We start from the raw sequence: 72,089 nt of genomic DNA, 5'->3' as shown, positions 1-72,089 counted from the left end.
CACACTTCCAATTCACTTTAAAGCAATTAAAATAATAACTACTAAGTCTTTAATCAGAAAAAAACCCAAAATAAGCATTTAACGGTATAATTTGCGGAAATAAAAACCAACACAGCCCGACATCAGGGTGTCACCAGTCATGAGCATCTAGAACAATACTACAAGTCTGAAAGTCCACTCCACTACTACATAACTGAATCAAAGGAAATAAGATAGAGGGAGAATGCACTGGGCTACGAATCGCCAAGCAGCTGCCTAGTAAATCTCCGAAGATCTGCTGGAACTATCAACCCTCAGTAGCGGGACCCGTAGCGCCCGAATCTGCACACAGGGGTGCAGGGAGTAAAGTGAGTACTCCAACTCAGTGAGTAATAAAAATAAATGAAGACTGAGCGATATAAAATCACGTTAAACACAATATTAAGCTATAAGAGGCACAACAAAATCAATAAATATAATTAAGCAGGGAAATCTCATAAACACCTTTTAAGCAGTCAAACAATATATAGGAAGAACAACTAGAAAAGGTAAACACATAAGAACTGCCCCTCGGGCTCAGTAACAACAATAGAATCAGCCCTCGGGCAATATCACAGAACAAGACCAGCCCCTCGGGCTATATCTCATATCACAATGGGTACCCGCGCTCACTGGGGGTGTACAGACTCCGGGAGGGGCCCCTTACGGCCCAAGCGCAATATCAAGCCATCTCGTGGCATCATAAACAGGCTCTCGGCCTCATATCAATCACAAGCCACCTCATGGCGTACAATCTCAGGCCCTCGGCCTCAGTGTCATAATCAGTGTATCACTGCTGCGGCGTGCAGCCCGACCCAAAAGTATCCTCACAATACAGGCCCTCGACCTTACTCAGTCAGAATCTCATAAGCCCCTCAGGCAATAGTAAAATATGAAACTCAGCTCAAAACATCTTTTAAAATATCATTTAAGGTGTTTAAAACAGAATAACTTAGCTGAGTTTTTGAAACCAGTAAAATATGGCAGGACTGAGCACAAATGTGAAATCAAATAGTGAGGAAAATATTAGTAAAAATCCCCTAAGGGTTCAAACAGTTGGCACGAAGCCTAAATATGGCATTTAGCCCAAAACATAATAATATCAAACAATTAGCTATCAAATACGCAGTAAAACAGTCATTCGGGATGGACTAAGTCACAATCCCCAACGGTGCACGATCCCACGCTCGTCATCTAGCGTGTGCGTCACATCAACATAGCCGAACGTTGTGTAATCCGGGGTTTCATACCCTCAGGACAGCATTTAAAATCATTACTCACCTCAATCCGGCCCGAAATCTAGCTCGCAATGCCTTTGCCCTTCGAATCGATCTCCGGATGCTCCGAATTTACCAAAATCAGAACGTAACCATTAACTTATGCTAAAGGGATGAAGTCCACTCGAAAATGATCGAAAAACATCGCAAAATCCGAAATTACCAAAACCCGGCCCTCGGCCCTCGGGCCCACGTATCGAAATTCGATAAATTTTACGTCATTAGATTCCTTATCTCCCCACGAGTTCATACATATCAAAAGTTCCAAAATCCGACCACAAATGGTCTTTCAAATCCTCAATCAAAAGCCTAGGTTTCTAAGCCCTAGTTTCTCTAAATTTTCCCTTAATTACAGCTCTAATACGCGAATTAATACCATAAAAATGAGTTTTCATAACCCTAAACCTTACTTCAATGATGTCTCCTTGATTTCTCTCTTCAAAATCGCCCAAAGCTCCAAAATTCGTGTTTAAAAGTGAGAAAACCTTCTGAAAATCGCGAAGGAACTAACTTATATTTTCTGTCCAGACATTTCCGCATCTGCGGCCATTTCAATGGATCTGCGGTACCGATTCTGCGGTACCGCTTCTGCGGTCAAGACCGTCGCATCTGCGGTCCCCACTTGAATCCGCATTTCTCGCATCTGCGGTTCCATATCCGCACCTGTGCCATCGCAGGTGCGGTTCCTCCAATCGCATCTGCGGTTTTCTGTCTTCCTAGCTCCCTTCCGCTTCTGCGGCTCCTCTCTCGCATATGCGGCGCCGCACCTGCTGTCCCCAATCCGCAGGTGCGGAAATACCAGAAGCAGCACAATCTGCAGCTGCAACAATTCCTCAAACTCCTCGTCAACCATCCGAAATTACCCCGAGGCCCCCGGGACCTCAACCAAAAGCACAAACATATCCCATAACCTTATTCAAACTTGTACCAATCTTCAAAACACCTCAAACGACATCAAAATCACCAAAACTCCTCGAATTCAAGCCTAAGGTTCTAAATTCTTCCGCATTCTGCTTTTGATCAAAAAGTATACCAAACCACGTCCGAATGACCTGAAATTTTGCACACACATCCCAAATGACATAACGAAGCTACTTCAACTTCCGGAATCCCATTCCGACCCCTATATCAAAATCTCACCTATCAACCGGAAAATGCCAAAAACTCAATTTCGCCAATTCAAGCCTAATTCTACTCCGGACCTTCAAAAATACATTCTGATCATACTCCTAAGGCCCAAATCACCTCCCGAAGCTATCTGAACCATCGGAACTCATATCCGAGCCCTCTAACACATAAGTCAACATCCGGTTGACTTTTCCAACTTAAGCTTTCCTAAAAGAGACTAAGTGTCTCAAACCTTCTCAAAACTTTTCCGAACCCGAACCAACCAACCCTATCACATATAAAATCGATAATTAAAGAAAATAGAAGCAGAAATGGGGAAATGGAGCGGTAACTCATGAGACGACCGACCGGGTTGTCACAATATCAAATAGTGTATCTACGGGATGACACGTTTAGAAATCACCTATGTAAGTGTGAGGTGTTAGCCGCTTCAAGGAGAACTTTGTAAGGCCAGTTCTCTACGAACTTATGAAACCAGGCGGTGTTCATGGATGAAACGAACACAACAATGAGAAGGGTTGGTTGGTATACACCAAAGTTCGACGGTTCAAAGATATCAAATCTACCGATTGACCGAGTATATCCGACATAAGTTCACTACGGAAAGTTTAAAGGGAAACCTACTTATCCAGATGCAATTAATCCTTGCTTGCGAATCACACAGTTTTTCGTGCATATTTCCGTGATATAGACCATTCCCCATTCATGTGGGGATTGTTGGGATTTTAAGTATATGATATGCTTAAAATAGGGTGAATGGGAAATGGAGGGAAATGAAATTTTTAAGTGAAATTTTAAGTTCCCCCCTTGGCAAAGGGACATTGTCCCATATTGGAAGAGGAAGAGGTTTTTTATGGGTATATAAGCCATTGCTCTTCTTCTAGCTCTTAAAGAGTTGAGAAAAAGGCAAGCCTCACGCCGTCGTCGTCGCTCGCTCGCTCGGCTTCGGCTTCAGCTTCGGATTCGGATTTGGATTTGGATTTGGTCAAATGATTGATTGATTAATTTTTTGGACCAAATTTATTTGTTAATAGTAAAATATTAACAGAAATGTTATCAAATATTTGTTTTAATAACAGAATATTAATATTAAAATAAATATTAATATTAAATCCAATCCGTTTTTCAGTTGTGTAACTGAAAATTAAACTACCCTCTTCAATTTTCCCTTTTTATTTTCCCTCTTTATTGTTGAGTAAATAGACATTTATGTTATGGCATTTATGCTGTGGCCGTTTTGCATAAACAGCCATTCTGAAGAGTTGCACCTCTTCAGATTTCAGCCCAACTTTGGCTATAAATACAAGACTATTCTGCTCAAAATTTATATATGAATTTTTTGAGTTCTTCTCCTCTCTTCTGCATATTTTAACTTCAAAGAAAGCAACAGTAAGTGTGATTTGCTATCGAACTTTGTGTTCGTTGAAACACTAGGGTTTGAAGTACACTACACCAGTGTGTAATTCGTTCTATCCTGGGAGGAAATAATCCATAACCTTGGGTACTAGGAGAGGATTAAATTCCTTAAGGAAACACTGTGAATTCAGTGGGCTCGAATTAAAATTCTGTTTCTGTTTTTCATTTATGTTTATGTTCATTTATATTTTCCACAATTATTTTACAAATACAGTTTACTAACACGAATATTCTGCACAATTTAAGGTATTCAAATTCTATTAAAAATTAATCTTATCGAAAACAATACTTCTCAGGAAAACATACCCCTTATAGTAACTACTCCCTCTATTCCAATTTATATGGCATTTTTGTTTTTTCGAGATTTAAACTTCTTAATTTTTATTGTATATTTGAACATAGAATATGTAAGTTCTTTGAAATAAAATTTACATATTCAAAAATTATATAAAAATACTATAGTCATAATAATTAATAATTTAAAATATTTAAAAGGCATATGAAAAAATTACATTTAAGAACAACTCGTTTGACTCTCGAAATCCAAATGCCATCACATAAATTGGGACGGAGGGAGTAGTTTTTAGCTTATTATCTCTCCTTTTTGCATCTGTTCTATTGTCTTGAAAAACTCTTTATTTATTACTAATTCACTTAGAATTATAGTGTTCTAAGAAAATTTAGTTTGTTTATCTTATACTTAAAGCATTAACAAAACTTAGATCTTTTGAATAACTAAGCAATATGTAGAAAAAGAATTAATAAGGAAGAATTTGAAAAAGAATATATGGACCGCCCTAACATATATTGAGTCATCTACTCCGGATCATCAATATCATATTCTCAAAATAAAACTACACATAAAATCAAGTATATGATGCGATCTTGAGTATTTATCTATTATCAATATCTAGAAAAGGAATTAATAAAGAAGACTTTGAAAAAAAATATAAAGACCATCCTAACATATATTGAGTGATCTACTTCGGATCATCAATATCATATGTTCAAAATAAAATTACACATAAAATCAAGTATATCCGATCTTGAGTATTTATCTATTATCAATATCTAGAAAAGAATTAATAAGAAATACTTTGAAAAAGAATATAAGGACTATCCTAACACACACGATGTCATTTTCACTGTTCTCGAGCACATGAAAAAGAATATAAGGACCATAGTTTCATATATTATGTGCCTTGCATTTTACATGCTTTAATGATAAATTACGCTTTATTTGCACGTAATGGAGTCTATTTTATGTGTAGGTGAATTGGAGATAAAAGTAGAGCAAAATGGATACCTAAACGTTGAAAGTGTGCTCGAGAACAGTGAAAAGGAGAGGCCAGGCAAAAGCCAGCTCAACCAGGCTTTAGCCTGGCAAGGCCAGCTGAAGGTCAGGCTGAGGCTGGCGTTAGGCTGGCGACGCCAGGCCTGGGGCCAGGTCCAGTCCGGGTTTTGAAGACTTAAATTGTTTCCCAGCTTGACTAGGATTTGACCTACACGTTTAGGTCTTTTCCTACACATATAAATAAACCTAAAAACGTCACTTTGAACAACTTTAGACGGAATTGGATAGAGGAGGCCGACATTAGACTAGAGATTCGACCTAAGGAGGCAAGAACACACTAGGAGCAAGGCGGAGAATTCTTCTACGAGTTTTTCACCTCCTTCTTCCTATTTCCATTATTGGCTATAAATTCTAGTATTGTAGTTATGCATACTATTATGAATAGCTAATTTGTTATCTAAGGTTAACCTATTGGAGGATGATTTTCCTGTTACGTTAATATAGATTTGATGTAGTATTTTCTCTATTTGTTCAACTAAGTTATTATTGTGGTTGGTTGAAGAGCTCTCAATCGACTGTGCCTATTTAGTGTGTACTACTCGGGAGAGAGTGCATATTTAGGTAGTTGTTAAACAACATCACTCCTAACGTATATGAGGGATCAATACGGAGGGTTTAAAGGTGGGATTAGGGATAACAAAACCTTGGTGCGATCCGAGTGAGCCGTACTTAATGCCAGCTAGCGTAATTCGGGAGAATATGTCTAGTAAATTGTGGTAGTTACTCGGGAGAGAACTACGACACTCAGAGCGCTCATGATCGGTAGAGAATACTTAGGCGAAATTATAGAAGACATAGCGGGAAGGATTCCGACAATTGGAAAAATCATAACTCTAGACCTCCTTAATCTTTTCTCCAACCCTTAGTATCCCTAGTTGTAATCTACTAATTTAATTTGTTAGTTAATTAGATACAAGAATCTTAATATTTATAACATAGGAATTGTTCGAGCTTGTCTTCTTAGCAATATTGAACAGCTGTAGCTAAGTCTTAGTTCTCTGTGGGATTCGACTTCGAACTTTTAGACCGGATTATATTTGCAGCGACCGCTTATCCTTTTTAGGATTAGAGTTGGGTGTGATTAGAATCCACTTCAGACCACTAATATCATATGCTCGAAATAAATTACACATAAAATCAAGTATATCCAATCTTGAGTATTGATCTTGTCCATTTTTTGAATTTTCATATAAAATCAACTATATCCGATTTTGATTAGCCTATCACCAATATATGAAGAGAAAAAGAAGGAAGACTTTGAAAAGAATATAAGAAAAATGGGAAAAGAACATTGACCCATAATAGGAAAAAGACAGAAATTATTAATATCCTATCCCAACTTTCAACTATACCCTAAAATAAGTATATTAAATATTTCCCCTTCTTTTAGGGAGAGAGAGGGTGGGTTTTGAAATGACATCCATACAAATTGTCACCATTCAATTTGGTCGTCGAAGACTTTGCTCACATGGTTACATAGTATTAAACCATAACATGAATATATATTCTTTTTATTTATTTCTCATCCTATATTTGGTAATCGTATTGAGGTTTTGACTAATTTGAATTTACGTCGTGTAAAATTTATAACAGACGAAAGGTTCAATATCAGGAGTTTTTCATTCTCAAGATTCAAACCCGAAGACGTTTGGTTAAGGATATAGAGAGATCCTTTCTATTTTGTCAGTTTCTATGATAGCACTATAATAATCATTTGTGAAAAAAAGAGAAAGAATGACTAATATAATATATGCTTGACTTCACTGTGGATATATATAATCTCATGTACAATGCCAAAATGGGAGTTCATATGATTAATCAATTATATGTCCTTCTCTCTTTTTTTATAAATTACAGAATGGAAAATGACAGAAATTATTAATATCCTATTCCAACTTTCAACAATACCCCAATTAGTAAATATGTAAAATATTTCCCTTTCTTGTGTGTGTGTTTTTGTGTGTGTGTGTGGAGAGGGGGGGGGGGGGGTTGTCAAGTGACATCCATACAAATTGTCACCATGCTATTTGGTCGTCGAAGACTTTGGGCACCATGGTTAAATAATACCGTTGAGCACCCATAATTTAAAAATTCTAAATTCGGCATTGCGTTTTAGTAGTGTTCGCCAAAATGCGAATTTAAAAATCTACATTAAGAGGTAAACTATTTTTTATAAAAGACGACTTTATGCATATAGAACTCGAACTCAAGAATTTTGGTTAACGATAAACGAGTACTATCACTTCATTACTATCTTGATCGGTGCAATTGTTTAGTGTCAGATTCTTGGAAAGACAGCAATATATTCACATACAGCTAAGCAATTATAATTGTTTGTAAAAAAAGAATGGCTGATATATGCTTGACTTCACAGTGGATGTCTCATATACAATGCCACAATGGGAGTTCATATAACTAATCATAATTATATATCCTTTTCTCTCTTTGTTATAAACCAATGTTTCCCACTTATCTCACTTTGCTTTGCTTCTTCTCCTCCTTCAATATTGGAGTTCCATTATATTCTTGTTAAGAATTGGAGTACTTTTGCAAATTGTTCTTGTTGGTGTTATAATTGATATGCCATCTATCTCTTATTTCCTACCTTTCTTTATGTAATATATTCATTTACATGTGGAGCTTTCACCACTTCTTCATTAATTATTCACAATAAGGACAATTTTAGTATTTCATATATATTTAGTTCTGTTTAAAGTCTTCTACTCTTCGAAGTGTCTACTAGGATCGTCAATAGTTTGGTTCGGCCGGTTATTTTATAAAATTTGTACATATCAATTTTTTGGTTATTTTATTATGTAGAATCAAAACTAGATTTTTCACAACCGTCCCAATCATGTCGGTTTCTCTTCGATATCGGTACGGTTCGGTTAATTTTCAGTAATCTTTATAAATGTCATGTAAAAGTCACTAGTAGAAGTAGAATGCAATAACATATGTAATTTTTTAGGACTTAGCAAAACTCTCTAGACATTTTTACAGTTTAAAATGCGATGAATTAAGTAAATATGAAAGATGGATATAGTGTAGATCCATCAACTATTCTACATCAGCGTAAAAGAAATTAAGCAAATACAAAGAAAATATAAAACATCACACGAGTGGAAAGATATTAACTGAATTGTGATTCAAGAATAAAGTCAATAGAAGATTAAATATACAAAAAGATAAATCTAAATTATACGAAAGGAAACATATTCAATACATTATAATTTGCTACTCATAATCGCTACAATACCTTGTGTCTTGCTAGTGAATATTGATCACGCCCAACTCTCGTCCTAAAAAGGATAAGCGGTCGCTGCAAATATAATCCGGTCTAAAAGTCCGGAGTCGAATCCCACAGAGAACTAAGGCTTAGCTGTATCTGTTTAATATCACCAAGAAGACAAGATTGAACAATTTTCTAAATTATAAAGATTGAGATTTATATTTCTAACTAATTAACTAGCAAATACTACAAAGCGATAAAATTATCGACTAACGAGACAAAGGGTTGGAGACTAAATTAAGGAGGTCTAGAGTTATGATTTCCCCAATTGTTGGAATCCTTCTAGCTATGTTCCCTACAATTTCGCCAATGTATTCTCTACTGATCGTGAGCACTTTAGGTGCCGTAATTCTCTCTCGAGCAACTACAATAATTTACTAGACATAGTCTCTCGAACTACGCTAGTTGGCTTTATCTAACCGCTCATTATGACCACGTCAAGGCTTTGTTATTTCTAAACCTACCTTTAAACCCAATATATTGATTTCTCACATACGTTAGAAGTGACGTTGTTCAACAACTACCTAAATATGTACTCTCTCTCGAGCAACACATAATAAATAGGCACAGTCAATCGATGGCCATTCAATCAACAACAATAAACACGTAGTTGAACAAGTAGAGAAATTCAATGGCTCAATTATATAAAAACATAACAAGAATTTATCCTACAAAAGGTTCTATAAAAACCCTAGATAACAAATTAGTTATTCATAATAGTATGTAAAACTACAATACAAAAATCATAACCAACAATGAAAAATAGGAAGAGGAAGGAAAAACTCGTTGAAAAATTCTCCGGCTTGCTCCCAGTGTATTCTCTGCCTCCTTAGGTCGAATCTGTGTCAAAAATTGGTCTCCTCCCCCCAAAAAAACTTTTCTCTTGGACGCGTTAAACCTTTTATAGTTTGTGTGGTTTTTGCTTTGGACTTCCGAATTTGCCCTTTCAAATACTTTTCCTGCATCTGGACTAGCGCGGGCGCGCTAATGCCCACGCTAGTGGGGTTATATTCTGCTTCTGATGACTGGACTAGCGCGGGCGCGCTAAGGCCGCGCTAGTGGGGTTTCCCTCTACCAAGCCGAGCTTCATTCCCTTAATCCGTCCACTAGTTCCAATTTTTGCCCGGATCACCATCATAAGTCTTCATTTGAGTAGTGCACTCCTGTGAAACACAAAAGTCACCATTAGAGCCAATTTTTGTATTATTTACATAGTTAAAACAATAAAGTATCCTTAAGTTAGAGCCCAAACGTAGGCCAAACTATACAATTTAGCCTATTATCAACACCCCACACTTAAACCATTGCTCGTCCTCGAGCAATCAAACTACACTTTTTTTATAGACACGACCTTTTTAATTCTCCTAACTCATCACACCAAGAGTAGTTAAAATAGACTAAGCACAAAAGCGTAACATCTTCACCTCAAGATTTGACTCACAAGTACCACGCATTATTCACAACTCACCTACTTACTCTAACATAGAGGTCACTAACATTACCTTTCCTTCATGAATCAAGTGCCCTCACACAACAAAAGAGAGTAGTTCCACACAATAAAATTTAAGAACACTTAGGAACTCAAGATAGAAAGAATTCACTCACTCTCAGAAATAACATTCATATGCCACAAAAGATGCACCATAAGCTTGCCCGTAGTGTACTACTCCACTAATCGAGCTCATTCAATCTAGGATCAATTAGGACTTTATTTTGTAGTAATGTAGGCTACGGGACGGGTAGGATATATTTAGATATAAGAGTGACTACACCTCCCTAAGCACTTTAATACATATACTTTAACATTCAAACCCCATACATATGTCAAACCAAAACTCCACCTTCACATCAATGTATATTACCCCATTCTTCTTTAAGCACACTTACATCAAGAGCCACCACTTATCAAGGATTTTTTTTTTTACAACAATCCAACTATTTTTTTTTCAATTCAAGTGGCTTTTTCTTTTTCAAAACAGTGCACCTTTCTCCTTATTCAATTAGTTCCACTCAAAAGCCAAACCAACCACCCCACACTTTAACCTTTACCAAGTTCATAACAATTCAAGTGCTCATGAGAGGTTACAATGGTTCAAATAGATGGTTAATTCAAACAAATGGGTAAGGTTTGTAATGTGGTTGCCAAAGAAACAAGATTACAGGCTCAAAGGGGTTAACTACGATACATAACAACTAGGTGGGTAAAATATACATATCTGGCTCAACAAAGAAACGCCTATATCACTTCCAAGACTGAATAAAACTACTATTTCGCTTTGCAAACACACAGGGCAAGTTCTAGGCATCAGATGCAATGCACAGAATATAACAAATCCTTACACACACATGGCACATAACTTACTCAGGATTGGTTTCATCAAGACACTCTAGTCAAAGCAGTTAAGCAAAGTTAAGATCATAAAATTTAAGGTACTTATACAAGAGTCAAAAACTGAGCCTAAGCGTCACAACCAAAGTACTCACTATTCTCAAAGCATAACAAAGTCAAGAGATATTGCTTCAATTCAAAATACAACACAATGGCTCCTACTCCCAAAAAAAAACTAACTACACCCGGTTCAAATAAAACCCTTGGAAAAGAACCGCGGCATAAAGAAAAACCAAGGGGGAATTGCTACACTACCTAACAAAAGAAAATCTTTTTGTCCTTTTTCTTTAGACTTAAATCCCTCAAGAAAATTGTCTAATAGATCCATCGTCGGGAAAAGTCCAATCTTTTCTATTTTAAAAAAAAAATTATTCAATTAAACTAACACAACTAAAATAGCATAGAAAGTCACCCAGACAATCTCCTCACCCCACACTTAAAATTATGCATTGTCCCCAATGCACACCATAACTAATAAAAGGGTAAAAGAGACTCCCTGGTAGGCCAAAGGCCGAAGCACTAGCAGCTCATGGGGTACTCAGACTTCTCCCAGGCTTGGTCCTTCATGCGGGTACCTCACACTTAGTTCCAACCATCTGGTTTGTTGTTGCATCCTTCCAATAGCTTTTCTTTCCAAGCTCCTAGAAAATCAAAAATCGACACTACAAAAATAATATAATAAAAAATAAATAAAATAAACTAAATTAAAAATATAAAAAATAATAAAGCTGGGTTGCCTCCCAACAAGCGCTTGATTTAACGTCGTGGCACGACGTGAATCACTTTTTGCCTCCACCTCGAGCTTATGAATTGAACCCCAAGTTTTGCTTCAAGCTTATGATTATGCTCTTGGGGCGGTACAAATTCTTGCGAGCCAAAAATTAGATAAAATCTTATGTACTTTTTGGCTCTCGACCGAGGAGTGTCACCTTGCCTAGACGGCCTTGAGAAATCCAAAATATAAGGCTCATCTACCTCTTCCTTGGACTCCTTTTTATGCTCATAAGGGTGAATTTCCATTTCACCGTCTGAACATAATGTAGAGAAGTATTTGGAATGAGGTCCAACGCGCTCAAATACATGAACTTCAAGATTTTTGACCTCTTCAACACCAATCACACCAGAGTCAACTAAATTTATATCTTCAACGTCCTTGGTTGACTCTAGTATTACTTCTTCAACATCGACATCCTCAAATTCTAGTTGGTTAGATTGTTGATTTTCTACTCTGACTTCCTCCATTTGCACCTCAATTTCAGCATATAATTCATGCTCTTCTTGGCTACTATCCACAATATTGGCTTGTTGAGCATTAAATACCTCAACTAGTTGACTCACTTGTGCCTCCAGGTTGCGAATAGCAGCATCTTGCCTTTGTATGTACAGTTGTTTCTCATCATTTTGTTCCACAAGGCACCTTAGCATATCCTTGATCTCTTTCAGGTCATCATCCCTGGGTTCTTTGTTCCTATTAACTTCACAAGAAAAAGAAGAACCATCAAAGTAAGGGGTTGAGGAAATATAAGAAATATAAGCGCAACCATGAAAGTGACCATCTTGTCCACCACACATATCACATACATTCCACACATAAGATTGAGTTGGTGCAAATTCGGGAATATTTTGATAATTTTGCCATGGGTGGTTTTCTTCATAATATGCATAAGGAGGATTAAAAGCAGAATTACCAACATAAAAATTCCCATAATTCCAGGATGCCATATTTCTCAATTAACAAGTAAAACAAAAAAAAATCAAATACAACAAAACAAAAATAAAAGTTCAAACTTGTAACCTAGCAATATGTACACTTACAGCTATACCATTAGTTCCCCGGCAACGGCGCCAAAATTTGATCACGCCCAACTCTCGTCCTAAAAAGGATAAGCGGTCGCTGCAAATATAATCCGGTCTAAAAGTCCGGAGTCGAATCCCACAGAGAACTAAGGTTAGCTGTATCTGTTTAATATCACCAAGAAGACAAGATTGAATAATGTTCTAAATTATAAAGATTGAGATTTATATTTCTAACTAATTAACTAGCAAATACTACAAAGCGATAAAATTACCAACTAACGAGACAAAGGGTTGGAGACTAAATTAAGGAGGTCTAGAGTTATGATTTCCCCAATTGTCGGAATCCTTCTAGCTATGTTCCCTACAATTTCGCCAATGTATTCTCTACTGATCGTGAGCACTTTAGGTGCCGTAATTCTCTCTCGAGCAACTACAACAATTTACTAGACATAGTCTCTCGAACTACGCTAGTTGGCTTTATTTAACCGCTCATTATGACCACGTCAAGGCTTTGTTATTTCTAAACCTACCTTTAAACCCAATATATTGATTTCTCACATACGTTAGGAGTGACGTTGTTCAACAACTACCTAAATATGTACTCTCTCTCGAGCAACACATAATAAATAGGTACAGTCAATCGATGGTCATTCAATCAACAACAATAAACACGTAGTTGAACAAGTAGAGAAATCCAACGGCTCAATTATATAAAAACCTAACAAGAATTTATCCTACAAAAGGTTCTATCAAAATCCTAGATAACAAATTAGTTATTCATAATAGTATGTAAAACTACAATACAAAAATCATAACCAACAATGAAAAATAGGAAGAGGAAGGAAAAACTCGTTGAAGAATTCTCCGCTTTGCTCCCAGTGTATTCTCTGCCTCCTTAGGTCGAATCTGTGTCAAAAATTGGTCTCCTCCCCCCCAAAAAAACTCTTCTCTTGGACGCGTTAAACCTTTTATAGGTTGTGTGGTTTTTGCTTTGGACTTCCGAATTTGCCCTTTCAAATACTTTTCCCGCATCTGAACTAGCGCGGGCGCGCTAAGGCCGCGCTAATGCCCGCGCTAGTGGGGTTATATTCTTCTTCTGATGACTGGACTAGCGCGGGCGCGCTAAGGCCGCGCTAATGCCCGCGCTAGTAGGGTTTTCCTCTGCCAAGCCGAGCTTCATTTCCTTAATTCGTCCACTAGTTCCAATTTTTGCCCGGATCACCATCATAAGTCTTCATTTGAGTAGTGCACTCATGTGAAACACAAAAGTCACCATTAGAGCCAATTTTTGCATTATTTACACACTTAAAACAATAAAGCATCCTTAAGTTAGAGCCCGAACGTAGGCCAAACTATACAATTTAGCCTATTATCAAATATGCTGAAAATAACTTAGTTTCAATAGGAGTAGCATAATAGGTTTGAGAATTAGGATTTTAAATTTAATTACTTGTTGGCTTGTAACTGTTTCATAATTCCAAGGCCCAAGAAAAAATTTAATGCTTTATTATTTTTAAACTTAATATATAAATATATTTTTCACATTGTAAATTTATTCGGTACGATTCGGTACTTTTTCGGTTTGTTTTCATAAGATAAAAAATATATCCTAATTATCGGTATTGTTATAAATTTATACAAAAACCTATGATTTTATTAAAAAAAAACCTAAAATTCGGTTCGGTACGGTATGATTCGATCGGTTTAGTCGATTTTTAAATATCCATTGACATCCTCAGTATCTACTCAAACATCGTCACATGAAATGCAAATGTTAAGGAGGAAGAAGACTTTGGCCACATGGTCACATACTAATTGAAGTATGAACAAGAAAACAGCTATGAAATTTCAATTATTTCTACAAAATAATAGTTGGTATGTATATAGATATATATAATCCCAAGTACAATAAGCTCCCATTGTACTTGGGATTATATATATACCCTTCTCTCTTTGTAGTTAGTTACCAATTACCAATATTCCTACCCACTTTTCAATATCTCACTTTTCTTATTTAATTTGCCTTTTCTTCTTCTTTTCCTAGCTTCTTCACAATTGCAAGATATCACCCTTTTGCTTTACTTTTGAAGTTCCATTCTTGTTATCAAGTGAGTTAATTCTTGGATATTGTTTTGGTGGGGTTTTATGATTAATTGGTATGTCATCTATCTATTTCTTTCGTATTCTTACTTGTTTTTGCTGAATTCTCCTTGACTTTTGACATGATGAGTGGTTTATTTTTGAGAAATAGCAATTTTTTTTTTTTTTTTGGTTGGGAAATGGTGGTAAAGTCTAGAAAAAGAAATGTTCAATGTTGTCTTTTTGCCTTTTCGTTTTCGTTTCCCTTGGGCAATCAGACATGGCGAATTGGGTTGCAAGTTTGAGAGAGAGGAAGGAATTTTGGGTGTAAAATGGCTGGTGAATGCAAAGTATATTTTTGTGTTCTCATAAGTCTTAGCATGTCTCGGGCTCGAGCCCTGGAGAGGAAAAAACATTTTGTTAGGAGAGCGCTTCCCCCTCAAATGGGCCTAACATAACGCAAATTTAGATATAGTCGGGCTCCAAACCTAAAAAAAAGTCTAGCATGTCTTGAAAATAGTTTAATTTTTATTTATAAATAGTACTTACAAGAGAACATTTAAGCAATCAGATCTTTTTTTTGGTTTAATCATTTGGTGTTTTTAATTTACAAGTCCGACTAATTTAAATTCGCGTACTACAAAACCCACTATGGAGGGCTTTTGTGCTTCCTATCAAGACTCTATTTTTAATACTTGAATCCGAAATTTCTCCAACCCCGAGCAATCTTAGTTACTGGTGGGGGTTCGATTCGTTAGCTGGTATTTGTTTAGTCATTCAGATAGTGACTGGCGTTTTTTTAGCTATGCATTACACATCTCATGTGGATCTGACTAAAGTTGAAGGAAACATTTATTATTCCATCACATCCCTGGCTACTACAATCAGATAAGTTAATACCCAACCACGGGTAAGTGGTCGCTATAAGTTGGAAAATTTTATTTTGTGTCTCATACAACTGACACTAGTTGTATGAGGCATCTTTTTTGTCTCACAGTTTTGTGGACCCAGAAATATAAGATTGGGGTCCACAAATTTGTGAGAGAAAAAGGAGCCTCACACAACTAATGTGAGCCGTGTGAGGCACACAATAAAACTTCTCCTATAAGTATGAGTTGAAAATTAATAATTTACATCCTTTAAAAAAGTTAGTTTGATAATTATATAGTTTTTAGCATATTAAGTTTTAAATAGTATGCATTTTGTAAAGGTAGGATTTGTAAATTATACTTACGTAACGTTAAAAAATTCCAGAATTTATACATTTAAAACACCCTAGCCAGGTTATTCACAAGTTGGAAAAGTTGGTGAGATGTTAGGTTCATGCTCTTTTTGTACAAAACGTATTTATTTAAGCTTTATACCTTAATCGCACTTTTTCAACTTCAAACAATGCCTAACAAAAGTTATATCCTAATTACTTTAATTGACACATGCCTAACTTTTTTATGTCATTTTCTAGAGGAAAAAACTTAATTAGTCCTTTAAGTATGGGCATAGGAATATTTTTGTCCTTTATCTATACTAGTAGTGAATATAAGATATCCCTTATCTTTGTAAAAGAGACAGTTTTGGTCTATTCTTAACAGAATTGTTAAAACTAACGGAAGTTTTCTTTTACATGATGAGTGGCAATGTGGAAGATGTAAACAGGAATTTGCTTATGAGAAGAGAGAATGGTACTTTTGATCTTCATAATTTCAAGAATGATATTTTGGCTAATGTTCAAAGAATTATTCTAAAATAAATTCTTCTTCTTCTTCCGGGGATTTTATGAGGAACGGGGGATGAAGAAGATACCTGTAAGCGTGAAGTTTTAAATTATTTACTTTTTTAATTTCTTTTTTGTTTGATGTTTCTTCTCAACTAAAATTGTGAAAGATATAAAAAAAATTAAAGGTTAAATCTTTAATCAACGAAATTTAGTTTGACATTTATGTAATCCAATTTCCCAAGAGATGCGAGCTATGATCTATGTGTTTTACTTACGTTTTTGGTTAGAGAACGAAAGATGGAAACTTCGTTAGAATCGTAAATTTGCTATGCATTTTGGTCTTTTACTTGTTATGAATTTTCTAAAAGGAAAGTTTTGGTAGCAGTAATTCTTCACAACAGACTACAAAGAATAAATGGTCCTCTTCTCTTTCTTTAGTTTAGTTTAACTCTTGCCGTTGATTTTAGGTCTTTCCCGTTAGTTTTAGTAGCACCATTAAGAGATAAATCAAAACTGTCCACTTTTACAAAGATAAATATATATTCACTAGTATAGATGAAGGACAAAAATACTTCTATGCCCATACTTAAGGGACTATCTTAGTCTTTCCCTCTCATTTTCTATTTATGAAACCTTCCCACTTGAATGAGTGGAAATGAGAAAATCCAAAAGTTAATAGTCTCTAATTAAGGGTTAAAGCCGAGAGTGAATAAATATTGTATTTATTAGTTCTTTTTTGTGGTAAAAGATATGGACTTAGTTACGTATATATATTTTGAAAATTTTCATTATATGTATATGGTTATATATAGTTAAGCTGATGAAGAATATGTAAGCCAGCCTACTAATGACATGTGTCCACCGCACGTAATAGCTTCTAAATTGTAAATTTTATTTTAATTTTTGAAAAATGACTTAAATTTATACCACACTTTTATACGCTGATTATCGTAATTTAATATTTACTCCATCCGTCCCATTTCAACTATCAGTTTTAACTCTTTTTTATGCTCTTTAAGAAAACAATTACAAGGTATAGATTACTAAGTTGCCCTTATTAAATGTTTTGTTTGAGAGTTGCACATTATTAAAAAAAACTACTCCGTACTACTTCTTGAATATTAAGGGTATAATTGAAAATAATTAATGTTTACCTCGAAAATACGAGTAACAATTAAATTTGATTTGTGGTTTTAAAGATATGTAATTTAGTTCAATATCAATTAGTAATCAAGAAATATAAGGTAGAAATGAAAGAAATAAGTGAACCAAACCAATGTTACTCAGCAGTGGTGACCTCGAGATGAACTAATAGTAATAAAGTAAGAACAATAATTGTAAGGGACACTTCTGAAGAGCACTAAGAGAGAAATGTATGATAGTATATTCTTTTGCAAATGATTAGATGATGTTACAAATGATTGGGTCCCCTTTATATAATAGGGGAACGCTAAATAAGGTATATTTCTATTTACAATAAGGAATATTCTTGGCACAGCTGTCAAACCGCTTAGTACGGAATCGTACAATCCTATTTCGGGATTTGCGCCATGATATTGGGGACGTGGCAGGAATCTAGCTTATTCTGTTACAAATCCATAACGGTACAATTTCGGGGTCGAGCATACTTAACTTCGATATTCCTTGCACTCCTATTTTCGGCATTGCATTCCGTACTCGAGCTCGAGTCTAGTCTGTCGACCTCGAACTCGAGCTTACTTGACTTCGGACCTAAGACTATCCCTCGAGCCTGGAAAATCGGGTGCCTGATTTCGACCGTATACAATTAATAAATTTAATCTTGAATTTCTAAGGTGACAATTATTGTGCGATAATTCTTTTGAGCTAAAGCAACAGTTAAAATGGAACGGATAGAGTATTAGTTTTCGGAACGAAAGGACAATTCACTTTTAAAATTATTATATATTAATAAGTAATTTTAAAATATGACATTATTCTAGTTTGTCCCTTCAGTTAGACTAAACATTAGTCCTCTTGGAAAAAAAGGAGTGGAAGAGTGAGAGAGAGTTGAAAACGAACGAAAGATACCAAAAAAGAATAAATAAAGAAAGATAATTTGAAAAAGAATAGAAAAGAAAATAGAAAAAAAAAAAAAAAACATTGACCTATACTAGAAAAAGACAAAAAAAAAACCCATAAATTTCCATATTTCAACTTTCAACAATCACCCAATAAATAAGGTGAAGTACTAAATTTTCCCTTTCATTTGGGGTAAGTGTAAAGGTGACGTCCACTCAAAATTGTCAATATCCAATTTGACCGCCGATAATAATGTCCACATGGTCACATATTAGAGCAACAACCTTAATTATTAACCGTCAGATTCCAAGAATCCGACAGCCAAGATTCTGACACCATGAGAAGTAAATCAATCATTTGTTACAAAAATATTATATATCTTCATTGATTTCATATCCCAAGTATATACAATAATGGCAGTTTCTATAATTATACATATTCACTGCTCTTTTTGTAGTTACCAAAAACCAATGCTTCCCACTTATCCAAATCTCACTTTGCTCTTCAGAGATCCTCATTTTGCTGTACATTTTGGAGTTCCATTCTTGTTAACAAGTGGGGTTCTTGAAAATCCTTTTGGTGGGGTCTTTTAATATCGGTTGGTTATCTATCTTTTTCTTTGGGGTGAAAAAAATCTATTTTTTTGTGTTGCTGTTGCTTGTGTTTTCTTAGCCGACGTTCTATCGGAAACAACCTTTCTACTTTCTCGAGGTAGGGGTAAGGACTGCGTGCATACTATCGGGGAAACCCCACGTGTTGGATTTCGCTGGATTTGTTGTTGTTGCTGTTGCCAGTGGCGAATGCACCATAGAACTACTGGGTTCAAATGGAGCATAAATTTATGTGGAAAAAATCACTAAAATTGCAGTAAATAGTAAATATGAAACCATAATTTTAAATATTGAACCCGTAGAACAAAAATCCTAGATCCGTCTCGGGGGTGTTGCTTGTGTTTGCACGAAAACTTTGTTTGTATATATAGTTTGATGTTGAAAGATTCTTTTTTATGATTAAAAAATTTAAGTTTTTGATACCCTTTTGGCTTTTTGATATGGTGAGTGGTTTTCATGTTTGAGAAGCAACAAATGGATATTTGGTGGCCCAAATGGTGGTTAAGTCCAAAAAAGTGTTCACTGTTTTGTATTTTTACCTTTTTGTTTTTGTTAAAGATTCTTGATTCCCTTTTACAATCTGAAATGGTGAGTAATTAGGCTGATATTTGAGGAGGAAGACTTGATTCTTCAATTGAAATGGTTTGTGAAAGGCTATAATTTTGTAGTCAATGATTTCCTTTTAAATAGTAGAAATTAAAGTAGAAATTTCTTGATCATGAAATCTTTTTACAGAATTGCAATAAGTGCATGTCACTCAACTACTAAGCAAAGATCCTATTATGCTGATTCCAATTCCTCAAAAGTGTTAGCAAACTCTATATGCAGCAATTTTTGTTCTTATATCACCAGAAATTTTCTTGATCATACGAGTTGAGCTTATTTTCCAGCCGAGGGTCTATCGGAAGCCGTCTCTCTGCCCTTCTAGGGTAGGGGTAACGTACATCTTACCCTCTCCAGGTCCCACTTATGGGAACTCACTGGGTTTGTTGTTGTTGTTGTTGTATATAAGTTGAGCTTAAATGAAAGCTGTGAGGTTTCATATCGTCGACCCCAACTTGTTTAGGACTGAGGCGCAGTAGTTGTTGTTGTTGGGATCACTAGATATTTTCTTGTTATATATTCAAGATCGTTCATATTTCTTTTTCTCAACTGTGTGTGGGGAATTTTGTGAGTATGCTACTTTTTTCTTGGTAAACAGATTGGTAAAGTTTCTATCTTTGTGGTTTCTTAGGGTGCAGACACAGATATGTATATGACAAATCCCAGTTCCCTGTCTCTGGGGATGTGGTCCCCACGGCAGTGGCGGAGCTGTTTGCTGATTTCCCATTTCATTGATACTTGCTGCAGGCAATGAATTTGGCAGTGTTGTTAATCTGTTGAAACAATTAAAAGATTGAATCTTCAATGTTTTTCCTCTTTTTGTCCCTCTTCTTCTTTGGCTAGGACTTTTGGAGAGTTCCCAAGTTGGTAATACTTTCACCTGAAGTTATATTATCTAGTGGATTGAAGATGTATATGGTAGAGAGCAAAGGAGGGGCTATAGCTTGTATGCTATTGTCTCTGTTATTGTTAGGGACATGGCCAGCTTTATTGACTCTGCTCGAAAGACGAGGGCGTCTTCCTCAACATACTTACCTTGATTATACCATTACCAATCTGTTGGCTGCTGTGATCATTGCTTTAACCTTTGGTCAGTTTGGGCCAAGCACACCAGAAATGCCTGATTTCCTCACTCAACTCTCTCAGGTTAGTGCCCCTTCAAAGTCAAGAGCTTGATTTGTTTTCAAATTGGACTAGGCATTGATGCTAGCTACCAATTGTATTTTTTAAGTCAATGTTTTTAGTTTTCAATTTAGTGCATTGTTCAATTGGCAAATGGAATACCTACAACCTCTTCCATTGTTGGGAGCACAAGAAACATATTGCTGCTTTTGACATGATAAAGACAACATACGAATAAGTGTAGTATTCTCTTCCAAGTGAGTACAGAACTATATTAATAAAGCAGCAGCAATTTCTTATTGTGCTATACAATGACGACCGGAAAGTATATACATTTGCTTGATAGGTAGAGTTAAATTAGGGGATGATTCATATTATTTTTGAAGAGAGATATGTATGAGCTTTTACCAATTCATTTAAGATCATGTTTCAGAGCTCTGTTTTAAAAGGCAGAATTGGGACTCGCCCGGGGCGGAGCACTCGTAAAACGCCCCTGGGCTTATGTGTGGGGCTTAGTTCCGTGAGACTTACGCCTCGGGGGCTTACGCCCCGGGCACGCCCAGCGTACTGGGCTCGCCTAATAAAGCTTTATGCAATTGTATGTAAATAACCTTGTAAATACTCAAATTTTCTTAATTCAAAATTACTTTTTTCTTAATCATAAATCATTAAGTTGAGAGTATTTTATGTCATAATTAAAATAAAAATTATTGCACGTTATCCACTAAGACTGATATAATAGTTAATTTTAGATAAATCTTTCATTTAAAAATTATTTATTTATTAACTTTTGTTATGTCTTTACTATATAATAGTCCATATTTATTTTATAATTTTTTTGAAATATTATTTTTTCATGTTCACGAGATACAATACTTATTAATCTAATAGCCCAATATTAGCTAGTAATTATTTACAAATAATTAGTCATCATGGTATTGTATGGTAAATTATGTGTCACTTTATTAACTTGTTGAAACTTAAAAATAAATGATGCTACAGAATCATATTTAAATTATGAATTATGTTTTTATAAAAATTCTCTTTCAAATAGAAAGCATATTAAATAAAAGGAGTATTTTAAGAAAAATATCAAATTATAATATCGAAATTCTTTCAAGATTCATTACTCATTAAGAGATACATATAAGATTTCGTATCGAAGTACATCACTTTTGATGTTTGAGTTGTAACGACGTTGCGGCTAATTTGCATATTATAATATTTGTCATACTTTTCTTGTTATTCATAGTTGAACTATAATTTATAAATATTTTAAATAGATTATTTGTTATAATTTTTGTGATTTTAATGTAATCTTTATAATTATTTTTTATTTTATACTATCTTAAAATTCTTGAAAATAGTATAATTTAAAGATCTGTGGGACTTACGCCCCATGTCTCAGAGCTTACGCCTCGCCTCGTCAAAGGTAAAACGCTTCGCCTCACGCCCCCGCCTTTTAAAACATTGTTTCAGAGTAATACTATTCATATTCATCTGTTCTTCTGTTGCCTTTTCTGCTAAATTTGCCTCTACATAACCTGGAGTTTGATTTATTCACATGTTCTTTCATCAATTTACCTGATAGGATTTTCCAAACTCAACTTCAAGTTTGACTGTCACTTGTACTATGCGCTTCTGATTAACTTTACCATGTCATCAAGAGGTCCTCGCTACTGAAGCAGCAAAGATGTGCTACTATTAACTAACATTTCTTCTTTTAGATTACGTCATGCTTCTACTATGATAGGAGAAGGGGAGCCTTGGCGCAATGGTAAAAGTTGCTACCATGTGACCTTCAAGGTCACAGGGTCAAACCGTGAAAACAGCTTCTTGCACAATGTAAGGTTGTGTACATAAGACCTAATGTTTTCTGGTCCTTCCCTGGACCCCACACAATGCAGGAGCTTAGTGCACCTTTTTTCTGTTAAGATAGGGTATCCTTTTGGGACAGGATTTGTCTTGTGTTCAAAGGTCTCTTCTAATAGTTACTTTCCATCTACATGTCATAGGTCTCGTATAGTGTTGTTCATAGTTAAATATGCCCAATAACAAGCTTTTCTGAACTTCCTATATCTTTTGATATTGCGTTTACTATTATCAATGAACATTGCAGGATAATTGGCCGAGTGTCTTGTTTGCAATGGCCGGAGGGATGGTCCTCAGCCTTGGGAACCTCTCAACTCAATATGCTTGGGCTTTTGTTGGTTTGTCAGTCACTGAAGTGGTCTCTGCTAGCATTACAGTTGTTATAGGTATCATTTTAACTTCAGCAACTTCTATTTTTCTGAAGTGAGTCAGTGACTGTCTTCTCTGGCCGGGGTGGGGTGGTGCTAAGGCGAGGTTTGAAACATGACGTGGACTATTCTTTTGGTTATGACAGGAACGACGTTGAATTATTACCTTGATGACAAAATTAACAAAGCCGAGATTCTTTTTCCTGGAGTTGGATGTTTCTTGATTGCTGTTTGCTTAGGCTCTGCTGTTCATTCGTCCAACAATGCTGATAACAAAACCAAGCTTGATGACTATTCAAATGACTGCAAAGACGGAAACGGGTATGCATCTGTATGCTATGCATACTTCCCTGTTTAATTCTTATAACGTTTATGGTTTCCTTTCTTCTGATCATTTTAACCAGTAAATAAAATTTTAAGGAAATCGACTTTTTTTCCGGCTTTAGGTCCATGTTAACATTTTAAGAGTCTTTGCTGTTATAAAATTTGACAAATAACCTATGTTGAGCGGACTCTCCAAAATGTTGCCGCACTCATGTCGGATCCTCCAAAAATACACTACTTCAGGAGGAACCGACACGCCCCGGGTGACATTTTTGGAGAATCTGAGCAACATAGCCAATAATCACAGGAAATTGATGTCCAATTTAATTGCACATTTGCAGGACTAATGGAATTTCTTCCTTCAAACAAACAAATTTTAATACAGGTATTGTGAGCCAGAGCATCTGAAATTTGAATTCCCATATCTTCTACATTATATTCTTATCAATTTGAGAATGCTGAATATCCTCAGGTAGTACAAATGATCTGGAGGATGGTGGTTCTTCTGGGAAGGCCAAATTTGGGACTGCGGCTTTCCTTATAGAACTCGAGAACAGGAGATCAATCAAGGTCAGAATTCTTTTTCTTATTGCATTTTCATGTTTTTCTTCACCATTAAATTTGAGCTTACTGCAGATTTTTTTTTACAGATGTGCTACTTAGAATAATTACTTATCAATCCACTATGCCTCAATCTCAAACAAAGATGTGTATCACGTATAAGGATCCTTTGTGACAATTCTGCTCTATTCAAGTGCAAATCCTTCCAATACTACTTCGCTTCTAGACATTTATCTGTGTGGGCAAAATCAAGGTAGTCTAGCCTTAACCAAAAGTCTCGGGTTCGAACCCTGGGTATGGAGCGCCTTTGTTAGGGAGCGGTTTACCCCTCCCCCCAAATGTGGGACTTCCTGAGGCGAATCTTGATTTAGTCGGGCGCCAATGACACCGGCTGGGAAACAAGAAAAAAAGAAACTAAGGGCAGTCTAAAATAGTGATTCTCCAAAAATCACACTTTATCGCTATACTTGCCTATAAGTCTCTAACCAGACTAAGAAGACTCTTGGCAAATATGAATATACTTTAGGTGTAACACCAACAGAAGAACCTACTTATGTCTTCGTGAAATATATTGTCGTTACATCCTAATTGTTGTATTCCAATGTCTGCTTGCAGGTTTTCGGGAAGGGGACGTTCATTGGTTTGGCCATAACCTTCTTTGCTGGGATTTGCTTCTCTCTGTTTTCGCCTGCATTTAACCTAGCGACAAATGATCAATGGCATACTCTTAAAGATGGAGTTCCACACTTGACTGTCTATACAGCATTTTTCTACTTCTCATCATTTTGTTTTGTGATTGCCATGATTTTGAACCTCACTTTCTTATACTACCCTATACTAAATGCACCCAAGTCGTCGATCAAGGCTTATCTCAACGACTGGAATGGCAGAGGTTGGGCCCTTTTGGCTGGACTTTTGTGTGGTTTTGGCAATGGTCTTCAATTCATGGGGGGTCAAGCTGCTGGATACGCAGCTGCAGATGCTGTTCAGGTTTGTACATTTATCGATGGCTTAGACTTTCAATTAATGTATTTCAACTACGCCTCGATTCCCAAGAAATTTTGAGTTGACTATGTGAATCCACTACATTAATTCCGGTCTATCCAATCATCATAAGGAACCTTCCTCCTTTACCTGAGTTTATTACCGCTCTGCAAAACTCATGTAGCGGAGTTACATATTGAACTTCCCACTAAAGAATCTGAAAAAAGGAAAAACATACACTTGACAACTCTTTACAACCTGCTAATTCTAGAAATTATTGATGTTAAAAAATATTCCTTGTATTCCAGTTTATGTAACTTTTTCCTTTTTAGTCTGTTCCAAAAAAGAATGACACACTTTAAACTTCTGATTTTACCTTTAATGACACAATCTTACAGCCGCACAAATGGGTCATGATATGTTTAAGACCAGAAGTTCTACAAGGCTTTCTTTATTTCTTAAACTCTATAACTAGTGAAACAGGTGCACATAAAATGAAACGGAAGGCGTATATAGATATTATCGGATTGATTACTATATATAATTGGTCTATCGGAAACAACCTCTCTACCTTCACTAGGTAGGGGTAAGGTCTGCGTACACTCTACCCCCTTCCCAGACCCCGGTTTGTTGTTGTTGTTGTTGTTGATTACTATATATGATTCTTTGTGTTAAACACACTTAGTCATTTGAAATATGTGGAAAATTTCAGGCGCTGCCTCTTGTGAGCACATTTTGGGGTGTAATTTTATTTGGAGAGTACAGAAGATCGTCAAGAAAAACATATACACTCCTCGCGGGCATGTTGTTTATGTTCATAGTAGCTGTCGCGATTCTCATGGCGTCGTCAGGGCATCGGAAGTAGCCATGTGTATAATAGTAAGAAAACCAATATAATGTTTTCTGTACATATCATGTTTACCTTTTTCTTGTTGCACCCTTGAAATTAGGGGAATAATTTAGTCGAACGAATGAGTAGGATTGATTTTTTTTACTCCTCTCGTTTATACGATGGTGTTTGATTCGACATAGAGTTAGCATGTTAAATTGGCTTATGTATCCCCGAATGTATTTCAAAAGCTCTTTCTTATGTGAAGTTAATGGAATCTGAATTTTCCTGAAAACAATTGTGTCCTTAGCAATTATTCTTCTGTTCAACCATTCAAGTTCAGTTCAATTCAGTAGAAATCAGATAGTATGATGAATCGTATGAACTAAAAAGATGATTATTGATTCATATAGTTGCTCTTAGCTAGTTTAAAACTCATAAGCCCGAATAAAGGAGAAGGGTTGTGGTAAACTAATAACCAGCGTTGTTGGCCAAAGTAAATGTTAGTTTTGAAGACTGACAAAGGAACTCAGACATGAACTAGGTCCATCTCAGTGGAGCAAAGATGTGGATAGACTTAAGCATGTGGGATGCACGTGAAGGAGATAAACCTAACTTGACAGATTTGATATCTCCTGATCCTGATCGAAAAGGTTGCATAAATGATAAGGAGAAGGACTCCTTACTAAGAAATGGAAGGAGTTAGAGGTTGAAATCAACTAGAACTCTTCCACCAAGGAAGAGTAGCATCAGAATTCTAGTCAATCTCTATTTACTAACTCTATAAATGTTAGTGTTGTTTTCTTTTACAGGTAACGCACATAAGCAGAAGTTAAACGTGAATTGAGAGCAAAATAGCAAGGCAATTTTGCAAGCAGTTCGTGTGTGATTCAAGTGTGCAAACCTGAAGCTACATGAACCAGATAGAAGAACCAGTTCCAAGTGTCTGTCTTTTATTCTAGTTCAATTGTAGTAGGTGTTTTCACATTGTACCTTTCAACTTTATCTAGAGGCAATTGTAATAGGTACTCGGAGTATTCAAGTTAGAGTTAACTTGAAGTTTTCGCAACACTTAGAGGCTGTGTGTTACAACGGGATTAGAGTTAGTCCTAGGTTTACAAAAGAGTTTTTGTAAATGCAGTTTTTGGCTCAGTGATTTTAATGGAGAGTTTGGCAAAGTCCTACTGGAAAGTAGGTCGTGGTTTTTTCACCTTTTGAGCCAGGTGTTTTCCACGTAAAATACTTCTGTTCTTTACTTTCCGCATTTACTATTTCTGCAATAGTAGGTTAAGGAACACTTAGAAGAACCACGTCCTTCCATAATCAGTTTAAGCGAAAAATTGGTCACCACACAAATCACCCCCTCTTGTGTTGTATTGAAGTATAAAACATCAATTGGTATCAGAGCGGGTTATCCTTGAAGAGGTTAACACCTTAGGAACAGATCAAGATGAGTGCACCACCTGGAAATTGGGAAGGACAATCCACTGCTAAGCCTTCACTCTTTAATGGCCAGTACTACTCCTGGTGGAAAAACAGGATGAGAAATCACATCATCGGAGAAGACTATTAGCTATGGGATATTGTTACCGATGGTCCCCTGGCTACCATAAAGAAGAATGTTGAAGGAGTAGACGTGCCAAAGACAAGAGCTGACTGCAATGCTGAGGACTTGAGGAAGTGGAAAAAGAATGTTAAGGCCAAGAAAAGGCTTGTGTGTGGACTTGGTCCAGACGAGTACAGTAGAATTCAAAGTTGTACCACTGCTAAGGAAATATGGGACACTCTGCAAGTGGCTTACGAAGGAACTCCTCAAGTGAAGAGATCAAGAGGAACACTGCTATATTCTCAATATGAGAATTTCACCATGAAGGAAGGAGAAACCATTCAAGAGATGTATACAAGGTTCATCATACTAACAAATGAACTTAAGTCTCTTGGAAGGGTTATTCTTGAAGAAGACAAAGTTAAGAAGATTTTGACAAGGGTTTTGCCAGTCACTTGGGAAAGCAAAATCACTGCAATTCAGGAATCAAAGAACATTGTCACCCTTAAGTTGGACGAGCTAATTGGAAATCTCACTGCCTATGAACTTATGGATGCACCCAAGAAGGAAAGGAGCCTGGCTCTCAGAATCACTGAAGGTGCTGATCTTGAAGAGTATGAAATGGCTATGATCACAAAGGATTACAAGAAGTATCTAATGAGAGGAAAGGGTTCCTCAAGAGGTGCAAGCTACAACAAACCAAGGGTTCCTAAAAAACAGACCAACGAGGGATGCTACAAGTGTGGTAATACTGATCATCACATCGAGAACTGCCCTCAGTGAGAAATTGAATGGAAGAATGAAAGGGCTGAACGAAGAAATAGGAAGAAGGAACACGTTCATCCCAAGAAGAATAAAGGATCAACAAAGGCTATGGTTGCTGCCTGGGGAGAAAGTTCAGATGAAGATTCAGAGGATAAAGATGGAGATGAACAAGCACTTATGGCCATTGGAGAATCTGACGAGGAATCTGAGGTAAGTATAATTCATCTTAAAGACAAGATTAAGTTTTTGTCCAAAGAAAGTATATCTGAGTTACTTCTGGATTTTATTGATGAATCTGAGGTCATAAACAATGAAAAGGAACAGTTGTCTAAGGAGTGTGTGATTTTGAGAGCTAAGTGCAAGAATCTGGAACTTAGGGCTAGTGAAAGTGATAGTAAAAATGCTGAGTTAAAGAACCAGGTTCTTGAACTTGACACCACTGTGTTAGAGCTTAGATTTGAAAATTTAAAACTGAAATTAGGAACAGGTAAAAAGAAAGCTGATCACACACATCTCACTTTAGAAGAAAATCTAGGAAAAATGAAAGATGAGTTGTACAAAAGAGATGAACAGATAAGAGTCCTAAAGGAAGATCTAAGCAAGGTCAAGCACGAGCTAGACAGAACTTGTAAATGGAATAGGTCCTCTGATGCACTTTCACGGCTACAAGAACACCATAGTAGCAATAAGAGAGGACTTGGCTACGGGATCCTTGTACCTAAGTGGGATCCCAAAAGCAAGTACATCACACTTCCTGAGAATAAAATCTGCACATACTGTGGTAAGACTGGTCACTAAGAAAGTGAATGTACTGCAAAAGAAAAGGCTAGTCAAAAGAACAAAACATTTGTTCAAGGGAAGAATAGGCTTCCAGGATGGGCTAAAAAGAATTAATTCACCCTTTTGCCTATAGAAAGGGACCCAAACTGGTTTGGGTTCTTAAGACTAACCCCTGATTTCCTTTTGCAGGTCCAAGTGAAAGGGAGCAGTCAAGTATGGTACATGGATAGTGGCTGCTCAAAGCATATGACTTGAAGCAAGAACAAGTTCCTTTCACTTGAGGACCTCAAAGGGGGTAATGTCTCCTTTGGAAATGGTAAGAAAGGCGAGATCATTGGGGTTGGAAAGGTAGGTAAGACAGACTCACACTCCATTGAGAATGTCTATTTGATAGTTGGCTTGAAATATAGCCTAATCAGTGTATCACAACTGTGTGACAGAGGTAACTTGGTAGCATTCACCTCTACCAAATATTTTGTGATAAATCTTACCACTGACAAGATTGTTTTGCAGGGAAAAAGAGTAAACAATATATACATTGTAGATCTGTCCACTCTCTCAGAAAATGAACTCACTTGCTTAAGTGTGTTGGACAATGATCCCCTCCTTTGGCACAAGAGACTTGGACATGTAAGTCTAAGTCAACTCAACAAATTAGTCTCCAAGGACCTGGTGATAGGGCTGCCTAACATCAAGTTTAAGGAAGACAAAGTTTGCGAGGCTTGTGCAAGGGGGAAGCAGGTAAGATCCTCTTTTAAATGCAAGAAAGTGGTAAGCACGACCAGATCGATGGAGCTGGTCCATATGGATCTCTGTGCTCCAATGAGAACATTAAGCAGAGGTGGTAAAAGATATGTGATGGTGCTTGTTGATGATTACTCTAGGTTTACGTGGACATTGTTTTTAACATCTAAAGATGAAGCATTTGACATGTTTACTTCTTTTGTTAGAAAAACTCAAAAACAACTAGGTAATCAACTTGCATCAATTAGGTCTGATCATGGAACTGAATTTGAAAATGCTAAGTTTGCTGAATTTTGTGATGTGCATGGCATAGATCATAATTTTTCTGCCCCTAAGACTTTACAACAAAATGGAGTAGTTGAAAGAAAGAATAAGACACTTGAAGATATGGCTAGGACTATGCTTCTTTCTAGTAAACTGCCCCATAGCTTCTGGGCAGAAGCTGTAAACACTGCATGTTACATCATTAATAGGTGCATGACTAGACCTCTTGTAGAGAAGACTCCCTATGAGTTACTTAAAGGGAGAAAACCAAATATATCCCATCTTAGGGCATTTGGATGCAAGTGCTTTGTGCACAACAATGGAAAGGACTCCCTAGGTAAGTTTGATCCCAGAAGTAATGAGGGAGTATTCTTGGGATATTCTTCACATAGCAAAGCTTATAAAGAGTACAACAAAAGAACTATGTGTGTAGAAGAAAGTGTACATGTGGTTTTTGATGAAACTAACATTCTTTCTGAGAGACAAGAACATGAAGATGAAGATGAAGCTATTGGGCTGGTAAAAAGTTTAGATGAAATCACAGCCCAGGCTGAAGTTGCACCAGAAGAAGGAATAGGTCCTTCCATCCACGGCAACCTAACAGGGGGAACTGAACAAAGAGGAACTGAATCTAATATCTCAATGGAACCTGTCCATGATCCTGTTGCTCAGCAACAAAATATTGGAAAAACATCAAGAGGAAATCAGTTGGTTGAGAAACCTTACAAGTACCAAAGTTCTCATCCCATTGAGAACATAATTACTGATCCAACCTCTGGAATTAAAACTAGATCTTCATTAAAGAATCTTTGTGCTTTTGATGCTTTCTTATCTCTTATTGAACCTAAAAATGTTGTTGAGAGCTTTGCAGGATGCAGACTGGGTAAATGCAATGCAAGATGAACTCAACCAGTTTGAAAGGAGTCAAGTTTGGCATCTGGTTCCAAGACCCAAGGACAGATCAGTAATTGGCACTAAATGGGTCTTCAGAAACAAACTTGATGAAGATGGAACTGTTACAAGGAACAATGCAAGATTGGTGGTTCAAGGTTATAGCCAAGAGGAGGGCATAGACTATGATGAGACCTTTGCTCCAGTTGCAAGGTTGGAAGCAATAAGACTCCTCATAGCCTTTGCTGCACACATGGAATTTACTCTTCACCAGATGGATGTCAAGAGTGCCTCCTCAATGGCTACTTAAAGCAAGAAGTGTTTGTCACGCAACCTCTAGGGTTTGAAAGCAAGGAGTGTCCTGATCTTGTATATAGACTTGACAAGGCACTCTATGGACTCAAGCAGGCTCCTAGAGTATGGTATGAACGACTATCAAAATTTTTGCTTGAACATGGCTACAAGAGAGGAAAATTGATAACACTCTATTCTCGAGGGAAAAAGGTAAAGATCTTCTAGTAGTACAGATATATGTTGATGACATAATTATTGGAGCAACTACTGAAAAACTAAGTAAGGAATTTGCTAAACTAATGGGGAGTGAATTTGAAATGAGTATGATGGGTGAGCTTAATTTCTTTTTAGGCTTGCAAATTAAACAAGACTCAAATGGAACTATGATCAATCAGCAGAAATATGTAAAAGAGTTGCTTAAGAAGTTTAAAATGGAAGAATCAAAGGAAATAGATACTCCTATAGCAACAGCCACAAAATTGGACATAGATGAACCTGGTTCATCTGTTGATCAGAAGTTGTATAAGGGTATGATTGGTTCACTTTTGTATCTTACTGCTAGCAGACCTGACATTGTTCTCGATTTCAAGCAAATCCAAAAGCATCCCACTTGACTGCTATCAAGAGAATATTGAGATACTTGAAAGGCACCACTGACCTTTGGTTTTGGTATCCAAAAGGTAGTAACTTTAACCTAGTGGGATATGCTGACGCTGACTATGCAGGTTTCCTTGTAGACAGGAAGAGCACCTCAAGTATGGCACACTTTCTTGGTTCATGTCTTGTGTCATGGGCTACTAAAAAGCAAAATTCAGTGGCCTTATCTACTGCTGAAGTTGAGTATGTTGCTGCTGCTTCATGCTGTGCTTAATTGTTGTGGATCAAACAGCAATTAATGGATTTTGAAATTAATGTTGGTTGCATCCCTATTTTTTGTGATAACACTAGTGCTATTAGTATGACAAAGAACCCGATTCATCATAAGAGAACTAAGCACATAGATGTTAGGCACCATTTTTTGAGGGACAACTATGAGAAAGACTTGATCACTGTAGAGTTTTGTGCTACTGATAAGCAGATTGCTGACATCTTTACAAAAGCACTGAGTAGAGAGAACTTTGAAATGAACAGGTTAGAATTAGGGATGATTAAGATCACCTAATGGAACCAGTTCAGAATGCACAATGAAAAAAAAGGGAAATTTTTTTGGTTAGAAAATCTGGAACTTGTGTAAATAACTAGATTAATCTTTGCTCAGTCTCATACTGTAAATAGTATACTCCTCTGCCATGTGTTAATATGACTCACTGATCTCTAACAAAATTTTCTCTATTTTAACAAAATTGAGACATGATCAAGAAGATTCTCAGTGAAGAACCTGGTTCATTAGTACTGGCTTATCTGAATAACAAGGTATGTTTTCTACACTCTGCACAATTTGAAATACTAATATTTAATTCATGAGCAGAGTCCTACCTTCATTCAAAAACATCAAAAGCCTATCCTTTTAAGTTTGAACCAGTTCCATTTCAACTAGAATCCTCACCGTGTTATAATGCCTAGATTCTAGGGAAGCCTAACCGCCTATTCAACCTGCAATTTCAGGGTGATTAGACTTCTATTTGACTACTAAAAGTTGTCGTTGTGTATTAATTGCCCTCCTCTTTTAAATTCATCATCATCACCACTGTCACTCTCCCATAATTTTCAAAAACCGTCAAAATTTTTTGTCTTCTCTTCTCTTCTCTTCCAAAACTCAAACCTCCAATCCTTTTCAGAATCTAGAGAGAATGACAAACCCCCCAAGATAACCCCAAGCACACCTCCTCCACCTACCCCCCCCCCCCCTCGCGATTCCTCCACTACTCCTCAACCCAGCACCACCCCTCAACCTAGGAGAAGGCGAGTAAAGATGCTTGCTCGAAAAACTGTGGCTACAGGTGCGCTTTCAAGGAAATTAAACGCACAGTTAAAGCTAGCCAAGTTCAAGATTCCCAAAATTCTGATGATTCTTTCAAGTCTGCAAGTGAGGGGGAAGGAACTGGGTCTTCTGATTCAGAACAGGTAACGTCTGTGCCAAATCCCTCTACTGAGGTAATCTCTGATGTGGCTGAAAATCTGGAAAATCGATTTGTTTTTGTTGGTTCTGTTGTGGATGTGGAAACTACTGAGTCGCGAAAGAGAGGGGGTAAAAATAAAAAGGGAAAAGAAACTGAGAGTGAGGGTGTACGTAGTGATGAGAAGGGAAAAGGGAAAGAAGTGGTTGATTCTTCACCCACCTCTGAAACTGTTAATATGGCTATTTGTGGAGCTGAGCCAGAACATGTGGAAGAAAATGATCGGCTCCAACCCTATACCACTATAAAATGGCAAGAGTGGTCGATGCAGCATGTTTGGATTTGTTTCTATTCTACTATTAATGCTACTGCTTGCTGAAAATAATCTAAGTACAATATTTTTGTAGGGTTTTTCTTAATTGATAAAAAGCACTAGGGAAGGGACTTACACCTAAGCGAGTATCTAATGGGGTCTAGAAGTTAGGACAAGATTGTTATATTTGGGATCATGATATAACATTTGCACATAATTACTCACTCTATACCTCTCGGTAGTTTGAGTGACTTTGCCCTAATTGACTTTCTCAAGCCCAATTGGATGTTCAAACAATGCAAGCAAAATTGGCTCAAGTCGGGTATTACTATCTCTAGGTTTAACCCTTTAATTGGGGCTATCAATCTCTTGAATGCACCCCAATTCCTTGTTAGCCTGAATTTCCTAGACTTAGTCTCTCTTTCTCAAGAAGAGTCTACGTCATAAAGGCACGAATCAGTGTTTGCAACCACCAATTCAACAATTAAAGCATGAATCAAGCTGAATATCATTAATCCATAAACAATTAAGCCCTAAAATTGAAGACCCATTAAATACCCACACTAGGGTTGGGTCACAACCCTAGCTAATGAGTTTAGCTACTCATAATCAAGGTAGAAATCAAAGATGGAGATGAAATATAAGCCGTAAAAGTTAATTAAAAGAATAAAATCTAAGATTAATAGCCCAAGTATGAAAAGCACAGAGTTTGTCATCATCAAAAAGGGGGAATTTGTTGGCCCAAGTAAAGGTTAGTTTTGAAGACTGACAAAGGAACTCAGACATGAACCAGGTCCATCTCAGTGGAGCACAGATGTGGATAGACTTAAGCATGTGGGATGCACGTGAAGGAGATAAACCTAACTTGACAGATTTGATATCTCCTGATCCTGATCGAAAAGGTTGCATAAATAATAAGGAGAAGGACTCCTTACTCAAAGAGAACACGGTTTAAGAAAGGGAAGGAGTTAGAGGTTGAAATCAACTAGAACTCTTCCACCAAGGAAGAGTAGCATCAGAATTCTAGTCAATCTCTATTTACTAACTCTATAAATATTAATGTTGTTCTCTTTTACAGGTAACGCACATAAGCAGAAGTTAAACGTGAATTGAGAGCAAAATAGCAAGGCAATTTTGCAAGCAGTTCGTGTGTGATTCAAGTGTCCAAACCTGAAGCTACATGAACCAGATAGAAGAACCAGTTCCAAGTGTCTTCTTTTTTTTCTAGTTCAATTGTAGTAGGTGTTTTTATATTGTACCTTTCAGCTTTATCTAGAGGCAATTGTAATAGGTACTCAGAGCATTCAAATTAGAGTTAACTGGATGTTGTCGCAACAGTTAGAGGCTGTGTGCTACAATGGGATTAGAGTTAGTCCTAGGTTTACAAAAGAGTTTTTGTAAATGCGGTTTTTGGCTCAGTGATTTTAGTGGAGAGTTTGGGAAAATCCTACTGGAAAGTAGGTCGTGGTTTTTTTACCTTTTGAGCCAGGTGTTTTCCACGTAAAATACTCGTGTTCTTTACTTTCCGCATTTACTATTTCTGCAATAGTAGGTAAAGGAACACTTAGAAGAACCGGGTCCTTCCATAATCAGTTTAAGTGAAAAATTGGTCACCACACAAATCACCTCCCACCCCCCCCCCTTGTGTGGTATTGAAGTATAAAACATCACTTGTATAGTTGATGTTAGGGTGTTCCTATCTGGTAATGTATTGCTTATAAGGCCAAGGTTNCCCCCCCCCCCCCCCCCCCCCTTGAAGTATAAAACATCAAGTGTAAAACTGGTGAATCTATGAATCGTCACAGTTCATAATGTATTGGTCTGAGATGAGCTTGAATGGAACGACATGATTAGTGAGGATTCGTATAGTTTATTTTTAAGAAGAAATCCTTTATGATCTTGTATGTTGCGAACAAGCTTTAAAGACATTGTAGTTTTGCCTATCCAAATACAATTCTGCAACTCATTCTATGTATCCATTTAAGTGCAGACGAATTGCTCTTTTTCTTCTCCTTTCTGATGATGTGTCTTAGTTCATGCGCAATGAAATTTTGATGGAGCGTGATCTAAATGCATCATTTATTTCGATTCTACTATCGAATACCAAACTTCCTGTTAGTGAATCCGTGAATAAAAATGGACTAATTGGCTGCTCCTGATTTGTTAATGTTGATGGTGCCTGGATCTCTAGATAAACTTGTTTGAAAATTTAGCTTTCTATAATATATGATATTGGTGCAACTATAAGAGTTGTTAGTGTGTTACCAGATCACATGTTCAAGTCGTGGAAACAACCTGGTGTGTATGTATAATAAACCCAACGTGGTCAAACTATTCTGCGGATCTCACGCGTAACGGGAGCTTATTTTATAACATATGATATTGGATTAAAATGTGAAAGAGTGGACAACGGACATGTCCAATTTTCGCTTGATTTAAGGGGTTTAGGCATATGCCCACCTCCTTCATTTTGCATCTTTTGGCTCTATTTTCTTTCAATAAAAGGGTAGGGATCAAATTCTGAACCACCACCTATTTAGTTGGATTTGTATTGAAAACCAAAAGAAAAGAAAAGATAAAACAGGGCTGGTATCAGTCTTGTTGTTGAAGATCTTGTTGATTATCACCTTTACCATGATCTATTGCCAGCAATTCTGGCAAGCTCTCTCTTACATTATGATCGACACTGGCCAACTTATTAACATCATTGCTTTAGTAAATATTAGCACTCTTGAATAAATAATTTTACATTACATAGAATAACCTTGGTAATGGTTCAAGAAGTAAATGGCTCGAAAATATTTTAAATATTAAACTATACTCATGCAACTAAAAGACTCATTCCAACTCAATAAGATTGGTTCTTGCTTTCTTATAAAGGGCAGCCCGGTGCATTAAGCTCCCGCTATGCGCAGGGTCCGCGGAAGGATAGGACCACAAGGATCTATTGTACACAGCATTACCTTGCATTTCTGCAAGAGGCTATTTCCACGGCTTGAACCCGTGACCTTCTTGCTTTCTTATAGTAGATGAACTTTTTGTACAAAGAGAGCGTTACACATCTCATAGAAAAATATAAAAGTTGGAGAGTATAACATATTTTTCTGGTTTAACAATCCGATATCGAAGCCAACATGCCTAACTCATCCAGATTCACGCCGGATAGGCCCACTAATAAGGGTAAAACACTCTCTGCAGAAAAGTTCTTCACTAGAAAAACTTGAAACAGACACATTTGGTTTAGGTTAAGAGGAATTCCAACCGTCTAGCACATCGTCTGTGATTGGGTAGTACAGCTTGGATGCCAATATCCCTTCAAAGAAGTACTCAAACTTATGTTAACAGGACTTTAATCTCAGCCTGTGATTCAGTAACTTTAGCATCATCTCCAATGGGATTTTAATACCAACAGTTCAAGCAACTCAGTTCTCTTGTTTTGTCATAAATAGTGCTCTCTGATATAATAAAACAATATGTGAGTAGAATGTGTAATGAGTATCTTATTTCATGGTCAATAAAGGTAACAACAGGTATAAAAAACATAGGGAAGGCAGATAAGATCATAACAAAAATAGAACATATTATAGGAACTGTAATTTTGCAGTACATATAGAGTTACAATGAACGTTGAACACTCTCTAACTTGCTTTTCGTGATTTATAAGAATGGAGTATTTTTTTCTTTCGGAGTTGAATAGTAATAGGAATAATGAATTAGAGTTTGTAAGATATGGGATTATGTTGATGTGACTGAGAGCTAATTTGGTTTGGACATCAATTCTTATAGACGAGAAGGTAATTAGTACCTATTTCTTCTCTTATATTTTGTAGCTTTTAATGGGTGGAGGACACTACTGATTCCTTTTCTTCTACCAGGATAATTTGATGCATGCTACAATAAGAAAAAACATCAAGTAAACAGGTACAACCACATGCTGATTGAATGTTTGTTATTTATTACAAAAAAAAAAAAAAAAAAAAAAAAAAAAAAAAAAAAAACCCTTCAAGGTTATTAAGAGGGTTGGTGGTACAGACCAATTAAGAGTATACTTAAAATTAAACTTTTTGGTCTCAACTTCGTTTAAGAGACTAACTGAGAATGAAGACATGGTTAAAATTCGGATAAATTGATTTCAATTTAATAAACCAGAAATGATTGACTCAATGGTGAATGATGACACAAACTTATCAAGTATTTTATATTTTTATTACTATTAATGTTCGGGCGTAATGGCTTCGTGGCCACTTAAACTTGTACCGGTTTGTAAAGCCGATACATGAACTTATATTTTTCCCATTTGAACACTTCAACTTGACGGAATGAATACTAATAAACACTTTTTGTTGAACGTGTTCGCCAATAGCTCTAACACGAATGGGATGTCAAATATTGTCTTTATTATATGACAATGTGGATTTGTGGGTCTTATATTATTAAAAAAAGATTAATCTTTAAAAAATTTAACTTCTTTTTCTTTCTCTTTTTTCTCCACCATACACAGCCATCCTTGTCGCTTCTCTCCGGTACTGAAAATGCGGGTGTCTTTACGCCGGTCAATAATCACCTCTCTTTTCTCCTCCCCATCTCTCCGCCCTATCTCCAGCTCCTCCGCCGTCGATCACCTTGCAGAAACCCTAACATCTCAACCGTCATCTTACTCCGATGAACTCACAAACCCTACCCCTCGAACCCGAACCCAAACTCCATTAGGAAAACAGTTCGAATCATGGACCAACAATCTTGGACCCGGGTTCACACCAGCTGACGTAAATGAAGCCTTGAGAGCTCAATCCAACCCGGACCTCGCCCTCGATATCTTGTATTGACCTAGGCAGTTGTTGGAAGTTTGAGACAAGCTGATGCTTCCGAAATTCAAGAAAACGACATAAGATTATCTAAAAATTTCAATTTCCATTTCTTTTTTCAGTAAATCAACGCATAACAATTTGGACTATTTTTAAATTTGCGCTTGCCGTCCTTGTGCAGGAGCCATTTAGTGAATGGGGAAGAGAAAAGGAAAAAGAAACGGGGAGGGAGGGAAAGTAGGATTGGCAGCGTGATTTGCACACAATTTAGCCATGTCAGCTGTGCCACTATCACATAGGCTTGGTCAATGGTCAAATATATTTATTAGTATTCATTCTGTTATGTTGAAATGTTCAAATGGAAAAAATATAAGTTCATGTATCAGCTTTACAAACCGGTACAAGTTTAAGTGGCCAGAAAGCCATTACGCCTAATGTTTGTCGCGAAATAGTTTTATGCATATGTAAATATCATGAAATTTTTTAATATGATTATTTTTGTTCTCTCTTTATTGTATATATAGATGGTTGTTTATGTGGAATTAGTGATATAACAGCGTTGTATCTAAGTGGAAAATCTAAGTTGTAACTGATTAGTAACCACTAATCTCGTTTTATGTACTGTTAGTTATCTTCTACCAAAAGATGGATTCATAATTTAGAATGCCAAACATTCATAAATTCCATTAGTTACAACATAGATGTCCCTCTTTTTCCCCTGAATCCAACCTTTTTCATATTACCAATTCCACGTAAACATCCAACTATATCTACAACACTAAGGGAAAAAGTAGTCATATTAAAATTACAACGATATATACTTTTCATATAAAAACATTAATGTAATAATATGTACCTATTAAAACTGTATTGTCGTTCACCCTAGAATCAATCATCTTGAGATTAATAAATTGGAATTTGTGGATATCCTAACAATATCTTCATCTATCTCTCACACAAAGTTGTGACCAAGAAAATAATTTTAAAATTACTCCTAGTTGGTCTATATCCACCAACACTTTGAATAACCTTGAAGTTCTTAATAACAACCAACAAACTTTCACTCAACATGTACCTATTTGCCTATTTGCCTAACTTTTTCTTAATATAGCATTCTGCTAAAATGAATCCGTAAGTGTCTAACCACTAAAAATTACAAGAGAATGTAAAAGAAGAAGAAGAAATGGGTATTTAGGTACCTTGACGTCAATAAAAATCATGTCTAAACTCTTTGTTTTGTTTTTGCATTAATAGAATCCCACATCCTACAAATTCTAATCCTTACAATCCAACTATCCCTATTACCTTCCAACTCAGAAAGAAAAGAATACTCCATTCTTTAAAACTACAAAAAGCAAGTCAGAGAATGCTCAATATTCACTTCAACTCTATATATCGTGCACAAAAACATACTAGAGAATATGAATAAACATTTGAAATATCATGCATTAATTATCCAGTGTAATAAGAGAATATAAAAATGAAGCAACAATGAGGAATATGGAAAGAACAAACAGTTAGGAATATGAAAAAACATTACAGCTAGAAAAAGAATAGTGGATTTTGATTTACAAAACCTGTCAGGGAAAAATAGAAAAATGAGAAAAAATAACTGAAAGGACAAACAGAGACTTCATTCGGACTCGAGAGAATGAATGACGATAAAAAACAATCAAAAGAAAAAAAAAATACATTTTCTACTACTGATATCAAAAGGTGAGAACTCAACTGAAAGAATCAACTTATCTCTAGAATTGACAAATTAATAACATGCAAGTGTAATACAAATGCAAAATAACATCCCAAATACCATTATTAAATCAAATACCAAAAAAGGAAAGAAAAAGAAAAGGAATCTAAGAAATATCTCTAACAAGGACAAAGGGTAATAGGAAATACCAGCACTTATCATACCTGGAGGAGTCAGGTCGCCCTTCTGCCGGAGGATTGGCTCCAAAATTTAAAGCCTAATTTGGAGAAGAGTTGGCTCTCACTCCTGCCAGGAGTCGCTATACAGTGAACGCCCTACTTTGGTTTTCAATTTTCAAATTTTGCAGTGAAAACCCTATTTGGAGGTGATTTTGCCGCTGTAGGAAGAAAATGGCATTGACCTATATACATACATTGTTAGGCCAATTAACAATAACGCTAAGATGTATAGACAACATTTCATTGCAAATAAAATATTCCTTCTAAAAACCAAAATCTCCCGTTAGTTGGGGCACACCTCAATGGAATCTCCACTCAGGCTTATGAAATAATGCCATAAATTACAATACAACTTTGATCTCAAGAATAGCCAGCACCTTTTAAAATTCCAGTAAACAAGAGTTTCTCCAAGATCTCGGAAACTATGCATCAATTGCTATCCTTTGAATTCACGGTATGTAAGCCAGGCTAAACTGACTGGTTCTGATACTTCACATGTAACTAAATAACTCCTCTTGCCATAAAGTCTCCTCTCTTTTTTAGGTTTACCTTCTCACTGTCATTGAAGATCCAAGATATACCAAATGATGACTTGAAATCACCACAGATTGGAACTTGAAAGCACATCTTTCTTAAAATTACTTTGTAGTTCCAGAATTTTCATCTCATCAAAACTATTTTACTTTAAGTTGGTAAAACATTCTAGTCAAGTTTGCCATCTGAGTACTCTGCTAGCCAATTTGCTTTCCAAACAACTGATGATGATAGCAGCCGCTCAGTCTTCCATCCCGATGACTGAAGCTGTGATAGTGAATTATGAAAGAAACAAGATGTTTAGTTCAATCTAAAACACAAAACGCACAGCTCGTAGAATTAATGGACAATTTGCCATGAGAAAATGGGCTTATATGTGGGTAACTTCTTAGTGGCGTTTGCACATGTCCTCTTAGACCAGTCCACAGCTTTCACTTTCAGATACGAATATTAGCTTATGAACTTTTTTGCATTGACACTAAATGGATTTTCCACATATTTAGGTGGTGTTTTCTTCAAAAAAAATCAAAGAAAATCTTTTTGCAGAAACTTGATACTGATTAGTTGACTGATTTTAAAACTTACAAAAGCAGTGAATATATCATGAGTTTCCTCCCTGAAAAAGAGCTCGTGAAGTAGACAATACCTTCAGAAGAAAGACTTCATAGTGTTTATCCATCCATGATTGGCTCTCCAAAGACATGGATCCACCTTGATCACCTAGTTTTGCCATGACAAGAGCATGGATGAAAGATTGCAATATATCAGCTGCCGTTGAATCCTTATGAGTAATAATGTTGATAATATCCCTTTCTTGTTGAAGTAAATACATTGCTGAAAAGATAAGAGAGAATGCATAAGTGAAACTCTTAGGTCAAATAGCCTAGCTTGAAAAAAGTTTAACATGTCTATCAACCTTTCTTGTGATTTGACCCAGCAGATTGTAACAGGTTGACCCTATTGATCAAAAGACAATTCGTTATTCAACTACCCAAATATTCTTCTCTGCTAATACCACGTGCAAGAGATATGGATGCAAATTAGTAATAACAAAGGTGAAAATCTCACATAGCAAGGCTGTCAAGTGAAGAAACTCTGACACCTAAATGTACTCGCTTGTATAGAGAATCACCGCTTTTTGAGGTCCACGAGGTCAGCCGTGAAGGTAGAACATGCTCCATGGAGGAGACCTGCTTTGGAGAGAGAACTGGAACCAAGGCATGAAACCTCCAGATTAGCAACCTTACATTATTGGACATAAAGCTCAAGGTTTACATAATATTTTCTGCATGTCTAGTCAACGACTCATGTGAAACATTCAGCATGCACAGGAACTCTAAATTAATAGTTCAATCGCAAAAGATAAAAGCAACAGAAAATTTGGGCCATTGTAGCATCGCAACACAGCGTCATAAATATTCCTACTCAGATGATATTCTAGGAGATGGATACAGTTATCCATTCTATAACTATGAAAATATTTAGTAGTTCAACTCACCTTGGCCTGTCTTGAAGAATTGTGATAAAACAATTGAGCATCTTTCACAGTTCAGGGTATTCAGTGAAAGACTACAGACAGCCATATAGTTCGCTGCCAGATACATCAAGTTAGTACATTTTGCATTAAGAAAGCTTCAGCATTGTACTTGAAAACTCATGGAAACAGGAAATTGAAAGCAAAGCATAACTAACCATACATATGGAATATAGTAAGAGACAAAAAGGATATCCAAATGGCAAATGAGTGGCCACTTGTGATGTGTGCAAGAAGCATTCCTAAAGCCATCCCAAACATTGTAGCAAGAGTTTCTTGGCTTCCTTCCTATCAGAACAGGGAAAACGGATACCAAGTCTGACTAAGTGGATTTTTTGCAATTCTTTCGCCACTGTAATATCTATCACAATACCTTTGCAGCTATATCTGCTGCATTGTTTTGAAGGGCAAAGTGCTGTGTCAAAGCTGCTCTAGTGGCTCCACTAGCAACACCAGCTAAATCGAAACAAATAAAGATGATATTTAGAAAATCAGTCCGATCACTGTGGTATGTTTGGCCTCATTAACAAGAAGAAATCATCTTCTATTAAAAGAAAAAGCTTCAAGGTCAGCCAGCAAGGTTAAGAATATGCTTCAGACTGCTTAAAACTCTTTCCCAAAATTTACCCAACATCTAAAATGGGTTGAATTAATTACAGACCATAAAGCTACTGCAACTGAAATTTCATAATATTATAATCAGAAGGACAAACAACTAAAGCAGCCAAGAAGAAGAAACTGAACAATTATAACATTAGAGCAAATAAGTAAATACATTTTGAAAGTATTTATCAGGTAGATTAGTTGAGAAGCTTTAGTCCATAAGATTTTACAATCTTCTGCTGCAACACTGAAGACCAACATATATATGTGTAAGAGATCGGGAAAGGACATGGACCATCTGTCATTCACCGCAAAGTTGTGACTAACCTGCAGACTTTGATGCTTAATCTATTTTCCATCTGATGCATTACCCCAGCTCTGTTATAGCATTATTTGGACGCTGGAAGTCAAGAGGGGATGGTAAGAGAGTCCACATGCAATTTGTGAACTACACGGAGGGAAAGAAATAGAAGAAGTCTTGAAGGAGAGGAAAGTACGTGCTGCTGCTGCAGATTATCATGCTAATTTTTGTGCGTTTCGGTCGTAAAGACTCTCCAATCTATAAAGATGATTGGACTGAGTTTGCAGAAGAAACTCTTGCGCGCAGGATTGTTCCTTCTTGTCAATTAGATCAATCTACTTATCTGACAAGTAAAACGATTTTATAATCTTCAGTAATTGGAAACACACGTGGAGGTGAAAAGTTTGTTCATGATGACTAGGATAAAGGAAACTGATCAGTGCTGATGCTAATTTCCATTAGCTTGGTGAAAGAAATAGTTCAATAAATTTATAGATGTCAAAGTTCTTGATCTTAGATACGACTAGAATGAGAAGAATTATTGTCTCTGGAACAAATGCTTGTGAATTTTGAATGTTTTAGGCACTTTAACAAAGATATTGATGTGAAACAGGAGATGATGCATCTCTCCAAAAATTTTGGATGACCACACGCTGTGAGAGACTACTTTTCAGGACAAAATAAGCTTTATATCTATTTTGTGTCTCTTGGAACAAAAGACTAAAAAAGTTGCAGTAAGAATGATTGTATATAATAGTATCTTCCTTTAAAATTGTGTTCCATCTTAAATATCTACAACAAAGATTCACCTATGTAATAAATCAAGACATAACAGATCAACATAGTAAAGGAAAGCATCTCTACATTGAATTACAAAGCACATTAGTACTTTCGGCAAGGTGAAGGATCTGAAATATCAGACAATTCACGCTAACAGCCCCAACCCTAAAAAAGAAAAAAGAGATTAGACAAACAAGTTGAATACTAGACACAACCAGACAAGAAGTTTACACTTTATTTAGAAGATAAGAGAATGGCATTGCCACTAAGAGCAGATATTTCACTTACTGAATGACCTTGATAAACTCCCCAAGCAGACAATGAACACAAAGGCCGACGGAAACAAAGGAGACACAAGATCCATCAACATTCCTGCAAGAAATACAAATGATTTTATTGTCATTGCATCCGTTTCAGGAATGACAATAAAAGAATAAATCAATGTCATTTAACCTTCTAGAAAATGTTTTTCAGAATAGTAAGATTTTGTTGCATTTCTAAAACCTAATAAATCATTTAAAATTACAAACAATAACAATACCTCCTCCGTCTCAATTTACATAATACTCTTTCCTTTTCAGAATGTCTCAAAATGTTTGACCATTGAATTTTTATACAACTTTTAACTTTCAAATTCGTTAAACCGTTCAAATAAACTTTGATGTGATCTTCTCTATCAAACTATCTTTTCTAACATTACTTTACTATTTTTTTTCTACGGTCACGAAAACCAAATGGAAGTCAAAGAGCAAGTCAAAGAACATCTTAAACTCCAGCCACTGGCCAGTCAAAAGACTGAGAAAGGAAATTCTTTTTTATATAATTTCGATAAAAAAAATGCACACAACATACAGGTGAAAGGGCATACCAAGATCATTCATGAGATCTGCCACTAAACGCCACATTTTGGCATTACTGTCTAAATTAGAACCCTGAAAAAGAAAGCAAAAGCAACAGTCATTTTCCAAACAAGTACTTATGATTCAAAAATCATTAACAGGAGGCTGGTAGTAGGAGACATGTCAAAAATATCATTGTCCCAAAGAATGTTCTATTTCGCCCCATGTATGCTGCCATGGTAACTTTCTTCTAGGAAAGAGATCATTATTTCCTTTTCTTTATCTTTATGGAAAAGGAGCATTTTTCTGGCATAGAGTTTCAAGTGGAAATAGAAACTGGCATAAATGTAAGTCTGATGGGAAATCATTTATCTTCGGAGGAATGAGGTGCTTCTGTAGCTTCAGTCTTCATAAAGAATCAAGGCATGCATTGTTTGACACAGAAAGATCAATACGATACCAGAAAATTAAGCCAGGAAAGTTGAAAGAAACCTGGTAACATGTGAACAAGACGCCTCCAACCATACCAGTTAAATCTCGCAAGAACCACTGAAATTTTTTAAAACCATTGTCATCACACTAGTTTAAAACATAAATTACAATGGAAAAAAAAAAATGTGAACTCACCTGAAACGTTGCCCCAATAACAGTAGCGGATTTCTCACCGACACCTATAGCACTTAGAAGAGCCTATATTTGTTTGAACAGGTAAATTAGCCTTTCATATCATAAGTAACTCACATTAATACTAATATCCTCTTACTTGTGTAGAGAGCATCATCCGCACATAGGTAGAAAGTCCCTGCAGCAATCCAAATCAGTAACAATAACATGAAAAACAAAGAGATCTGACAGTGCTCAACACCAATTCAGAAACTGAAAACAAGTTTTATCAATTATGGGCAATATCTCTTAACCTGCAATGAGTCCCACACTTGAAAAGGAACATAGTCTGGAGTAACACTACTTGGAAACCCCTACAAATAAATTGGAAAAGCAATTAGAAAAATCAGACAGAATTGTTGATACTGGTGAAATGCCCTCAACATTTCTTACTCCAAAGAGAAAAAGAAACGAACAAACCTTATGAATCTTTTCCTTAAAAGTCGAAAGATTAAATCTTTTTAAGCTCTTCCTTTTACTCCACTCAACCAAATATTAGAGAACTGTTTATTTAACCTTATGCATTGTTTCCTTAGAAACATAATAAAAATCAAATCTTTTGAAGTTCTTTCTTTGCCTCCATTCCTACAGAACTGTTCCATCTTTGTAAATCTCTGTCTTAAAACACCAGAAAAGATCAAATATTTTTCAATTTTTTTAATACCATTCAGCTAAATTCCAAAACTGATTTTGCTCCATTGAATATTGTTACACTTTTACATAAACAATTCAACAGAACTAATTAATGGGTTAATTATCGGGAAAAATTATGATTTTTGATAAGGTAAGCAAACTTTATCATTCTTTTCCTCAAATAACACAAAATATTAATCTTTTTATCTAACCTTATGCATCATTTTCTCAGAAAAAAATAATAAAACTCAAATCTTTTGAAGTTTCCTCTTTACCTCCATTCCACCAAATATATGAGAATTGGTTCATCTTTGTATTCTTTTCCTTAAAACACCAAAAGTTCAAATCTTTTTCAAATTTTTAATACAATTCACACAGATATTCCCAAAATTGTTTTTGCTTCTCTTGAATATTCTTCCACCTTTAAACAAACAATTCAACAGAGTTACTTATAGTTCTTTTTTATTATAAGGCAAACTCTATGAATCTTTTCGTTTGAAAATCAATAAAAATTAAATGTTTTGAATGTTTTGCTTTTACTCCACGAACCAAATATTACATAATTCTTTATCTAACCTTATGCATCATTACCTCAGAAACATAATAAAAATCAAATCTTTTGAAGTTCATAATCATGTCAAAATGCGCCGTATTTATTTATTTATCCCATACAAGTTTGTTTCTGTACCCAAAATAGACAAATAAACACTTCTGTTTTCACAAATAAACTAATTATATCAAATATGTTTGTGCGAAGTACATAAATAAATTTTCTGAGAAAATTCACAAACTGTGCTAATATTATTTGATATAGTTGGACTTGCCTCGGGAACAAAAGCCTGGAGAATTCGTTGAGAGATATGAGTGAATGCGTTACTTGATCTTTTGATTGAGATGGAAGATGATGACGTGGCAGTTATGGTGGCTGTTTTGGTGAGTTTAGTTGACGAAGTTCCGTTCCATTCTTCGATCACCGTCGCCTGCGGCGAAGTTGAATTCTCGTTTTGATCTCTCTCCATTGTGTTCGCCGGCGAAGTCAAACTGAAAGTCTCTGTTTGGCTCGTCCGAGAAAATAAATTTATTTATTTTAGGCTTGGAGGGGCTGACTGGGTTGTTTAATGTTATTTTCGGACGAAGAGGATGCCGAATGATTGGAGGTGGAGTACACTGGTTCCGTTGTACAAGAACAAAGTTGATATTTCGTGTTGTAACAACTATAGAGGTATCAAGTTACTAAGTCATACCATGAAAGTTTGGGAGAGGGTGGCGGAGGCGAGGCTGAGGAAGATAGTATCTATATCTGACAACCAGTTCGGGTTCATGCCGGTCGCTCGACCACGTAAGCTATCCACCTTATTAAGATGTTGGTGGAGCAGTACAGGAATCGGAAGAAAGATCTGCACATGGTGTTTATTGACTTGCAGAAAGCGTATGACAAGGTCCCAGGGAGGTGGTATGGAGATATCTGGAGGTAAAAGGTGTGCCGGTAGCTTATGTCAGAGCGATCAAGGACATGTATGATGGGGCTAAGACTAGAATAAGGACTGTGGAAGGCGACTCGGAGCATTTCCCGGTTGTTATGGGGTTACACCAAGGATCTGCGCTTAGCCCGTTCTTATTTGCTTAGTAATGGATGCACTAACACACCATATTCAAGGGGAAGTGCCATGGTGTATGTTATTCGCCGATGATATAGTCCTGATTGATGAGATGCGGGACAGTGTTAACGAGAGGTTAGAGGTTTGGAGACAGGCTCTCGAGTCTAAGGGTTTCAGATTGAGCAGTACCAAGACGGAGTACCTGGAGTGCAAGTTCAGCGCCGAGTCGAGGGAAGTAGGCATGGATGTGAGGCTTGGATCACAGGTCATCCCCAAGAGAGGTAGTTTCAAGTACCTTGGGTCGGTTATTCAAGGGGATGGAGAGATCGACGAGGACGTCACTCACTGCATTGAGTGGGGTGGACGAAATAGAGGCTAGCATCTGGAGTCTTATGTGACAAGAAAGTGCCATCTATACTCAAAGGTAAATTTTATAGGGCGGTGGTTAGACCGGCCATGTTGTATGGGGTAGAGTGTTGGCCGGTTAAGAACTCTCATATCCAGAAGATGAAGGTAGCTGAGATGAGGATGTTGAGGTGGATGTGCGGGCACACTAGGATAGATAAGATTAGGAATGAAGATATTTGGGAGAAGGTGGGTGTGGCCTCTGTGGATGACAAGATGCGGGAAACGAGGCTCAGATGGTTCGGGCATGTGCGGAGGAGAAGCCTGGATGCTCCGGTGAGGGGTGTGAGCTGTTGGCTTTAGTGGATACGAGAAGAGGTAGAGGTCGGCCTAAGAAGTATTGGGGAGAGGTGACCACACAGGACATGGCACGATTGCAGATTTCCGAGGACATGGCCCTTGATAGGAAGGTCTAGAGGTCGAGCATTAGGGTTGTAGGATAGATGGTAGTCGAGCTTCTCCTTCTCCATTCCGGGGGTGAAACGAGTTTGAGTAGGTTGGTCCTAGACGGCTTGTGGTTAATGTAGAGTTCACACTAACCTTACTGTTTCCCATAGCTCTGGATCTTAGTTGCGGGTTATTGTTATTACATGTCATCTATTTTATGGTTTTTAGGATGCTGTCATTATTTCTATGGTTATGTTGACAATACTAATGAATTGTCTTTTCTTTCTTTGTTTTATTTCCATCTTCCTGAGCCGAGGGTCTATCGGAAGCAGCCTCTCTGCCCTATTGGGGTAGGGGTAAGGTCTGCGTACACACTACCATCCCCAGACCCCACTATGTGGGACTTTACTGGTTCATTGTTGTTGTTGTTGTTATTTTGGTCCAAAATAAGATATAAAAAATTTATTTATTTTTTCCAAAATTAATTTTATGTACGTATTCCTAGAAAGTCATTTATTTCTCACATTTGAGAAGAGAAGTAAGTGCTACAATAACTGTAATGCAGTATTTAATTAATGGTAGTTTAGTCACACTAATTATTTTTATTTAGAATTTAGTATCTCCTTAATAGATGTGTTCAAAGCAAATTGGTCACTTATTGTGGACCGAAGGAAGTACTTAACAAATAAATAAAAGAGAAAAAGGAGTGAAAAAAAGGTATTACTATGTTTGATTGGAAAAAAATTTGAAATTTTCAGTCTAAAACAAACGGTAAATTATTTTATTAAGGATAAAATTAATATTTTAAAATTAAATTATTATTAAAAATAAAAAAATATATTATTATTTTGGTACTATGATTAAAAAGGAGAGAGTATCAAATAAATTGGGACATGGGGCTATTCTTCATGGAATACATTATTTTTTTCTTCCAAAAAAGAAACTATTTGGTGCTTTTTGTCCATCAAAAATGGACAAACTTTCTTTGATTCTGGTAATATTTAGCTAAGCATATCTAACATTTAATTAATAAAATATACATTTCGTGTGAATCTTCACAAAGTTATATAGTATTACATCATGTGCCGACTGTTAAATTTTATTGTTGTTTCATATTTAAATGTTTTAGAGTTTTAATATAAGCTAAATATGATATATTCCTATATATAAAGGGACCAAAAACACACTTTAATAATGTGCTTAATCATATATCACAAAAATCATAATTATAATATGCTAATAATGTCGGGAAAAAATAGTGCTAATAACGGAAGGACAAAAAGTGTTAATTCCTTATAAATATTCATTCCCGCTCAAATTAAGTCCTTTGTAGGGGTGTCAATGGTTCGGTACGGCCGGTTATTTTATAAAATTTGTACCATACCAATTTTTTGGTTATTTTATTATGTATAACCAAAATTAGACTTTTCAAAATCGTTCCAATCATGTCGGTTTCTCTTCGGTATCGGTACGGTTCGGTTAATTTTCGGTATTTTTTAACATGTAAAATTCACCAATAGAAGTAGAATGCAATAACATACATTCTTTTATTGGACTTAGCAAACTCTTTAGATATTTTTACTATTTAAAGGGTGATGAATTAAAAAGATAAAAGATGACTAGAGTATAGATCTATCAACTATTCTACAACAGCGTAAAAGAAATCAATCAAAGGCAAAAAAAAAAAAAAATACAAATCACACAAGTAGAAAGATATTAACCAAGCTAGGACTCAAGAGTAAAGTTTATAGAAGATTAAATATTCAAAAAGATAAATCTAAATTATATGAAAGGAAACATATTCAATACATTGTAGTTTGCTACTCGTAATCGCTATAATACTTTGTGTCTTGCTAATAAAGATACTTGAAATAACTTAGTTTAAGTAGAAGTAGCATAATAGATTTTAGGAATTAGTATTTTGAGTTTAATTACATGTTGGCTTGTAATAGTTTTCATAATTTCAAGGCCCAAAGAAAAATTTAATTCATTATTATTTTTAAACTACTAGATAAATATATTTTTCACATGTAAAATTTATTCGGCACGGTTCGGTATTTTTTCGGTTTATTTTTATAAAATAAAAAATCTACCCTAATTATCGGTGCGGTTATAGATTTATATAAAAACCTACGGTTTCTTAAAAAGAAACCTAAAAATCGGTATGGTGCGGTACGGTTCGGTCGTTTTAGTCGGTTTTCAAATATCCATTGACACCCCTAGCCCCTTGTAGTGACGGAAAAAATAAAAAAAATTAAAAATAAATTAAACCCCTTGTAGCTAAGCATATCTAACATTTAATTAATAAAATATATATTTCGTGTGAATCTTCACAAGTTATATAGTATTACATCATGTGCCGACTGTTAAATCTTATTGTTGTTTCATATTTAAATGTTTTAGCGTTTTAATATAACCTAAATATGATATATTCCTATATATAAAGGGACCAAAAACACACTTTAATAATGTGCTTAATCATATATCACAAAGATCATAATTATAATATGCTAATAATGTCGGGAAAAAATAGTGCTAATAACGGAAGGACAAAAAGTGTTAATTCCTGATAAATATTCATTCCCGCTCAGATTAAGTCCCTTGTAGGGGTGTCAGAGGTTCGGTTCGACCGGTTATTTTACAAAATTTGTACCATACAAATTTTTTGGTTATTTTATTATGTATAACCAAAATTAGACTTTTCAAAATCGTACCAATCATGTCCGTTTCTCTTCGGTATCGGTACGGTTCGGTTAATTTTCGGTATTTTTTTAAATATCATGTAAAATTCACCAATAGAAGTAGAATGCAATAATATACGTTCTTTTATTGGACTTAGCAAAACTCTTTAGATATTTTTACTATTTAAAGGGTGATGAATTAAAAGAATAAAAGATGACTAGAGTATAGATTCCAGGTAATTTCGAGTAGAAAACCTCTTATTTTGTATATTTTTCTGATTGCATGTGTTTTTGTAGAATGGATGTTGCTTTTCTTTAGGTTTTTGCGACTGATTTTGTAAGTTTTTGTCGAGTTTTTGTATTAATTTCTTCACAAATTTCTGTAACCTTTTGTTCGTATATTTTTTTTTTAAATTTTGTCATTGAACCTAGTTTCAATTTTGAAACAGAGCAATATGAGAAGACAAACTCGTTCGATGAGTTCATCACCTTATTCAAAGTCGGTTTCAATTGAGAAATCGAGCAACAAGAGAAGAGAAACTAGGTCGATGAGTTTATCTCCTCATTCAACTCCGGTTTTAGTTGACAAATCGATTGATGAACAATATATGCGAAGACAAAATCGTTCCGACAGTGTTAATGTGTTAGAATCTCGAAAGGATATTGTTGGAAGATCTGAGAAAAAGAAGAGCAAGAGGGTTATAATGGATGCTGATCGAGGTAAGAGAAAACGTGTCGTGGAGGACGAAGTGAATTTGGGTGTCAAGCCAAAAAAAAAACAAGGTTCAAAAGGCAGAAAAAGTTGAAATTCCTGACAAAATTTGTAAGGTATATACAATTTCAGTTATACTTTTTTCTATTTTTTAACTCTTCTTTTAAAATTTGGATTTAGTTTGTATTTGTTTGTTTTTTATTCGTGTCATGTATTTGTAGCCTTGGAAGCTCTATATTCCAGTTGGTGAGTCGTTTCCTGTTACTCATTGGTCATCATACACTAATGTGGACATTGTATCGGTTTTACGGTCAAAGTTGACTGATGTCCAGCTTCGGATGTTTAGGGAAAGTTGTTTTGGCTATTTCCTTGATTTACCTCGAGTTGCTATCCCGGCACAACTTATTCGTTCTTTAGTGTTTAGGGAGTTGGTTCAAGATAAGTGTGATCAATTTTATGTGAAATTGAATGACGAATGTGTTTTATGTTTTGGTCTTCGAGAATTTGGTATTGTAAGTGGTTTAACATGTTGTGGTAATGGACATGTTGAGGGTAAATTCAGTGGACCCAATAGGTTGGTGGATACTTATTTTTCTGGTTTTGAAGTGGTGTCAAAGAAGTCACTTATTGATTGTTTTGAGAAGAAGAAATGGTAGTCTGATGAAGACGCAGTTAAGATTGCAATCATTTATTTCATAAACACATTTCTAATGTCCACTCAGGCTCAGAAGACATTTATAAGTAAACGTAATTTCCATCTTGTCCAGAGTGGTGAGTATGTGTCGTTTCCATGGGGTAAGATTGCGTTTCGAGCTTTAATGAAGTCGGTGTGGGACAGGTTGAGAGGAAAGTCTGAGTTTTATAGGATTGGTGGATTTCCTCTTGCTACAGGTGTGGTTCTATGAATGTTGCACTGTAGTTGATCAAAAGTTTGATGTTCGCGTTGGAGATCATACACCACGCATATTGAATTGGGAAATGACAAACAGGCCAACGCGTGAGGACTTCTCTACTGGTTTCTTCAACAACACAGGGAATAAGGTACCATCTTTTATGTCTTGATGGGATATACATTTATAATACAATGTAATTCATTATGATGCATCAAACATACAGTTTTTATACATCTTTGATATATCTAGGACTGAATCACTTTTGGTTACCTTTGTAGTTTAAAAATATCTCTCCGACAATTGAAGAGCTAAGGAGATTTACTTTGCCTGTTGAAGTTACCGATGAGTATCAGAAATATTTGACATCACGTAACAGGGGAAAACTTCCTATTGATGATAGCGATGATTTTGTCACGCCACCCCCTAAACACATTAAGGAACCTGTCCCACCAAAAAAGGCGCCAAAAAACGCGCCAAGTGTTCAACCTGTTGATTATGACCGTGAGTTGCAGAAGTTGAAAGCTGATGTGAAGCAAGTATGTATTGGTCTTTTTTATATATTTTTTTGAAAGTATTGTTCAAATTGTATATTTAAAGTCTATTATCTTTCTTATTTGTTTCATCTTGTAGCTCCATAAGCAGTTAAATTCCTTCATGGATTACGTTTCTCATAAATCAAGGAGCTCTTTGAGTTGATAAATTCCAAGGTATGTGTTTCTTTTCCATTGTGCATTTCTTTTTATTTTTTAGTTAACTTACTATATCCTTTTTTTAGAAATAGCTTGATGCAAGCAAAGTCAAATATGGTGCACATCCAGAGGAAGACACCAGTGGCCGTCAAGACAATAATGATTTTGTGAGCAATATGGAGTTTGGTGGCAATAAAGATATTGAAATGGATGGTTGTCAGGTGTGTTTAGTTGTGCATTCTGCACTTTCCCCTTTTCTTTTCTTTGTTGTTTTTGATAATTCGATTCTTTTTAAAAAAAATAGGTCGGCGGAAGTGAAGGCAAAGATGTTCCACATTCTCAAAGAGATACTAGTGTAGCAGATCAGTTAGGTGTCAATGCTATGGAAGGACCTTCTGGTGTGAAAGTTGACATGTTTGTTGCTAAAGTAACTTTCACACCAGATGTAGCACATGCTGGCGTTATTGGTGAGATTGTAGATGCGACGGCAGGGGAGACGGAGGAAGAATCTAAGAAACAAAAGGTTCCTGAATCCCGGACTGGTGTTGTTTGTGCGACTGCAAGTGTTGATGCAACGGCAGGGGAGACGGAGGAAGAATATGAGAAACAAAAGGTTCCTGAATCCCGGACTGGTGCTGTTTGTGCGACTGTAAGTGTTGATGCAGCGGCAGGGGAGACGGAGGAAGAATCTGAGAAACAAAAGGTTCCTGAATCCCGGACTGGTGCTGTTTGTGCGACTGCAAATGTTGATGCAGCGGCAGGGGAGACGGAGGAAGAATCTGAGAAACAAAAGATTCCTGAATCCCGTACTGGTGCTGTTTGTGCGACTGCAAGTGTTGATGCGGCGGCAGGGGAGACGGAGGAAGAATCTGAGAAACAAAAGGTTCCTGAATCTCGGACTGGTGCTGTTTGTGCGACTGCAAGTGTTGATGAGGCGGCAAGGAAGATGGTTCTGTACAATGCTAAATTACTTCCTGAAGTATCGCCGCAAATGAAAAAAAGAAAGAGATGTCCTGCAAAGGTCGTGCAGTCTCCGTTCATTACTGTGTTTGATTCAGGTTCCAGTACTGGTGTTGTTGCAGCGAAAGGAGAACGACAAATTTATGCTATTAAGCATCCTTTTCAAAGCAAAATCAGAACTGGCGTTAACAGTTCTTTGTTGAATGTATTTGCTGCGTGGGTCAGAGAAGGGAAGTCCAGAAAGAAGTATGTTTCCAACTTCTGAGTTTTTTTCAGTTTTATATTTTAATATACGGAAAAGGGTCAAATATGCCCTTATACTATTGAAAAAGGTTTAATATTACCTTCCGTTATACTATCAGTCTAAATATACCCCTAACGTCATACTATGGGTCCAAATATATCCCCGACATCATGAAAGTGGTACAAACCTACCCTTCCTCCGTTAACTGCCTCCCCTATGAACACATTTTACTGCTACCTTACCATTTTACCCTGTTTGCAGCTACCAAGTTCAATTACTTTGAAGTTCTATCACTATTTTGAAGACTTCACTGCCTCTACTTCCTCTTGCTTTTCAAAATGCATGTTGCTTCTCTGGCCGATCCTGGAATTGTACGTACCTTTCACTTGACCTTAAATTTTGTGCTTTATTTTGCATTTCCTTGTGTTGTCGCTGAATTTTTAAGAGATATTTAGGGAAAATTTAGTAGCACTTTTGTTTTAACATAAAACGTAAAGAGAGAAAAAATGGTAGCCTTCCAGAAATGTGGTTGAAGAGAAAGATACAAAAAAATTAACTCTCGTGTCTAGGTTGTTTTTCTTTCTCACCTAAACTAGTTTGCCTGTATCTTTGCTTAGTTTTATATATAAAACAAAATGTATTTTCGTTCGTATAAGCATGAATTTTGAATAGCAAAATCAGAATTTTCTCGGTTCACGTTGTTTCATATTATCTTTAGTTGTTAGCATTTCTTTTGATATAGTTTGTTTGTATATCTATGATCTGTGATTTTTCTTCAAATGAACGAGAAAAAAAGGTTGTAGGGAAGGGATGAAAATGGGAGTATAATGGTGAGTGGCAATGAAATGTTGTCATAGGGAGGCAGTTAACGGAGGAAGGGTAGGTTTGTATCACTTTTATGATGTTAGGGATATATTTGGACCGATAGTATGACGTTAGGGATATATTTGGACTGATAGTATAACGGAGGCCAATATTAGACCTTTTTCAATAGTATAGGGGTATATTTGACCCTTTTCCGTTTAATATATTGTCACTTATAGCATTATATCAAATCACTGTACTCTTTGTGTATATATGTTACCAGGAATGAAATTTACCCAAAGCATGTTAGTGAACTCAATCCTGCTTATGATCTTGGTGTATTTCATGTTGACAACAAAAAATGGTTTTACACTTTGGCATATAATGGTCAGCCCTTGGATGACTCGGTATGTAAGAATTAACTTTCGCATTTTTTTTTTAAATTTTAGCCAGTGTACACATGAACACTCAGTCCTCTTAAGTTAGAACAGATCATTAATTGCTATTTCCTGGCACAAGAGATAGCAGTGAGCATTCATTTTCCTTTGTTTTATGTGATTTTGGTTTGAAAAACTGTAGCTGCTTAAAGCTTACGAGCATTTAGTGATTAGTTATTTGTTATGTTTTGTTTCAGCAAATTGATGTTTTGTTCTATTATCTGAGGAAGAAGGGGAAGTATGACAAAGACCTACCTGTAACATTTACCACCACAGATTGGTACTTCGACGAGAAAATTAATGAGTTGTGGCAGGCGTTTATTGATACAGATGGAGACAGTGATGTGTGCACTCCGAAACATGTCATTGCAAAGTATATTCAGGGGTTTGTCTTGGATGCCAATGTTCCATGGCACACTGTCAAGCATGTCTTAATGCCAATTAATGTTGCAGAACAATGACATTGGATAATGGTTGTGATGTCCTTCAAGGATAGGTGCATTTATGTGTATGACTCTATGCGCGGTAGAGCTGCTCATCAAGCCAAAGTTCATAAGACCATGGCCAAGTATTCTGTGTTGCTGCCTCATTTTTTTCGTGCACACGCATTTCTATTTAAACAAAAAAGATATCAATTGGTGCACTGGTGTCTACAAATCAAAAGACTTGATTACCCCCTTTGATGTAAAACTGGTCGAAAGATTGCCTCAACAAGTTGAAGCGTATGAATTTCTTTCAACACAATCTGTCTTGTTTTTAGATTCTGCAGTTTGATAGTTGTTTTTTTTTTTGCAGTGATTTGTATTTGCGGCATCATTTGTCGAGTATTTTATTGAGGGCAAGACGCCTTCTAAAAAATTCAATGCCTATGCACACCGGCGCAGATTTGGTGCTCTCTTGTGGGATTATGCTAGAAAGAAGATGGAACTGAATGCGCAAAATGATGATGAGATTATTGGTCGACAGAATAAGTCGCGGAAGCAGAAGAAGTAGTTACTTTTGTCATTGTTGTAGGATGAACTCTACAATTTTGTTTTTGTATTGTGTTCTGTTATTTTGTCATTGTTGTAAGACGGATCAGATATGTTTGTGTTTGAATTTTAGGAATACTTTTAAGAATTGTATGGCAAATGAGATGTTTGCTCTGTTATAAAGGTTTAATGAGTTTCAGTGCGATATTGGATTGTTGCATTTTAGTTTATTTTTGTGTTTTCTCCCTTGATTTTATGTTGTGAATTATAGATATGAAAAATATACGGTAGTTTGTGATACATTGTCTCTTGCAGATACACGCATGATACATACATGATACAGATATGATACACATATGATACATATATGATACACATATGATACAAATATGATACACATATGATACATATATGATACACATATGATACACAGTTTTCAAATATATATTGATGAAGCCACTCTTATTTGCAAACTTCTAAAACTATTTGCATAGTTTTCTAGCTGCTACGACTATTTTCCATTAGTTAGCTTTGTTACTACACAAATACATGCATGAGTAAGAGCCTATACACAGAGATACATAGGTGATACACAAGCGATACATAGATGATACAAATGTGATGCACAAGCGATACATATATGATACAAATATGATACATAACTGATACAACTTCTTTTTAATCAAATAGATGTATAATATAAACTTGCAACACGATTTTAATTGATAGGTCAAATATTTATTTATATCTAAAATTCAAATGACATTATACAATGATATAGTTCTTGATATATTGCATTCTTCTAAATCTCTATGATATTCAGTAAAGTAAAATAACAAGTAATTCTTAATTTGACATATTTCATCCTCTCTTTGGATTATTTCTACAAGTTTTCCTGGTGACCTTCTTCTCTACACTGTCCACATGAAATCGACCTTTTTTGTTCCCTTTCAGATATTGGCTTGCACCTCCCCTTCCTTGGCCTTCCTATTGTTTTAGTCACGTCTGGTGGCAAGACTTTTTCATTTAGAACTTCTGCAGGAATTTCCCATGTGCTTTCATCAGGAACCGAATAAATTGGAATTTCATAGGTCTTCAATAAGTACGTCGTGGTGTTGTACATCGAGCAATACTCAATGTGATCAATGTATTTGTATTTTAATACTACCCAAGCATGTGCACATGGCAGCTCATCCAACTGAAACCTTCTACAGGTGCAAGTTTGATCTTTTAGGAACACCATTCTCTGCTTACCCTTGTCAAGTACTGAATATAAGTAACTCGTCGAAGGGGTCACCTACAAAATTTATCAACTATCATTACTGGTGACAAAGCAGATGCCGTCAAAATACATATACTAGAGAGCCTACAAGATTCAAAATAGCTTAATATCATGTCAAACCAACCAATATTTCAGGAGTGGGGTAGGCATAAATGCTACATTAAATTGAAAGCCTTTGCTTTTGTGCAAGTGGACACTAGTTTAATAGAATCACGCAAAGGGTTCAAGATATAACAGATCCGTGAAATTCGGCATGATCACATATTCTATGCGCAAGTATCTACAGATTCCAGTCATACCTTCATCTGATGTGACAATTCAAGATTTTCCATCAGCATTGTATCATATTTTTTTCCAAGATCAGTGAATGACTCTACTGCATTCTTTAGGTTTGTAACATTCCACCGTCCGATCAATTTCCTTATGTAGTCTAGCAAAGGCAGTACTGGGAGTTCCCTAGCAGCCTTGAGTGCTGCATTGATCGACTCCACAATGTTTGAAGTCATCGTCAATGTTCTATTGACAGTGGAATGTGCTCTGGACCATCTTTCATACCCAATATTCATTACGTAATCTTTGACCCTCTTATCAATTTTCTCTACCTCTGCCATGTGGTAATCAAACTTCTCAACTGTGTATGCTTTGGCCATAGCAAAGAATATGTCTTTGAGCAGCAAATGATTTTTTTTTTGTAATTTTTTTACATTATTCCATAGATACCATATGCAGACACAATGAGGTACTTGTGGATACAATGGTGACGCTGCATTTTCAATGCCTTCATGCCTGTCTGAGACTATGCACATTCCCTCCTTTTCCCCAGATGCATCCTTGAATCTCGCAAAAAACCACTCCTAGGAAGCATTATTCTCTGAATCTACTATGGCATATGCGAGTGGTAGGATATTACCTGTTGGATCTTGTGTTGATATTATCAATAATGTTCCTCTATATGCCGATTTAAGAAAGGTTCCATCTACAACAACAACCGGTTTGCAATATTGCCATCCTTTTATAGACGGATATAGTGCAACGAAAGCATACATGAACAAGTCTTCCTCTATTTTTTTCAAACTTGCCACCGACATAGGATTTGTAAGAACCAGCATATAAAAGTAGCTTGGCAGCTTTTCATATGATTCGCTCGGGTTCCCTCTCAGTACTTGAACTGCATTTTCTTTCGATCTCCATGGTTGCATATATGTCATCTGAAGACCATACTGCTTGTTCATGTCTCCAATTATGTCATTAGGAGTTTATATTGTTTTTGGGTCTTTATACTTGTCTATGAGAAGACTGCCGATGAGTTTTGCAGTAGCTTGACGTTGTGCGTAAGATCTGTCTTTCAGGGGGCATGAGTGCACTTTGCTGAAATTTCTGACCTTGAAAACGTTTGCTTTTTTCAGGCTCGAAGACTTAAAATACCAATCACAGTTGTTGTTGATGCATACTAGGCAGTACCTACGACAAGGATATAAACTTTTCCATCAATAAACAGAGTAACATGAAATACAATGATATATAGTGATACACACCGCCATCAACAATACTAGATGAAAAAATACAATGACTATACATTACTAGATGGTGACAACCACAACTTAAAAGTGTACAGCCACATACTTACAAGCAAAAACTTATTTTCTGCATAATTATGCTTCTAACATCAACTACGATATACATTGAGATACATAATTATACAATAAATATTTTGATACCTGCTTTCACATGATCTATGCACCTTAAACTGAAAATTTTCCTTTACTGCCAAGTGCCTCATGACTTTGATTATCATTGCCTTGTCTTTATAAATTTGACCTTCTTCTACATCTATGTGTTGAGGGTCCGTTATTATTGTATTTTCATCATATTCGGCATCATTCCAGTCTTCTCCATCCCCAAACTCGATCATCTTAATTGTATCGCCATTGTATCTCTCCTCTACAACTGAGCTTTGTGCACATTCTGAGGAAATCACAGCAGAATTGGAATTGTAGCAGATCATGTCCATATCCTTTTCACTCGATGTTATACAAAGGGGATACATTGTAAATTCTGAGCTTTTTTTCAGCTCAAGATATACACATATACCCATACTATTGTGTATCACTATTGGCGGAGAACCGTTTTGGACAGTGTATTTAATTTCAATATCATTCAATGAAGTATCTATCATAAGTTGTTTCGAAATCACGTCTACAAAATCTTCAAAACTTATATTTGGAGTAACTATTACAGCATCTGCATTATAATCTACAAAGCTGTTGTCAACATTCCATCGGCCACCATACTGAATAAAAATTGGTAAATTTGCCATTGAAGTAGATGAAATTAGGTCAAAACTCACTAATTCCTTGATTGATTTTGATTGCAGTTCGTAGTTCCTTCTACACAGAAATTGTAAAAGCTATATCTACCCAGAAATTGCGAAGGTATATAGTGAAATTGATCGATTTTGAGTGAAATTTGGAGCTCTTTTTGAGAATTTTTTGAGAGAAAATGCCGTGATTTACAGAGGTAGAGAATGTCGTGATCTGTTAAATTGATACGCTTGAAAAAACAGGGAAGGAAGGAAAATCTTTAGCGTGATTCTCGGATAGAAGAATCCTTCCTTACGCGTATCTCTAATTTTGGGCTACTTTTGGTAAGTGTCTAATTTTGGGCTAGAGGTTGGTAAGTTTGTATTTAAATTGGCTATTTATGTACTTTTCCCTTTTTAAAATTACTAGATAAATATATTTTTCACATGTAAAATTTATTCGGCACGGTTTGGTATTTTTTCGGTTTATTTTTATAAAATAGAAAACCTATCCTAATTATCGTGCGGTTATAGATTTATATAAAAACCTACGGTTTCTTAAAAAGAAACCTAAAAATCGGTATGGTGCGGTACGGTTCAGTCATTTTAGTCGGTTTTCAAATATCCATTGACACCCCTAGCCCCTTGTAGTGACGGAAAAAATAAAAAATTAAAAATAAATTAAACCCCTTAAGTGACGGAAAAAATTTAAAAAGTTAAAAAAAAGAAACGCTAGAAGGAGGGGTTGAACCTCCGACCTTGTGGTTAACAGCCACACGCTCTAACCAACTGAGCTATTCCAGCTTTTGGTTTACGTTACGTTCTAAACTATTTTATACTATTCAACTGCTTTCTTGGCTTTAACCCAGTTTGCATTGGTTTTAACATTGTTTTTCAGTACGACTTTTAAAATATTTCTTAAATACTCTTAATCATAAAAGATTTGATTCTTAGCTTTTTATGTAAATTTTGTGAGTGTGTAAATAGATTTTTGTTTTAACTATAATATTTGAGGAATTGTTATTTAGAAAATTCAATGTTACAATCCTCGTTTTATAGATTCCGGCCAATCCTCTTAGGATAGAAAGATATGTACTTATAGCAAAAGAATTAATCGATGCACGGATGCGTAAGGATAGCACAAAGTATCCCCCGTGCCCATAACAATTTTTTACTTGTGAATATAATAGGTGACTTTAGTATAAATTTCACGCTCACTTCTGTATGGGTCAAAATCTAATCGAAAAACCTCGCCTGAAATGGGGAAATCAAGCCAAGGTCGTGCTTAAGAAGCGACCTTGGCGAGCCAAGCAGCGAATGTCGAGACGGCTAGTTTAGCAATAAGATATTTGTAAATACTATTCAGAGGAATATTCTATGTATTTGTACTTTCAGTAGGTAAGGAGAATGTCCCATATAAGTAGGAATAGAGAGAGAAAGAGGGAGCATCTAATTTTCTATCTCTCTAGAAAAGTTGACTCCCACATAACTACAAACTTTATCTTTATACAAGATTGGATTTGATGTGTTGTTCCAAGCTTTCCCACGTCAGATTCGGCAAAGTATTTGATATTCCCACGTTTGGTTATCTTACATAATTGTCAGAGGGAGAATCATCCACCTCATTATACATTTGGGTGAATGATTCTCTTTATTTACAGCTATAGTTATTCATCGTATTTATTGCTTGTCCTCATTCTCTCATTTATTCACAAGAATATCATTAAATCTCAATTTGGCTTTAAAAGCTTTGAATGCGATTTCTAGGTTATTACTACCATTCAATCTTGGATCTAGGACTTATTATATTTAACTAGAATTTACCTATTATCACTTACTTAATTAGTTTAACAAAAAGGTTTAACACTTTTTGGTCAAACAATTTGGCGCCGTCTGTGTGGATTTTCTATTTAAAAGTTTTAGTTTTTTCTAGATCTAAAAAAGCACACAAAACTTTACACAGTCTCGTATCCTGTTGTTTGCACAGATCTAACATGGCAGGCAATGGAGAAGAAAAAAGAAAGGCGATAGCTGATCTCATCGGCAATCTCCTAAACACCATCAACGAAACTCGTGGAGAGGACGAGGAGAACGTGACACCAAGAGCCTCACCCAGGCGAAGTGATTCACCCCCTCCTCATGGCAGCGTTACCGCTTCTTATGGAAAGAGAGCCTCTACGTCCACTACGGAAGAAGCACCACCGGCGGTAAAAAAGTTACTAGAAGCATGGCTAACGAATACACTGAACGCTATACTCGACAAACCCGCTCAGAAGGTGAGCAGAGAGAGTGCGCGAGTCGACATCGCCACAACAACCAATGTACAGCCTACCTTGACAGGTATCACTCACCCTATTAATGATGCAAGTAACGACGCCCTCGCTGCCATCCTTAGAAAAATGGAGGAGATGGAGAACGAGAACAAAGCACTCCTCGACCAAATGAAGGAGCATCAAGAAAGGGTAGATAAGATACAGGGCACCCCCAAAACTACTACCAAAACGGGACGCCGGCCGGTTTGTGGAACAACCATATAGCGACGAGGCCGCACTAACATGCTATACCAAAAACGTTTAAAATGCCGCCATATTTGAAAATATATGACGGCACGACGATGTCGACTCGCAAAACAAGTAGTAATCTTATTTATTTTCCGGTGTTTGGTCAAGGGCGGCCGGACATAGTTTGGGGCCTAAAGTCAAACTTTAATGAGGGACTTTAATATTTTAAATTTTATTTTATTAATTGAAGTCAAATTTTCTAGCTTATTTAGATGCAAAGTTACTAATAATTTTATTATAATCAATTTCTCCTAATAATTCTTTCTCAATTGACAATCTAGCTTACCCATTTAATCTCTCGTGAGACATTGTTGATCTTAGGTAAGATTTTATCAATTTTAATTTTGAAAAGCTTCTTTCCGCTGAAGCAACGGTAACAGGAATCGTTAACCTTATTCTATAAGCAATATAGGCATTTGGAAAGGAATCAAGTCTCTTTATTTGATTGATTACATCTATTAAGCTATTATCTTCTACTTGTACTGTTTCCCTTTCAACTCATAAAATAAATCTAAATCACCAATATCGGATTGATTATTATTCTTTAAGAAAAACTCAAGATTAAGGCAATGTGTTTTTAAATTTTCATCATCTAGTGATCTTAGTTATTTACCACTAAATAGAAAACCAAAACTATTTTCATATGCTTCAAACTGTTCAAATCTATTTTGAAGTGAAAAAATAGCCTTGTCTACTATATATAAAGTAATCAACTCTAAAGAACTCTTCAAGAGACTTTGAGATTTCATTATCAACATTTTCATCAAATTGTTTCTTCCTAGATATCACATGTTTCTTACGAAATTCGGGTTGATATTCATTTCAAATGCAATTTCCTTGGCAGAAATCATAGCAGTTGCAAATCCTTCTTCTCTATATTTGTTAAAAAAAAAAATCAAACCTTTTTATTGATCTATGGCAATATCAATATGCATGTCTTTTGACTGCATAGTTGTCACAACCCAATTTAGGATTGTGACCGGCGCTTAGGAGCAAGTGCTCCCAAGTAAGCCTCATCGGTAATTTTACAGAAAATCGGACAAAGTTTTCCCTGTTTTTGGACTATCCCAAAAATAAACCTGTCTTAGAAATCAACAACCAAACATCCTAATATAATACCAAACAATTGACAACTTGTCAATTAACCAATACAAGTCTCCACCATAACTAAACCACCAAGTAACCACTAGAAATACTAATTTTCTCCAACTTTGATAAATGAGAACGATACTCAACATAAGACTATAATAATAAAAGAATACTAATGACACTAAATTAATGACTATGGAGCGACTCTAAGACTTCCAAGAAAAGAGTATAACAATATAATAAAATCTCCGCCCACGCGAATAAGTGCGAGGCTCACCAAGAACTATCAACCTATACGCTCTAATTAACGAAATCCTCGCCCGCGTCAACTGCTGTCTCTGTAAAAAAATTAGCGGGGAATGAGTCGCTAGCTCAGTGAGTAATAACACTTAACCACAACCGTTTTTATTTGGGGACAAGTCAGAAACATGGTAGTATCTCAAAGAGAAAATACATAAAAATGTCCTTTCAGAAATAATAAATAATTTTCAGGCTCATCACGCTTTTCTTGTAGTAAAATATAATTAACAATTCAGTAATAAGCTCGGTAACCACTGTATAATATCAGTATTCACATTTTGGGAGGTTTCAATGGACGGATCATGTAATCGGTATAACTGTGGACTTCTTTGCAAGAAGTCATATATAACGGTAGTCCCTACTAGAGTGAAATCGGTAACGGTATGCTAGTTCTACCTTCCCACTAGCGAGGGCTATAACGGTAATCGGTAATTACAAGGTGCACCAGGTCTAACGAACCCGCCGTTAGCTACAGAATCCTTCAAGGTCTACTCCCATTTATACTTTTCTCGGTATCCGTATATACTCATAGGAAAATATTTTAAAACAATATAGGGCATTTTGGTTCTTATCAAATCATGTAATTTCATTTCAATAACAGTAAATTCAAGTAACGGTAGAACATATCTAGTGACAACAAGAATATTTAAAACAACGGTAATCATCTCAAATAACTATTTCGGTATCATATCGAGTAAAAGACTTGTCCCACATGCAACTCAAAATGATCGGTAACATATTCATATTGAAAATCATGTGTAAATCATGCAAGTTATGAAAACACAAATTGCGGTAAGATTACTACTCACAGTACTCGTGCCGAAATAGCAAATGCTTCACCTCGAGCAATTCGTACAAATTCCTCCAATCAATCTATAATTACATAATATCAATCTCATGTTAATTTCCTTGTTTAGGCTAATTCATAGCTAATTTAGAATACCCGACCCTCGAGATTTCATATTTGACTTTTAATTCGTCGAATTATATTTACCCACCTATGAGTAATTCAACTAGGCCATAATCTATCAATTTCAACTTGTATAATTTGTTCTTTCAATTTTATTTCATTTTTTTTCACACCAGATGATGCCTAATATGTGTATAAGCCTAAACCATAGAGAATCACTGTTGACAATACTTCTTTTAGTGCCTAATAAAATTATATACACCCAGATGATAAGCAAACTGTAATTAAGAAAGTTTACCATACGAATTGAAAAATAGCTTCAACAAACTGCCTTTGCTTCTCTGTTTCACGCAAGAAGATTTCAGCACCAAAAATATACTTTATGAATCCTTGTTCTATCCTTCACGCCTCAATTCCAGTGAATATCCCTATCTTTTAAACTTCAGTTTTTTTTTAAATATTTTTTTGGTGTATTTGCGACCTTTGTTTATAGCTTTGGTCTCGGGATAAGCTCCCCCCCCGCTTCCCCTCCCTTTTTTTTTGCCCTTATTAGTATATAGAGTATTACAATAGTTTTGCGTTTGAATTAGCAGCAAATAATATATCATACCAAATAGTCATACCCAATAAAAATTCAAATTTTTCGAGTTCATATGTTACTAAGCAATTAGCTTCACTTTTAGTTTTTGGATCATCACTAATTTCAATAAAGCATCTCTTATTTGTGGAGTTTGAAATCTTATTGCTTTAATACTTTCAATACGACTTTCCCAACGAGTTTGTGACTATGATTTAAGAGTTAGACTGGTACACTATCCTTTAATACTTTTCATCGCTTAGTAGAAGATGAAAATAGTGAATATATACGTTGTACCACTCCAAAAAATGATATAGCTTTTGTACAAGAATTAGCCATATCACAAAGTAACAAATTTAGATTGTGACAACCACATGGTGTATAAAATGATCTAGGATTTACATCAAGAAGTTTTTTTTGCACTCCTTGATGTTTTCCCTTCATATTGGACCCATTATCATATCCTTGCCCTCTTAAATTATCAATATCAAGTCCAATATTTTTTATCTCATCTATAATAACTTCAAAAAGACCTTTTCCGCTTGTATCATCCACTTTTAAAAATTCTAAAAAATATTCATTAATTTTTATTGGAGTTGCTTAAATATCCACACTCCACAGTATAAAAGATATTTGTTCTTGATGACTTGTATCTGGAGTGCAATCAAGTATGATCGAGAAATATTTTGCTTCTATAATTTTTTTCTATAATTTTATTCTTAATTTCGATTGCCAATAAGTTTATCAATTCATTTTGTATTCTATACCCAAGGTAATGACTATGAATTTCATCATGCTCAATGCGTCGAATATGTTCTTGCATGACGGGGTCAAATTCTGCAATCATTTCAATTAAACTTTAAAAAAATTCATTATTCTCTTGATATATCTTTTCATTTTCTCCTCTAAATGCTAAATTATTTTTTCCAAAAGTTTTGATCACGTCAATAATTCTTGACAATACATTTTTCTAATGCTCTCTATCTCTATTGATTTGTTCTTGAACATCTTTATCGATTGTTTTATCTTTTTGCAGTATTATTTCTAAATCAATCCATGCGGCCATGTCAATAATATGTTCATTTGTTGTTTCATGGGTTTTGAGCTTAGTACTAACTTTTCTCCAATCATTACTACCTTTACTAGCTAGTTTACTACTACAAGTTCCAGAACTCGAACTAAACAACTTACAACAAAAATAAAATGCTTTATCACAGTCTTTAGAATAAACTAACTATGTTCTATCATGTCTTTCGCCATTCGCCAATTTTTGAATATAGTGTGTAGTATGTAACGATCCGACCGGTTGTTTCGAGTGCTAGCGCTCCGTTCAGCAGTCGGAGGCCATGAACAGCTTCATTTCCGGTATTATGACTTGTACGCGTGGTCGGAATTGAATTTCGGGAAGTTCGGAGTTGATTTGGGAAGAGAATCCTCAATTCGGAAGCTTAAAGTTGAAAGAATAAACTAGGATTGGAATTTTGAGTAAACGACCTCGGAATCGGGATCTGAAGGTTCCAGCAGGTTCGTATGATGATTTCGGACTTGGGCGTATGCCCGGATCGGGTTTTGGATAACCCGGGAGCGTTTTGGCCCCTAATGTGGAAGTTAGCATTTTAGAAGGAATTTCTTAAGTTTGGCTTGAAGTGCATTTCAGTGTTATCGATGTCCGTTTGGGATTTTGAGTCTGGGAATAGCTCTGTATGGTAATTTTGGAGTTGGGAGCGCGATCGGAAGTGAATTCGGAGGTCCGTAGGTCATTTTGAAGCCATTTGGCTAAAGATAGAAATTTGAAGGTTTTTGGGAAGTTTGACAGGAGGTTGACTTTTTGATATCGGGGTCGGAATCTAATTCCGAAAGTTGGAGTAGGTCCGTAATGTCAAATATGATTAGTGTGCAAAATTTGAGGTCAGTCGGACGTGATTTGATAGGTTTAAACATCGGAAATAGAAGTTTGAAATTCTAAAGTTCGTAAAGCTTGAATTGGTGTGTAATTCATGATTTTAGCGTTGTGCATCACTATGTCATCCATATGGTACATTGGAACTCAAACTCAATGCTTGACCCATATAAAGACATGTTAGGCCATAATGAGTTAGGACTCGAACCCAACTTTTACAATCATGGATCATCAGGACTCAAAACCCGATGTCTTACCCTCATGGTGCGTTGGGACTTGAACCCACCGTCTTATCCTTAATTAATAGCATAATATGCCAAAGTAGACTCACCCTTGAGACTTTCATGGTATACTACTTTTAATAGTAATAAAAGTAAACTCATATATGTGTTACACAATAAGCATCTATTTACTGGTAACAAAGGAATCAAAGTTCTTCAAATCACTTTGCAAAAGCTGGTGTAGCTCCTTAATTTATGTACATCTTTGGTCTTTGGTTTAGTATGTAACATTTAGCTGCATCATTATATGCTTCTGATTCTCATATAACATCTAACCTGAACATTAGGTGAAAGAGATTAGACTAAACTTACAATAAATATTAGAAAGAAAAATATGGAGTAGAAATTAATTTACATCTAAGTATTTTCAACTTTACAAAGTAATACTTAGTATTGGAAACTTTTCCGACAAATAAAGAACCTTTGAGAAAAACTAACAAGAAAATGAATTAATTAAAAAAAAATTAGAAAACGTATCTTAGCATTATATGCCTTTTCACGATGTACTAGTCTCCTCAACCTTGTTATTCCTTTTATTATATTTCATACCATTATTTGAAATTGCTAAATGGAAAAGAAAAACTCATCTCTTCTAGAGGAATATCAGGCACAACAGACATATGTTTTTTCTGATGTGAGACAATTTTGTAGATGTAGTAACTCAATTGGATAGAGACTCGTGCTGACAACGTGTTACAAAACTTAGCTCAAAGTAATAATATAAAACAAAAAGATAGACAACAATGTAGAGAGAAAGAGAGAAGAGAATCTATTTCTTCCATGTATTCAAGTGTATTACAAAATGAGTTCTCATCCTCTATTTATAGAACAACATAGAGGTATACCAAAAGAATTCCATAAGTATGCCATTAAGCATTTGAGATCATGGAGGAAGATCATGGGTAGGTTATGAAGGTGAGGGAGTTACAACAATAATGGTGAGAAGTAGTGGGGATTATCTACATAATGGAGAAGAGTAGTGGGAGTTATATTTGATTAGCGGACATCCATATAAATATGTATTTCATAACATTTTATGCAATTTTATTATCTTTGTTATTAAATATTTAGCAGAATAGCCTAGTATACACTTATACTTGTTCCAGTTTTTTATCCCGGTCCCTGTACTTCACAAAGTTTCGTTCAAACATTTGTATTTGATCAAAATGAATATTTTAAACCCCTCCCATTATGCGTGAGTCTCACTTGCCGTGACATGGATAACACATCAGATCCATGTCAGATACATAATCCACATCAGTATCTTCTTCTTTACTAATACCAGAATTTCTTTCTCCTTCACGCCATTTTTCACCTTCCCTCTCGATTTTCAGAGAACCTCAAAAATTCATCGGCTTCAACTTCTTCTATCTTTGTCTCACCATAACTGTTGCACCTAAAACTATTATGATTCATTTTTTTTGGGTTATGAAATGATTGCAGAAACTATAATAATGCATAATAAGTAAATGAAGACAAGTGGTTGACCAATGAACATGGGCGTGCCATTGATCAAATAATAATAGTCATCATTATGGTAATTGTAAAAATGAGAACAATAAGGGTTCTCGAAGTAATCCTTCAATAGGTGAAGGAAATATTTACCATCAATTGGTATGAAAAATTTATATAAAGCACGTCGCGGTAATTATACTCCTTTCTTTGAAGAGAATGTGACTTGTGCATTGAGAATGCAAATTTATTCCTAAAGGTGAATGTAACAATATGTGATAAAAGTAATGAATAAAGACGTGCAATGCATGATTGGATACACACCACAACTCACCTCTAAGGGAGGTTTGAGAGAAAGAGAGATAATGAATATTAGTGTGTGATTACATGAATATGTCATTGGTCGCGTACATGTGGACGCCAAAAATAATTTGACATGCCTTTATAAAAGTTATTAAAGGCAAAAGTAAAGCAAGAAATGATTTTGCTTATGATGATTTTGACCATGACAATTATTATGATATGATTTTCTCCGTGAAGGAGACATTCACCATATGGATGGTGTGAAAAAGATATTGTAGTACAAAATCAATTAAGAGCTCCGGAAGAGCTAATTTGTTACTACCCGGATGAATAAAATTGTTCATGACATTGATATTGTAGTAAGTCTCAAACGAAATTTTTGAGTTTCAAATATATTAGCCAAAGTGGTTGGCATATTGAGACTATAAATGAAAGGAAGATTGAATATCTTCATATTACTATAATCATATCGGGTAAATATAAAAGGTTACCCGATTTTCTTTTATTTGTTACTACACAAGTATAAGCATGATGATGGAATCACATGCCACAAGTAAACTAGAGGTTTTACTGAAACAAAATTTAGTTGGCATGAACGGGTTAGCCATCCCGGTTCAATTATGATGCAAAAAAAAATTAATTGAGAATTCACATTGGCATATATTGAAGAAATAGAAGATTCTTCAAGAATTCTCTTGTGCTGCTTATTCTCATGATATACCAGTTAAGGTTGGGATTGAATCCCTTGATATCTGGAACGAATAAAAGGTGATATATATGTATGGGCCCAATCACCTGCCATATGGACCGTTTACTATTATATGATTTTAATAGGTGCATCTATTGTATGGTCATATGTGCATTTGTTGTCAACTTGCAGTTTGGATTTTGCAAGATTGATTGCTCAAATTATTAGAGCAGAGTCCAGAATATAAATTTATCTTGATATTGCTGGTTTAAATCCAAGTTGGTTTAGCAGAGATTGTATGCCTCAAATTATAGCTAAACCATTGGTTATGAGAACAAAATTACCAAAAGAAAATTTGGTATGAGATGTATTATTTAATATAGAGTAGCACTTATACGCATCTAGCCAACAAGTTATGATACACTCTCCCCATCACAATTGGTTCAGGGTCAGGAACCAAATATTTCCATCTACAAATATGGATGTACTATATGATTTAATTGTGCCACCATAATGCACAAAGATTGGTCCCCAAAGAAGGTTGGGGATATGTGTTGGTGATCCCAACATTAGGGGGAGAAAATGAGCAGCTGAATAAAGTAATACATGGAATGAATTATCATGAGTATACTTAGATCCTCGTACAAGAAAATATGAACTTGAAGTTCAAGTGATAATTCATTTGCAAAATATTTTAAGGCACATTGATGACCCAAAGCTAAATGTCATATTCTAGCTGCTAATACTCCAAATAGAATAACGTCCATGATGGATAAAGTTTATTGCACGCATGAAGCGTAATAGACAAATCGGTTCCAAAGATAAAACTCCTTGAAGAAGGAGGGAGCAAATGTTCAAGATGGTCATAATAAGGAGGCAAGTGCTTTATAAGAGCACCATGACATAACACTTTATAAGACCTCATGGGAGAGGCTCAGGTACCTGAAAATAATGAGATCTCGATAAGTTATGTCTTTATTGTGCGGTGATGGAACCGATGTAAAATGATCATCAACGATGTTGTTAATATAATGTAGCGCTCGATATTATTAATATTGACAAGGATCTTGAGCTCAAATCTGTCATGAAATTTGGACAAATAAATGATTGGCCAAATGAAAAATATGCAATGAAAATTGACTTCATCTGAAAAATATGAAGTTGGGCGGATAGTTCCAACAGCTGAAAGTATAAAGGCTATATGGAGATATCGAAATACGATTAGTGTTATATTGCAAAAGGAATCCTTGATATAGATTTGTTTATTCTAACAAATATTGTCAAGGTTTTATTGGTTACACAAATGCAGGGCATAGTTCGTTGTTCAAACAATCTATTTCCATGTGAGGACGTGTGACTTTTCTTTGGAGAGACGATTCAAATAATATTGAAGACGATGATGCTTGCATAGCTCAACTAAAAGAACGATATATTGAAGAAGACAAAATAAAGCACATTTAGCCAAAGTTTCTTTGCAGAGACGATCTTCAATAGAATGATGAAATAGATGTTCAACAAATTTGTTCAAGTGATAATTTGACAAACTTCTTCACAAGACATTGCGGATCTCAATATTAGAGAAGTTGTTATACAAGCTTGGAATTCGTCGTCTTCGA

General features: G+C 35.8%; 2 protein-coding genes and 1 non-coding gene across 11 annotated transcripts; 1 reads left to right on the top strand and 2 right to left on the bottom strand.

Moving 5' to 3' along the window:
* LOC109226899 (ureide permease 1-like) lies at window positions 14,624-26,084 on the top strand. 6 transcript variants are annotated; one of them, XM_019391804.1, is made up of 8 exons: window positions 14,624-14,824; window positions 20,559-20,861; window positions 22,957-23,095; window positions 23,224-23,398; window positions 23,743-23,786; window positions 23,874-23,971; window positions 24,578-24,952; window positions 25,659-26,084. In XM_019391804.1, exons 2-8 carry the CDS (start codon window positions 20,625-20,627, stop codon window positions 25,809-25,811), a joined length of 1,221 nt encoding a protein of 406 aa, XP_019247349.1. In that variant the 5' UTR covers window positions 14,624-14,824; window positions 20,559-20,624; the 3' UTR covers window positions 25,812-26,084. The 6 variants fall into 6 exon arrangements, with proteins under 6 accessions (XP_019247349.1, XP_019247348.1, XP_019247352.1 ...); XM_019391803.1 differs by having other exon boundaries at window positions 20,347-20,861; XM_019391807.1 differs by lacking the exon at window positions 14,624-14,824 and adding an exon at window positions 18,614-19,099.
* Window positions 36,425-47,146, bottom strand: LOC109226897 (protein root UVB sensitive 3). Of its 4 annotated transcripts, none has more exons than XR_002068182.1 (16): window positions 46,875-47,146; window positions 45,672-45,731; window positions 45,518-45,556; window positions 45,382-45,444; window positions 45,247-45,303; window positions 44,784-44,847; window positions 44,204-44,287; window positions 42,605-42,687; window positions 42,390-42,519; window positions 42,196-42,288; window positions 41,766-41,904; window positions 41,614-41,654; window positions 41,344-41,531; window positions 40,462-40,964; window positions 40,149-40,345; window positions 36,425-36,884 (listed from the first exon to the last, which is right to left on the bottom strand). XR_002068182.1 is itself a non-coding variant. In XM_019391798.1 (14 exons), the coding sequence occupies exons 1-14, from the start codon at window positions 47,067-47,069 to the stop codon at window positions 40,866-40,868; spliced, it is 1,335 nt and encodes a 444-aa protein (XP_019247343.1). In that variant the 5' UTR covers window positions 47,070-47,146; the 3' UTR covers window positions 40,391-40,865. The 4 variants fall into 4 exon arrangements, 2 of the variants coding, with proteins under 2 accessions (XP_019247343.1, XP_019247345.1); XR_002068183.1 differs by having other exon boundaries at window positions 40,541-40,964; XM_019391798.1 differs by lacking the exons at window positions 36,425-36,884; window positions 40,149-40,345 and having other exon boundaries at window positions 40,391-40,964.
* On the bottom strand, window positions 61,143-61,216 carry TRNAN-GUU. Its single transcript has one exon. It is a non-coding gene; the product is annotated as a tRNA-Asn (tRNA).

Source organism: Nicotiana attenuata, chromosome 6 (genome assembly GCF_001879085.1).
Source record: "Nicotiana attenuata strain UT chromosome 6, NIATTr2, whole genome shotgun sequence".
In the NCBI taxonomy this organism is placed as follows: Eukaryota; Viridiplantae; Streptophyta; class Magnoliopsida; order Solanales; family Solanaceae; genus Nicotiana; species Nicotiana attenuata.
This window is presented reverse-complemented; position numbering and strand designations above follow the sequence as displayed.

Bases quoted from the DNA above. Each gene is read 5' to 3' on its own strand.
- LOC109226899 (XM_019391801.1), top strand. From the start codon at position 19,569: ATGTTTGAGAAGCAACAAATGGATATTTGGTGGCCCAAATGGTGGTTA. The intron at 20,862-22,956 runs GTTAGTGCCCCT...TGAACATTGCAG, and splicing joins TCCTCACTCAACTCTCTCAG to GATAATTGGCCGAGTGTCTT. The intron at 24,953-25,658 runs GTTTGTACATTT...GGAAAATTTCAG, and splicing joins CAGCTGCAGATGCTGTTCAG to GCGCTGCCTCTTGTGAGCAC.
- LOC109226897 (XM_019391798.1), bottom strand. From the start codon at position 47,069: ATGGAGAGAGATCAAAACGAGAATTCAACTTCGCCGCAGGCGACGGTG. The intron at 44,848-45,246 runs GTTTCTTTCAAC...TTTCTTTTTCAG, and splicing joins TCTTGTTCACATGTTACCAG to GGTTCTAATTTAGACAGTAA. The intron at 42,289-42,389 runs GTTAGTTATGCT...TGTATCTGGCAG, and splicing joins TACTATATTCCATATGTATG to CGAACTATATGGCTGTCTGT.